This window comes from Penicillium canescens, assembly GCF_028828765.1.
Source record: "Penicillium canescens strain IBT 15451 chromosome Unknown utg000010l_segment0_segment0, whole genome shotgun sequence".
NCBI classification, from domain to species: Eukaryota; Fungi; Ascomycota; class Eurotiomycetes; order Eurotiales; family Aspergillaceae; genus Penicillium; species Penicillium canescens.
The window spans coordinates 4,755,639-4,827,360 of record NW_026703972.1 but is presented as its reverse complement, the minus strand read 5'-3'; the positions used below and the strand labels follow the sequence as shown (position 1 = coordinate 4,827,360).

General features: G+C 47.9%; 7 protein-coding genes across 7 annotated transcripts; 4 read left to right on the top strand and 3 right to left on the bottom strand.

The window, feature by feature from the left end:
* Positions 1–13,757: 13,757 nt before the first annotated feature.
* Positions 13,758–15,191, bottom strand: N7446_012711 (uncharacterized protein; the record flags this gene model as incomplete). The annotated part of the gene is made up of 3 exons (XM_058521453.1): positions 13,758–14,196; positions 14,253–15,097; positions 15,150–15,191. 3 exons carry the CDS (start codon positions 15,189–15,191, stop codon positions 13,758–13,760), a joined length of 1,326 nt encoding a protein of 441 aa, XP_058366819.1.
* A 3,470-nt stretch (positions 15,192–18,661) lies between these two features.
* On the top strand, positions 18,662–20,005 carry N7446_012710 (Endochitinase B1; the record flags this gene model as incomplete). The annotated part of the gene is made up of 5 exons (XM_058521452.1): positions 18,662–18,691; positions 18,767–18,867; positions 18,925–19,074; positions 19,133–19,478; positions 19,562–20,005. 5 exons carry the CDS (start codon positions 18,662–18,664, stop codon positions 20,003–20,005), a joined length of 1,071 nt encoding a protein of 356 aa, XP_058366818.1.
* A 6,466-nt stretch (positions 20,006–26,471) lies between these two features.
* N7446_012709 (uncharacterized protein) lies at positions 26,472–27,710 on the bottom strand (the record flags this gene model as incomplete). The annotated part of the gene is made up of 1 exon (XM_058521451.1): positions 26,472–27,710. One exon carries the CDS (start codon positions 27,708–27,710, stop codon positions 26,472–26,474), a length of 1,239 nt encoding a protein of 412 aa, XP_058366817.1.
* A 5,964-nt stretch (positions 27,711–33,674) lies between these two features.
* On the top strand, positions 33,675–34,130 carry N7446_012708 (uncharacterized protein; the record flags this gene model as incomplete). Its single annotated transcript, XM_058521450.1, has 3 exons — positions 33,675–33,839; positions 33,894–33,920; positions 33,981–34,130. The coding sequence occupies 3 exons, from the start codon at positions 33,675–33,677 to the stop codon at positions 34,128–34,130; spliced, it is 342 nt and encodes a 113-aa protein (XP_058366816.1).
* A 12,205-nt stretch (positions 34,131–46,335) lies between these two features.
* Positions 46,336–47,946, top strand: N7446_012707 (transposase; the record flags this gene model as incomplete). Its single annotated transcript, XM_058521449.1, has 1 exon — positions 46,336–47,946. The coding sequence occupies one exon, from the start codon at positions 46,336–46,338 to the stop codon at positions 47,944–47,946; it is 1,611 nt and encodes a 536-aa protein (XP_058366815.1).
* Positions 47,947–55,447: 7,501 nt separating this feature from the next.
* N7446_012706 (putative transcriptional regulatory protein) lies at positions 55,448–57,087 on the top strand (the record flags this gene model as incomplete). The annotated part of the gene is made up of 5 exons (XM_058521448.1): positions 55,448–55,492; positions 55,552–56,047; positions 56,108–56,424; positions 56,472–56,897; positions 56,950–57,087. The coding sequence occupies 5 exons, from the start codon at positions 55,448–55,450 to the stop codon at positions 57,085–57,087; spliced, it is 1,422 nt and encodes a 473-aa protein (XP_058366814.1).
* Positions 57,088–58,120: 1,033 nt separating this feature from the next.
* Positions 58,121–62,291, bottom strand: N7446_012705 (uncharacterized protein; the record flags this gene model as incomplete). Its single annotated transcript, XM_058521447.1, has 3 exons — positions 58,121–58,377; positions 58,479–60,988; positions 61,249–62,291. 3 exons carry the CDS (start codon positions 62,289–62,291, stop codon positions 58,121–58,123), a joined length of 3,810 nt encoding a protein of 1,269 aa, XP_058366813.1.
* Positions 62,292–71,722: the final 9,431 nt, after the last annotated feature.

Sequence of the window (71,722 nt, the reverse complement as noted above, 5' to 3'; positions counted from 1 at the left end):
TAGCACATTCAAAATGGGTTGAAAGGGGCTCGGTCGCCAAGCTATGTCTTGTTTCTGCTTCCTCTTGCGAGGGGAGAGAGCTGCGACAGTCAGCAAGAGCATTGAGCTGAGCCGCTTTACTTACCAGTGGAGGGACATGATCAGAAGCCTCCTGCGAATTCTCTTTTTCAGAAACGATTGGCAATGCAGTGGGCTGTTGTTCTCCTTTTTTCCTGGTCTGGCGTACTGTTGAGGCATCCATCTTGATCGCAGGGAAAGTCGAGTATCTGGGCAATAGTATGTCCACTAATTCTTGGAGCTTTTATAGACTAGAAGACATCGGTGGCTAGGTACTCAGTCTCATTTCACCATGGAAGTTAATCAGCGTAGTCAGCTTTTCAATCGCTTTCAATCTCAACACTCTGTTAACAGTCCGTTCAATGATGGTGCTGGTGATCAGTCTCGTGATGTTGATGGTTGGTGAATGTGCCTCATATTAGTGGCTTCCGGTGATGAACGGTCCAAAAGATATATATTCAATCACAACGCATTTTCCACATTCGTTTGAGAGCTCAGAAATTCCAAAAGTAAATGGTAAAACTTAGAGGATTGAAAAGAAAATCGAAAAAACAAGGTATCCATCTCAACCATGATCACAAGTTCAAGTTGACTCTCGTCAACAAGGACGGCGTAGCTTCAACGGGTTGACGGGTCCGAGTACGTACCCGCGCCCGCGCACGACAATGGTCTGACGCTTTCCGCAGCCTAGACGAACAGAACCACACACAGCTCAGACAACAACACTCGAGCGAGGCCAGAAAATTTCCGTCTTCCTTAGATGAAAATGTGAGCGCTCTGGTAAAATCAAAGAGATGCACAGCTTCCGTTGCCTCAATATTAAGACCGTAGATTCAACGGTGACCCAACGTTTCTTAACCGACTCACTTTGACTCATTTTCAACATGACTTTAGCATGTTTTCTCGATGAGCATCTAGATTGCACCACGAATTTCGCTGCTAATAGTTGCGGTAGAATGAAGGCATGGGTTGCAACAGGCCTCACTTAGAATGAACATCGTGTTCAACGTTTGCTCTCTAGTAGAGCCCGCGTGCTACAGGAGCCGAGAACCTATAAATACATTCCTCTGCCCCCAACAATTTGTTCTCCATTACCATCACTTGGCTATGCAGGTCGAGCAGGTCTTCGATTCCTGATAAGTTCTTCCCTTTGACCTACTGGAATTTGCTGTATTGACATCTATAGTTACATCGTGGACCGACAAGCTCGAAAGTGCTTGTGAGACGCGACGACCGCCAGGTCCACTTATGTCCTCATGCCAGCCGATCAAGAAGCAGATTTGGGTTAGCTAGTCAAAAGTATCTATGCAACATCTGTCCACCATGGCAGCCGACCACTGTCCGCTCCTGAATATATCGATGCAAAAGAGCGGTCGAGGTAAGTCTGCTCTCAGCGCGACCCTATCCGAGACTAGACTGACTTCAAAGACGATGCGAAACAAAGATCCATGCATTCCATCAATATACACCAGCCACGATTTTCCGTGTCGTCTTCAGAATATGTGAGTCATGCATTGCCTTGCCGATCGACAAGCTAACGATGGACAGGAAACCGTTGACAGCGCACCAGACCGAGTCCGAACCAGCTCTCCGTCAGTGCTCCCGCGCAGGGTCATGGCTTACACGCCATTTCTGGCCGTATCACTTCAAACCATGCAACATGTCCTATGTGAAATACTGCAAACTAAGGCCGCGGACAAACAGCAGGATGCATAAGCCCCAGACGTTCGTTGTGCACGACGAGGTGAGTGCAATATCACGCCTCTGCCGCCGGGTCCGATGATTTGGTAGCAACTCTGTGCCGGAAACACAAACACCACAGACATCTCTATGCCATTGCAGGAGCAGCCAGCCCATCGCCAACCGCGACAATTCTTGTGGCGAGTAACCTATTCCCGCCGAGTCAGATAAGACCCAGGGCCCGACGCGCGCCATCGCGTCTTCCCCCTTCTCACCGCCTTCACACCATGAACAGCGGAGTGCCTCAACCTCTCGCTGTTTGCACGAAGCTGTCTCCTAATACAACTGTACAATTTTTTTGTCACACGTGAGTTCGTCATGCGCCTTTGCCGTGTTGTGAACTTGTCGGTTCATCCAGCGCGGCTTCTCGAAGCGACAGCCGGAGAGTGTGACGAACCTGGATACAACATGGCATATTGGTGACTGCATCGCAGAACTGATTTGGCAGTGATCTAGTTGGTAAGCAGGTATGATCACGAATATTGTTGATTATCTGTCTCAAGCATACACTCGGATTCTTCACGAACGGCGTAAAGTACAACACCTTGTCCAACTGAATCAGCACTTGCTGACTCGGGTCTCACCACAGGAAGACGCCGTCGGGTCCCATCACCCGAATGCAAAGCGAGCAAATCTCTTATCTGCTCGACCTCTCCCTACATCAATACCATCTATGCTTTGTTTCTTCCACATGACTACTGGTGGCATCGACGAGTCGCTACCTCGACCTTCTCCCAGTCGATTTGGTTCATCGAATCATGCGTTGGTATGCCTACCTGATGCAGACCCAATGGAGCGCATAGCAGTGTCTGTCTCCCGGCATTTGAACCCTCTCGTAGAATGGCCTACTTGCGGCTTGGATCCCTGGCGTCCAGTGGGTGACCATCGTTGTCCTCAGATGGCATCCTAGCGTCTTTCGAGCCTGAAACCTAAGAAACCGGGAGACGCCAATGCTTTGTCTAGCTAGAGCCATATTTTCGTACTGGCGAGGTTGTTAGTCGGGACTGCTTGCATGGAGAAGGTGAGGCAAAAGTCCCGTCATTTCTACCCGAATCAACTAACAATAGCCAGTCAGCTTCAAATCGATGGACAAGACCGAGGATGGCAAACGATTGAGAGGACCCATGACCCAAGAACCACGCCTGATAGAGTCCCCCTGATTTCCTCTTCCTCTCCTCGTTGCTCAGCTTATCGACATATTCGAGCGAGCGGGAACCACTCGGACATACGGAGCTGCATGCTATCAGAGTTGTTTGTCTCGTCCCTGTTAGACAGGAGCTTGGCGATTTCATTCCTAAGCCTGTGTTTTTCTATCCAAGCCCGAGCACTACGTGCAAAACCCATACACCTTGAATGTCAGAGCAGCTGGAGGTCAGTCAAGTTATCCAGTATCCTTCGTCCATTGAGACCGTCGTCTAACATATCGCAATTGGAGGCGCAAGCAAAGTCTTGCCAGCAAATCACCGATTCCTCTACGTCTCTGAGCTCACTGTTCTTTGACCATCTATGATGTATTCCTCCGCGCCCAAGACGATATCTGGCATATCACTGTTCGAGCAATTCACCGTGAAGGTGGGTTTGATGTCTGTAACAGAATCACAAGAGCCCTCGGGTTCTAGGACCTCTGAATATCCTGTACAGCCTATACTGAATTGTCTAGCCCAATAAGCGCTCATGTTATATTTGCTTGAGGAGCAGTTGGAGCGGATGCCTGCTAGGGTCACACGTGGGTTAGAACACCCCTGTACAGATATCACCAGGTCCTGAGCGGTGATCGTGGAGAGTGTCTTTACCGGTTCTGATTCCAGATGGCTCGTTGGACTTTGATCGGAATTTAATCATGCTATATCAGCAGCGGCGCGTGATTTATCGCATGTAGTGGGGAATAAGCCTCACAGAAGGTAACGACCGTTCTTCATCGCTGTAGTGGACTTCTACGAAAGACTGGTTCAATTTACTGGCGGGATATTATTCACAGAGTTGCGACGGCTCCTACATGTAGAAGAGACGGATCAGATATTCCCGAGCCAAAGCTACCAATGACATGTTGACCTCGAGAGAGCAAACTCACTCTCGTGGTCGCTCTATGATGTAGGCATTCTAGTGTAGAATAGGTTCGAGTGACTAGCAATAGTCATTCAAGCAATTTTTTCCGCGACGCAAAAACCGAGCCTATCGCATAATCATCTTGGATTGAATCCGTGATTCGGATTTACGAAATACATCACATGGCTCTACACTTCCTAGTTCTGATCTTGAGTGTACAGTATGTTGCGTGATCGAGAGTTGCACAATTCTTGAATTAGATCATCTCCAATTGAGTTGGAGGCCGTAGTCAAGGAGTGTCCAACAGGGATCAAAATTGCTTTGCAGGATCAAAAAAAGAGCAATAAAAGTTTCTATGATGTGGGGGACATGGCAAGAGACCGCGTTGCCTCTGTGAGACGGTGACCAGTACTCCCTTCACCGCCCGAACATTCACCACATCAACATCAAACATCAACATCAAACATCAACATCAAACATCAACATCAAACATCAACATCAAACATCAACATCAACATCAACACATCAACACATCAACGCATCAACACAACAACGCATCAACATATCAGCACATCAACACATCAATACATCAACACATCAACGCGCATCTACATCAAAACACAACACATCAACACTCTCACCAATTCTCACCAGCATGTTTGCTCTACGCCTGAATGAAGGGTGTCAATTTCACTACGCAGAAAGCATTATCGGACCACAAACTATCAGCGCAGAACATTTGGGAACCTCCCCTTTGATAAAAATGACAGTTTCGTTGTTATCGTATAATTTTGGCCATTGAATTTACAGGACGTCTATCTAGGGCTCATTCTATCTATCCAATGATGATCCTTCGGGAAAAGAAACAGACTATGAGGAGGTTGGGCAGGTCTTTGCTTCTTCGAATACTGTTGAATATCGAATACTGGTCTCTAACACCACGAAGAGGTGCCTGCACATTGCTAGAGGGCTTGTTAACGCAGCAATCCCCTGCAAAGCACGTTTGTTGACGCAGAGCTCGTCCTGCGAAGCACATTTTTACACTCGCGGGGCTCAGGGCAGCGAGGGCACATTTTTACACTCGCGGGGCTCAGGGCAGCGAGGGAGCACATTTACACTCGCAGGGGCTCAGGGCAGCGGGGAGCACATTTTTACACTCGCGGGGCTCAGGGCAGCGAGGAGCACATTTTTACACTCGCGGGGGCTCAGGGCAACGAGGAGCATTTTTACATACACAGGGCTCATTGGCTGTGAGGGAGCACATTTTTTACAGTCACAGGGCTCATTGGCTGTGAGGGAGCACATTTTTACAGTCACAGGGCTCATTGGCTGTGAGGGAGCACATTTTTTACAGTCTGGGCTCATTGGCTGTGAGGGGGCACATTTTTACATACACAGGGCTCATTGGCTGTGAGGGAGCACATTTTTACATACACAGGGCTCATTGGCTGTGAGGGAGCGCAAATCTTACATCGCTGGGCTCGTGGCAGCGACAGCTAGTCTGGCGGATGGTCTGGAGTACTTGGTTTCGCAGAGCCCATCCTGCGAGGCACACTTGTTGACGCAGAGCCCATCCTGCGAGGCACACTTGATCACGCAGAGCCCATCCCTGCGAAGCACAGCAATCACGCAGAGCCCATCCTGCGAGGCACACTTGTTGACGCAGAGCCCATCCTGCGAGGCACACTTGATCACGCAGAGCCCATCCTGCAAGCACACTTGTTGACACTGAGCCCATCCTGCAGGCACACTTGATCACACCAGAGCCCATCCTGCAACACCTTGATCACGCAGAGCCCATCCTGCGAGGCACACTTGATCACGCAGAGCCCATCCTGCAAGGCACACTTGATCACGCAGAGCCCATCCTGCAGGCACACTTGATCACGCAGAGCCCATCCTGCGAGGCACACTTGATCACACCCAGAGCCCATCCTACGAGCACACTTGTTGACGCAGAGCCCATCCTGCGAGGCACGCGGTCACGCAGAGCCCATCCTGCCCGAAGCACACTTGTTGACGCAGAGCCCATCCTGCGAAGGCGCTTTGTTGACGCAGGACCTAGGCTGCGGAGAACTTGGTAATGCAGCGGTCTCCTGCAGAGAACTTGGTAATGCAGCGGTCTCCTGCAGATAACTTGTTAACGCAGCGGTCGCCTGCGGGTCTCACTTGTCATCACAGCGCCCCCTGCGAGGTAGTCTTGTTTCCGCAGCACCCCCTGCGAGGATTGTTGTTGACGCAGACCTATCCTGCGAAGCACCTTTTTACGCTCGCGGGGCTCATGGCAGCGAGGGAGCACAGTCTTACATCGCTGGGCTCGTGGCAGCGACAGCCGTGGTCACGAAACTCTCGAGCCCGCAGGCAAAGAGAGGGACACTACGATGCATCAAAGTGTGAGGATCAAAGTGTGAGGACCGAAGTCCTGAGTTTTTTGGGCTGGGGAATCCGGCCCCTTTTATAACTTTTCGGTCAAGTCTCTACCATGGAACCATTGCGCCGAGGGTAGAGATCACTGTCCTTTGGTTGGCGTTGAAGCAAGTCGAACGACGTTAGAGCGGTGTCTGGACACCTTGTGGCCCGCAGATTCATGTTTCGACCTAGGATCATTTTTCTCAATCTTGCGTTGAGTATGGTGAACCGCTTTCATCCACTGTTGAAAGAAAGCAACGCCGCAAAAAAATATGATCCCTACATATTGTTAGGTTTGCAATTAAATCGCTCAAGCGGTGGCACCCTACATCTGCAGACAGCACGGTCACCGTCTCTCTTTCATGAGGGTTGAAGTGCTTCAACTGATGCCAAAATAATAGGTTGGAACTTTTCTGGCTGACAGAAACGCTGGACTGTACCTGCGGTTGGCTGGAGGATCCTTTGGCCTCGCTCGAATCAATCCTTTTCATCCTTGGCCCCGCGCCGCTGAATGTTGTTTGTTTCCTGACTACTCGCAGCCAGCTAATGTTGCTTTTACAGAATCTCTACTCCCTTACCGCACAGATAATGACATACTCTCAAGCTCAGGATGAAAGTTGTCCTTCTTTGGGAGGGCATAAACAAAGTCCAGAGCTTATTGGAAAGTTTCAATAGGAAACCGAGCCTAGAGCAACCATGTGAAGAGTAATACGCAGCCAGGCCCACGAGCTAGGTTCGCGTGATCGCCACCCCCTCGCAAGATTGCAACGCTACTATCACATTGATAAGACTCTGGATACAAACCCGCGCCCGGCAGATGAATCAAACACAATGCGCGAATTTAGACAGACGCAGGTACGGTACTGCGATGCAGATCCCAGCGACGACCCACGGGACACTAGTTCAAGGAGGTTCTATTTATGGCCCGAAGAAGAAGTGAAGGATTTGCAAGGTCCAGACCAGTCCACAAGCCCAAACTTGACGGCCGTCAGTGTCTGATGGAAAAGGACTTTGTTGCGTAGAGGGTACGGCCGAGGTACGGTCCAGGCAGGTGAGGTATTTACGGAATATCGGCGGAATTTTGTAACAGAATGGTAGCCTAAATCCCGATCCGTGGTTATGTTTTCCTGGTTCCTGTCACAGGAGAATAATTCTCCTGTCAAGTGGCAAGTTGCTCCTTGTCTATCAGGTCTGTCGAATGTTCTAGAAGCTCTGACTTCTGTCCTGCATAAAGCTTTCCACGTAGAGATTGTACTCTCTGAATCCGACACAACCCCCTCAATCGTCAGAGTCCCATATCCCTAGCGGATAGCGTGTGGAAACTTATCCGATCATGGACAGATCTCATGACTTATGTAAAAATATCTCCGGTTTTTGCACTAAAACCGAGGAACCGATTGGCTGCCGGAAATGGGTTGAGGTTGTGGGCCGGCGGCTAAACTTTATCTCAATTACCCTCCACATCTTGATTACGACTGTAGCGAGAGAGAATCTTTCTAGTACACTGCTGGTCTGTTCCAATACCCCATACATGAACAGGTCGAAACTCTCGTGATTCTGCCCCAATTCTCTGGGCTTCTCTTTTGGGCTGTAGGGCTTAATCACGAGCAACCTAGAAAACAAGTGAGGCAGTAGCCGGGGCCTGAATCCTTCATGACCACCGCATTCTCTCACCGAGCAGGCGATTCCATGGGTCTTCAGATCAAGTGGTGGAAATGATTTGCGGTTCCGCTGATGATCGTCAGCTGCGCTCGTGATTCCACGGTCTCTGTCTAACTAATTTCCTCCTGACTTGGGTGTAGTTTAAAACAAATCGTACGCTTCACCCCAAAGATTACCCTGCTTTCGACCATCGACCCTATCAAATCCAAGCAGTCGTATTACCTTAAGCCAACAAGAATGCCGTATTTCCATTTTCTAGAGCCCCCTTGCTACCATGTCCTGTCTCCCTACGGGAACACTCATGTATCGTAAATCCTTATATGCTGTCCGCAGTATTTACCGGGCCACATAACACTCCGATGAAATCCTCCTGGTTTTGCATGACAAGGATGAAAATGTGTAGGCGGGCCTGTTCCAGGGGCACCACCATCGTGCTCGAGTCCTTTGACTTTGGGACATCCTCTATATTATTGTCATTCCAACGAAGGGCGATTGCTACTACCTCTACGGAATACATGGAACGATATACAACTACGCTTATATTCCTCATGCTGAGGCTTCGTTGCTGATCACCGCCTTTATTATAGTAACATTTACTTGGACTCGTGTATCGTGGTAGTTGGCCACTGTTCCTTGGACATCGATATGTAGCGATCCAGCCGATGAATGCTGCTAAAGTGCACGCTCTGTTCGCCGGTATCTCAGCTTCCTAACAGCACAGACACGATGCACGGTCCCACCTCCGGGATGACGAACGTGTTCTTTTAGGCCGGCACGGAAGCGGTGCTGGCGTCAAGCGGTCTGTGACAAAGGGTCAGTGTGTAATATGAGACGATTAAGTGTTTCGTACCTGAAATTGGGATCGTTTGAGTTGGCGTTTTGCTGTCATCGGGCTGGTTAGGGTCGGCCGCTAGAATTGTTTGGAACCATTTGTCAATGTTCCTTTGCGTAGGTGTCTTGGCCGAAAGACTCGACCGTGAAGCGCTACCGACCACGGAGCGCCGTACGGCGCCTGCTTGCTTTGTTTGCTTGGATTTGGGGGAGATTTGGCACCAGTGCGACTCTGCTTCCGCAGGATGTGGTACTTTTCCCTCGTAAAGACTCAACGCTTCGATGCACCTGGTATTCTTCATAATATGCGTCGGAGAAGGCTTTCCACGACAGCTCCGGATGAGCATCCAACCATGGAAGAAGGTTTTTCTCCTCCCATTCTGGCCAGCCGCAAGCGTTACGTGGGGACATGGTTATGCTTGGGTAGTTGGCGAAGTGGTCAGAACAGGTGAAGAAAACTGCAGAAAGTAAACTTGAAGATGTAGGGTTGTTGAGTTTAAAGATTGAAGTGTGGCAGATAAAATCGACTTCTGTGTGTCTATGAGATTTGACCCAAACAAGCCCTCATTTTTTGATGCAACGCACATCGTTGAGAATCAACAACGTTGAACGCGGCCACAAGAGTCCATTCTTGTTGACAATTTCCCGTTGTTTCACCCATTTTTGAATTCTATTGTCTGATCCGCCTCTTAGTGAGTCATTGTTAAAAATGCGCAGATTCAGAAATAGATATCTACGGGCAGAATGTAGGAATGAAAAATGCGTGCACTTGCGAACCCCTCCTCAATTGCGAGCAAGCAGTCAATCCTGATCCTGCGATACAACATGCTATAAAACCCGAGCGCCTCCTCCTATCACAGAAAACCAGAACTAGGACCACTCCTCACCCCAGCGTAACTCAGACCCAAGTATGGGCGGAATTCGGAAAGTCTCGCACACTCCTCGACGACACAACTTTCGAAGCCGATTGCAACGTGCATTGTCCTTGTCGTCTTCTGAGTCTGAGGATACTGGTAGTCCATCCGCTACAGGCGATACCACAGAGGACGATTCATCCTTTCAGGAGGAACACGACTCTGTCGACCAGGACAATAGCACCTCGGCCGATGAGAGTGAGCAAGAAGCTGTACGACAGCGGAAGACTGTGTTTGGACACCAAAGGGACTTGGAACCACGCGGGCAGACTCAGCTTTCCGGAGATGGCAGTTCGGTTGCTCTGGAATGCCTGACGGATTAAGTACAATCCTATCAAGCACATAATCAAGACTGGCCTGCTAACAACATCTAGACTAGATAATCGGATGCGGTCAGTAGTGGTCCATCTTGAGTGACAATGTAAAGCGCTAACTGTCTTCGCAGGTCTATTGAGCGCTCATCGCAGGACTAAGCCACCTGGAATGAAACGATACGCAATGACCTGGCCGACATTTTTGGTCGATTGGCAATCGTCGAAAGTGAGATCCAAAAGGGGACACGGCAGGGTTCAAATAAAGCTACAGAGGGCCAGAAGATCGGCCGATCCCTGCGCCGGCAGCAGTGATGCGACTGGAGCTTTACTTGGATGCCGAACCATGTATATCAGACCAAGATCAGTCTGTATTGGTCTTGAGGTATGACCACCAGTTCAACCAACAGAATATGAACACGCTCATCATTGACGCTGGATTGGACGGTCACTGGACAAAACTCGATTGACTCAATGCCAAACTGACGCCATGGCGAGCGATGGACCGTTTGTCGTTGCATGGGGTGTTTGTATTTTACCAGTGATCTTCTAAGCTCTGCAGACAGAAAAGTTTGACTGGTATATGGACTGTACCGAGATGGCTTTTTTGAACCCTCGTGCTATTGTCGCGAGCCACCACATTTTACCGAGTAGATTAAAGATTTGATTATTTCCATCATTGCAGCTGATTTGTATTGACTGGCTCACTATGCTTGTACTTGGTCTGTATAAGTGACGAAATTCCCAAGAAGGCTAATCCTACAGTAGTGCTCTAGAATCATACGCCATATAGCAAGGTGCGATCCTTAGCAGTTGATACTCGCACAGTAGTGCCACATCTATCGACTTGCGATATCCCACTCAACGAGCAATTGCTATTTGTGATTGGGCTGGACCAGGATACTACGGCAGCTTTGGCTGAACGCCGAGAAGAACTAATGGCTATAATGCGCAAGAGAAGCGCGGATTTCTCCATGAAACCCATAGCACAGATATAAGTAATATTCGGATAGGACCGTTGGAAATGCGTTTACTTTACGGCAAGGGGATCCCAGTGTGTAACAAATCCACAGGCCCGCGTGGCAGGGCCTTTTCTCTCATCCAGAGCGTACCCGGGCGTCTCGGCCTGGAGCGGTGTGATGTCGAATACTCTACGGCTGTCTCGCCATAAGTAAGAGTCCAATCTACGCTTATATTTATTTATGGCATAATAAATCGGCCGTGGAGGTTGTAGCGGACTCTGCCGCTAATCTGCACCGAATACTGCCTCGAGCCGCCCGTGCTCGGATCTATTAGACAAAAGCACATAGCCGTCCCCTTCAGGGCAATTAACAGAATTGACAATACACACAATTTCGCACGGTACATGTATAATAAGAATGTGGCGAATGCTTCTTCATGAACTATCTGCGCGTCGGCTATATTAAAAAGCCAGTCGTCTGCAGGAAAGACATGACTCGTAAGAGTTTCGGTCCTTTCCATACATAGAAGCTAGCTCACTCCATCAGTAGGACCTTGCCCAATCAACACACCCCAATTGTGCTCATCTCAGTTGGTGGTAGCTAGTTCATGTTGAGTACCAAGCGGGACATTGTCATTGTTCGATTGGGAGATGCTGGGGAGCATATCGTGGCCAAGCGTACCCGCGCCGCCCTGATCAGGCCATTCCGCCTGGATCATTCCGGAGCCTGGCAAATAGGATGCCAATCGTCTGTTCTGAAAGGCGTCGATCGTGCTCCAGAATCGAGTGGTCGTGGAAACCAGCTCTGCGTGTGCCTGATCCAACACCAGCTATATATCATTCCACGGGACCTGATCTTGCAAAGCGGTGTTCGTGGATTCCACCTGCTGCTGCAATTGGCAAATCTCACGCTGGAGCTTCTGCTGCTCGGCTAATGCGGTATCCCTCGCCGTAACTGCGATTTGCAATTCCGAACTCTTTTGCGCTTTCTCAGCCTTGAGCTGGTCCAGCAACTGAGAAAGATCGTGGTTCTCTCCATCTCTCTCCTCAAGCACCTCTTGAAATTCCTCCTCAATATTGCTCATCACCCGGAGACACTTTCTATGCGTCGCTTTGTCGGTTTCCCTTTTGGGCTTCTTCGTAATTGAGGATGTCTAGCATGGTCAGTAAAGAGTACATTGAAATAAAAGGGATGCCGCCGGGGCTGTTCTGGCCATAGCGTAGTACGATCCAAACAGGTGAGCATTGGCGTACCGAATCTCTGTGTGATTTCGTCTCTGGTTTGCGTGACTTTCGTCTATCCTTGGTCTCAGGACCAGTAGAACGAAGGGAATAAGACGGTGCAGCACGCCGCCGTACGCCGTCAGACCTGAGGTCTGCGTTATTCTGAGGATGCTTGGGATTCTTTGCCATGTTCGAACTTTTGTTTTTCTCAATCAACAGTGAATCAACCAGGCACAGAAGGGATGAGAACAGTATCAGCAGTGACCTGCCGAGAATCGAGCATTATATAGGAATAGGGAGAGGCCTAAGCATAAGATCGGAAAGAGAGCAGTGCTCCTGCCAAGCAAGTGCGTCGGGACGAAAATCACGAACTCAAAAGATTGAGGACTACTTTATATGCCGGACTCCGTGGAGCGTTAGCGCGAATGCACTAAACATCTGCCCTTCGATTTTACTATCGGGGATGCGAGCAATTAGCCCGCACAAAGATGCATGGGGATGCACAGTATCTTTTCACAGCATGAACAGGCCAGCCTCATATTATTACAAGTAATATCACGCATGAGTTACGTTGTACTTTAGTAAAAGTTCAAGCGACAGGCTCAATAAGAACCAAGAGTACATGGAACCTCGACAATGAATAAGCAATGTGTCGTCCAAATTGTGTGATCACCAGACCAGTTTATATGGTTTAATGAGGGTTCGGAAGATAGGCTGCGAAGTCGATTTTTTACGCCTGGAGTAATTACTACGACTGATACATTCCAGTGAGTTTTTGGAATAAGACTTATATTCAGGACGAAATAGAAGTTTTTCAACCGGTATAGGAAGATTGATAAATATGTGTATTTTGAAATGCTGTTATAACCATAATTCCTAATTCCAACCGAAAACTATTTCTGGCATACAATGATCCAAATTACATGTGTAGCCAGGAGACATGATTCCAAGGCAACAGGAACTCAGTCGTGACAGGTAAAATACATACCGATAAGCTACTAGAGCTAATATCTAGGATCTAGTTTCTTTCTGTATCGGTGTTTGAGTCGTTTTCAGAAAGGGAATTACATGCGTAACGATTACCAAACCTTCCCAAAGATAGAGCGTTGTTGCATCCGAGCTTGCGAGATTGCCAAGCATTTTGTAGGCAACGCGCAAGTTTCTACTATTCCAATGACAGACTGCACCCTTTTCTAGTAAAGTGAAATGTGAACGTTCATTATTTTCGTTGGTATCACCAGCTAGGTACCGTGTACACAGTTAAGTGAACAGTGTTCATGCCCCTAAAGCGAAAGTTGATTGATTCATGTAGATAGATGTGTATTCCAGGTCGTGGTCCAATGCCCCTGAATCCATACGGCGGGAGCCGCAGCTTAGCAAGATTACGTACAACATGTCTTTGCTTATTCTGGCTGAAGGATATGTCCCGACACGGACAAAGGAAGTCACTGTCATAGTGTGTTTGCAATTTAAAATTCCACTTTTACATACGTAGAGAAGTCCAGGGCACAACTTGCGCGAAAGAAGGCTAGCTGGAAAAAGGTATGGTTTCCTAAGTAGCGTCGCACCAGTGAGGCATCGTCTCTGGTGAATCATCAGCGATCAACTCCGTGATATTTTTTCGCCCATCTCCGATGGAGGGTCTGTTACGTTTAAGTGAAACAGGTGCAGGCGTGTTTCATGAGCCTGACAGGATGCAGAGTTGAAGCACTTTAGCTGTGCGTTATCCGGAGTGTTATCTCCGTCATAGCTGACCGGCGCGAGTAAGGTGCAACCGAGGGGTTGACCAAGAGCGATAGCATCTATATCATGCCGTGATGCTAGTTCTGCAACATCGATGTACGAGCGCAGTCGGTTCACCACTCTAGACGGGCGTTCGGAAAGTTCCTTGTACGTCCAGCCATACGCTAAGAAACCCTGAAGAATCAATGCTGTTGCCACCTTGTCCAGTGAGCAGCCTTTCTCCAGGATTTCAGGCCGCTGCAACCTGAGATATTCCAATAGAAGAGAGACATCTCCCTTACTTAGTTTTCTTTCCCACCTGTTTCAATCTAGTCAGTTTCTTGCAAATGTCTGGAAGGCGTACAACACACTTACACTGTGTTTATCTGGCTACCAAGCATGAGCAATAGCCCCGGGCCGGCATCCATCAGAATTTGCATGTACCTTTGGCCAGCCTTACGATCGGCTTTTACAGCGCCTATGGAGGCTGATATGCTTGCTGCCTGCAAAGACAAAGCGGCAGACTTTCTGCCACGGCCACGGGATAAGCGGAGGAGGTCAGAGGTCGCCAACTGTTCAAGATCATGATCCAAGAATATGTGAAAGAGGCGACTTGCACAATCATAATCATCGCGGCCACGCTTCACCCGAAGAAAACCATGAAACAGTCTCTGAAAGCGAGCGACTGGACTTGTACCAACGCCGGAGAAAATCCTTTCCCGAGTGGACCAAAGATTCGCGTATGTTGCTCCATCGAGTTCCATGGCATTGATTAAACCCTGGAGCGCCCGGGCTAGATAGGTTGCCCTTGAGTTTCGAGATCCCAATCTGGCCCTGAAGAAAGCCGCCGCATTCGTATGGTTCTCCAGAGGAGCATAGGCCGCATCGGTAGAGCCGGTCTCAACCACCCCGTCTGGCTGGGAGGAAACGGATGGAGACAGTTCAGAAGCAACCAGCGAGAAGTTGGGTGTCTCCGATTCCTCTGGAGTGGAAGGGAAACAAGTCCTCTGTTCCAGACCAATCACAACAGGGCTTGATGCAGCTTCAGCTATGAAGGGGGTGATATCAAGCGAAAAAACTTGTTGACAAGATTCCATAGACCTTTCTACTTCCAAGGCCATGGTAGCTGCCCCTTCCTGATATGATGGCGAGTCGAAGAGGATCCGTCGTTCGGTTTCTGTGCATTGGAACACAAAGCCGCGAAAGCACCCAAGTAGACCCTTATAACGACACTCAGATATAGGAAATAACACAACAGGGTGCCATACTGACCGGTGAGTTGACAATAAGAGACGGAGGAATTGTCCGGAGCATCCAGGCTATAAGTTGTTCGTTGGTTTCGTAATCCATCAGAATTGGGGACCTGCTAAGCCGTACAAATCAAACTCAGGGGCGAAAAATTCCGGGAGAGATAGCCAGAGTCACAATGTCGGCATTATATTGTTCTTGGATTGAATTATTGGCACAACTTTCAGAGACAACGACACCAAGTGAGAGAGGGACAATTCCTGGCCGATTTAACGAAGAACAAAGGGGTACTTATTCCCCCACCGCATCCCTTTATTCCATATCAATGTGAAACTTATATAAATGCACATGTGGAGTTGCAGCTTTGGCTGGAGCTCACAGGTTGCGTTGTTTAGATTAAAATCCTGGTATTCAAACATTCCCGCTACATTCGGTGGGATCAAGCCAAGTGGAGTTCTTGCATAGAGTTTCCAGTACTTCGCCCGGCTGACTGCAGAAAACGCAGAATTTATGAGTCAAAAGACCTGAATATTGTCCATAGTTGTCAAAGAATGACTAAAGTGGGACGAAATACTTAAAGACAACAGCAGAAATGCTTCGAGGGTAGCGAGCGACGTGTGGGAAGAAAAGGGGCAAAAAGACAGGAACGAAAAATGGGGCTGAGAAACTCCATTTATCTCTGAAGGAGTAGCGGCCAATGGCACGGAGGGCAGTGTGGGTAGACTTGGGCGGCAGACAGAGTTGAGAGTGCTGAGAGTCTACAGTGTAGGAAGGACTCGAGAGGCCAGGGATCGCCGGTCACTCGGCCCGCAGCACTGCCGTTCACCAAAAGCTTAATTTTCCAAATGAGCTTTTTCTCTTTTTCTTCCGTGTACGTGATTCCCCAGTGGCGCTGTTAGACTTTACATGCCCAAGACCGCCGCACGACAGGGAATACCATATGGTATTCGATAGAATCATTACCATTGTAGCTGTATTTATTTGTAATTCTATTAACGTTGAGCTGAAACTCTAAGTTAACTATTCTCATTGATGACTTGGGGAATAACTCGGGCCTGTTTTGAAGCCAAGATTCATAGAAATTGTACTGTTCCTCGGTATGACGCCACGAATTCCGGACCGCAGTTTCTAGATGCCAATCCAGTGCTAGATGATGCTAATGGTCTGGGCCAGTAGTCGATTACCCTCCTCTAGTCTCTGCCTGATGAGGTCGAACGTTTTCGGATCTGCTCGATAATTGTCATACTGAGTTCTTCCTCGACGTGATCAGCATAATTTCAACAAGTCTTCTTTGCACACTTCCCACTATTACTATCGCTAGCGCAGCATGCGAGGCATTGAGTAGAGATATTTACTGCACCAAAGCTCTTAGTTAATTTTCGCCCATAGTTCCGTTGATGGGTGTCGTGTGTCAAGTGCGGCTGCTGACCTTGTATTTTATCGCGGAGGCGTTGAAATGGCATGTTAAACTCTAACTCTAACGCCAAAAGTTTGGGTTGAGGGCGAATACACGTAAAAATAACGAAAGTGAAAATTTCCATCGTTGAGCTAGTTACTATTGAGCCTATGTAGACATATATGGCAAGGAGGTGCGAGGTTAATAGAGACGGGGATTGCTTTCCTTAGCTTAGAGCACAATCGGTATAGCCGAGCCTGTAAGCCAGGTATTCAGTTGATTGTTTCCTACCTCCCGTTGTCTGAGACAAATGCCTCAAGGTAAGACTAAAACGGATAAAGAAAGATATCCTAGTTTCCTCTTCCGCCAATTAGGACAGTTATGCCGCCTTGATATTACTTTACGGAAGGCCTTTTGGCAACACAGGATACCACCTTTCTGTTGCAGTTAACCCTTTGTGGAGACGGTCCTTTTAGGTATGTAGAAGTTGAACTCCAGTTATCTATGAAACCGCCTCTTAAACTTAATATGTACTGGCCCCAATATTGTCAGGGGTTTGGCGCCCCCTGGCGCGAGTACTTGTTGCTAGGGAAGTAACGGAGGTCAAATACTTCTGTTACACCACTGTACAATCAAAAATTCTTGATGGGAGATCATCCGAGCCGAGGTTTAACTTTAATCTCACTTCTATCCAGGTATGATGTTGTGCCCCTCCTTATCGTCGGTGATTTGCAGGAATCCCATAGGCTACTTCAATTGTGGTTACTACCCCAGGAACGACACAATAATTGCGCCGCGGCTTGCTCCACAATACCCGCTTACAAGATGCATACGGCAAGTAGAACTCACGAATACGGGGCATAGTTAACGATTTGGAAACCAACCGATGGATCTTCCAATGCGGCAGCATTTCGGGTGTCGGGATTGGATATCTCCACATTACCAAAACTCATGCGATGATGTAGAGTAACAGTTTAATTCTCAGTCACGGTCTCTTTTGATAGTTCGTCAATCATGCCAGTTGGTTCCCTCAGTGCTAGGCTGTAATCTGCGATGGGAATGGGGCAACTACCTTTCGACTTGTAAAGTTAGTTCGAGTCGCTACAGAACGGTTACATAACTTACCCGAATATGACAGACGCAGAGAATCTCGGAAGGTTCACGGTGGGCGGGGTTGAGACAAAATGGGCTGGGTCACTGTACCTTAGTAATGTGTTTAATATAATGCCGCCTCACTCCTAGCGCGCCTCCCGAATCCATTCGCTTCCACTTACAGATGCTGCTCCACAACTGTGGGCGCGTGCTTACTAGGCATCATTCCGACTCGAATCAAAGGCCCGTAGCCGGCCAATAGAATGGCGAGTATTTTGAATAAGGTGTGTAGGACCTGTTGGCTTCTTGGCAATTTTGCTTACGGTTACGGAGTACGTACGCGGTGGTGACCAGTAAGGCACACAAAAGGGTCTCTCCGTACCGAAAAGTAAGAGAGATGCCTTATCTGCGTTTCCTCAATTTTCATCGCGCCACCCATTGGTCTTGGTCGCAAGATCTGCGGATCCGTTACCTAAAACTGAATATATATCCACCCGAAATTCCTCTAGAACTCAATGTTATGCCGATGGAGAAATTTCGGCCGGATAAATAATCTGCTCTAATTAGCTCCGCACTTTCATGAAGCTCCAGTGGTGCGTCAACCGGGCTTACCTTTGCTCCTGAACTTTATTTAAGATGAATCGAGCCTTTCGGGGCGTCCGAAGGCTGCTAACTGTGTCCCTTTTGCCGGACCCAACAGGGGAATTGCATACAAGGTTGACTGTAATCTTAAGAAACCCCATATTCACTAAATTATGAAAGGGTCGCATTTGCACCAGTTTCGAGGACAGTATCGCCCGGTTACTTTTGTTGAACCGTCCACTCATTCCTTGTTCCTGTATACTTACCTTAGTCATTCCCTGAACTGATCATTTCAAAACGGAGGCCTCGCCTAGAACACCACTGTCGCAAATTGCGTCTCAGCTCCCTTTCCACTTTTCTCGTCGTTGTTGTCAGTGCCTTGGGCCAGCATGAGAAGCCTAGACATTATCATAGATATGGCAAGTTTGAAATCTCTTGCGGGCACCGCGGTGGAATCCACGGTGGGATGAAAGCCGTTGCCTACTTCGGCAACTGGGTACGAGCGAACTCACGCTGAACTTTCATTCCCCGACGAATTTTTAGTTTAATAGTACTTTCGCGATACATACAGGATATCTACGGAGCCAACTACTTCATCACCGATGTTCCAGCAGAGAACTTGACCCATCTTGTCTATGTTTTCGCCAACGTCAACACTACTACTGGCAGCGTGTATGAACACATCAACGTCTTTGGAGAGTAGGCCTAGCTAAAAGACATTATACATAGGATATTGAGTGACACTTGGGCCGATCTCCAGTATGCGTACCCTGGAGATAATACCACTGCGCCGGGAGAAAATGTATGTGGGAATATCAAGCAGATGTTCCTGTTGAAGAAGAAGCACCGCCATCTCAAAACTATGCTTTCCATCGGTGGGTGGAGCTACCGCGAGAATCCTCCCCCCCCCCCCACCTTTCTTTATGCTTGTATCTAGCACCAAGCGGCGGAATTTTGTTGATACGGCCGTCCAATTGGTCGCAGATCTCGGCTTCGATGGAATTGATATCGATTATGAGTACGTCGCAGACCACAGTCAAGCGGCGCAGATGGTCGATTTGCTTAAGCGTCTGCGCCAGAGTCTGGACCAACTGGCAGAGAAGACAGACGCTACATCCCCATTCCAGATCAGCTATGCCTCTCCAGCGGACAAGGACAAGGCTGTCATGTTACACCTCACTAGCATGACCCCGTATCTCGATTTCTACACTGTTATGGCTTTGGACTACATGGGACCCGGATTCAGCAATTACTCTGGCTACTTGTCAAACTTGTTCCCGGATGTCCGCAATCCACGTGCAACTATTATGATACAAACTCGAGCCTTGATTTTTACATGTTTAACGGTCGGGTTCCACCCAACAAGATCGTTCTGGAGAACCCGCTGTACGGTCGTGTCTTCAATGGCACTAATGGCGTGGGCGATAAGTTCTCCAATGGCGGCACGCAGGGCAGTCTTGGTACCGCTGGGCTTTGGAATTACAACGCGCTTCCCCTACCAAAATTCGACGTAAAGGTTGTTAACGTTCCCCGTGTCGGCGGAAGCTACAGCTACGACGCCAAGCAGAAATACCTGATTAGCTATGATACTCCTGAGATAGCTGCCCTGAAGGCTGAGTATGTTCAGTGTTTGGGTCTTGCTGGCACCGCCTGGTGGGAAGTTAGCATGGACCGAAACGATACTCTGAGTCTCATCGGCACCACTGTCTCTCTGTTTGGAGGCGCTGGCGCTTTGGATCAGTCTCTTCACAACTTGAACTATCCCACCAGCACATATGTTAATCTGAAGGATGGCTTCTCTGGCAATTAAATCAGCCACCATGTTGAGGAATTTCAAAATGGGTTTGGTTGACTAACTGCAAGGTTTTCTAATACCAGGCATGACCAGCCACCCTACTGATCTTGTGTGTTCTCCGCCTTGTTCGACCTGGATTCTATGACGTCTAGTCGCTTTCCAGCCTTTCATTAATCATTGCAGTGAGGATTTTTCTCATTTATCATTTTCTGCTTTCCTCTTTTGTACGTGTGCCTGAAGGTAATCACAGTCACAACCAGTTTCGGGCCTTTTACAAGCCCTTCTGGCCCTATCAGATCTTTCCCTCCTTCAATCCCCATGGCCGCCATTGTCTCTTCTTACTAATAGACTGCTCAATCAACTTTGTTAGTTCGGCTTTTCTATTTTCTCTTCATAATCCTTGCTGTTTCCCATGTGTTATTTGTCGCCTCTCCCTCGTCCGCTCGGGGGGCACAATTAGTGTTGTTTTTAGCACATGCAATTAGTGGATTCTAACGGGTTGAAGGATTCTCGTGCATGCTAGTACTGAAGGAGCCAATTAATCGATTTTATTGAAGAATTAATTACCAGGTCGCTGTTGAAGGCGTCTCATAGCCTTCGGGGCTATTCGGGCGTGTTACGATGCCGATATCCCAAACTGGCCCTTTTTACCATACAAAACCATATGGAAAAGCAGGTACAGAGTACCCGGGTGGCCTTGGCGAGCCGTGTCAACGTCTAAGCGAAACAAATTTTGAAAAAGGAACATATCAAGCAGAATTAGCGATCTATTCATCCTGAATTCCTAATTATGCCAAGGAAGCCAATAAGTGGCAAGCCCAAAATCCTGTTGGCGGGCGACCAGGGTGCTGTCCAAGCCGGGCCGGGCTGCCTGTGGACGAGCCAAGGGCCACGGCGAGGCTTAGGCGTTATCCATGAATCCAATCGCGCATCCCCACTGCAGCCATACGCGCAAGTGTCTGAGTTATTCGGATCTTGACAGATCCAATTGCATGCAGTGCAGTGCTAAATGTAACGGCCAGCAAAGGATGAAATACAAAACATTCAGCTACAGGAAGGTTAATAACATACGGGTCCAGCATAATCACAATAAAGACACTGGCGTTTATCTAGAAACGCAGAGACGATAGTGGGAGAGGATTGGACTAGGGCAACAAGTACGGCGAAGACAGTTGCACAGGAAATCTTGATTGAGACCATTTTGATGTGGTGTTGTCGAAGAAAAAGGAGTTCACCAGAAGAAAACTGAAAAGACGTTCACAACTAGTGTCTGATTCGCAGAATTGTATACTAAAAGTGTATCATATCAGACAGCGCTTCTTCATGGGCCCTATCTTTGGTTCGGCTGTCCTCGGTCTTGTCCACTTGATTTGAAGCTGAGATGGTTATTGTTATTTTATTCGGCTAGAAATGACTGGACTTTCGCCTCACCTTCTCCTTGCACGCACACTTAAACTAACAACCTGGCCGTCTACGAAAGTACGGCTCAAGCAAGGCGAAACATCGGCTCCTCGGGCTCGAGAGACGCAGACGCCATCTGAGGACAGCGATGGTCACCCACTGGACGCCGGGGATCCGAGCCGCAAGCAAGCTATCCTATGAGGTTGTTCGAATGCCGAGAGGCAGACACTGCTATACGCTCCATTGGGTCTTCCATCAGGTAGGCATACCAGCGCATGATCTGATGAACAAAATCCACTGCGAGAAGGTCGAGCTCGCGATCATCGATACCATCGGTATTCATGTGGAAGAAACAGAGCATGCGATGGTGTTGATGCAGGGGAGGTTGAGCAGCCCAGACATTAGCTCGCTTCGCATACGAGTGTGAGAATCTGAGAGTGTCTTCCTGTGGTGAGATCCGAGTCAGCAAGTGTTGATCCAGTTTGACGAGGTGTTGTACTTTACGTTGTTGATGAAGAATCCCCCGAGCATACGCTTGAGACAGTTGGTCAATTAAGATCGTCATCCTACCAGCTTACCAACTAGATCACTTCCAATTGTCTTCTGCAATGCAGTCACCAATATGCCATGTTGTGTCCAGTTCGTCGCACTCTCCGGCTGTCGCTTCGAGAAGCCGCACTGGATGCACCGGGCAAGTTCATAAGATGGCACTAGCGCGCGACGAACCCACCTGTGACAAAAAATTGTACAGTCGTATTGGGAGACTGCTTCGTGTAGAGGCACTCCGTTGTCGACGGTGTGAGGCAGTGAGGAGGGCGTAAGACGCAATGGCGCGTCTGCCCTTTGGTCGTATCTGATTCGGCGCGAATAGTTTATTCGCCATAAGATTTTCGCGGTTGGCGATGGGCTGCTCCTACAACGGTATGGAAGTGTCAGTGGGGTTCGTGTCTGTGGCACAGACTTAGCAGAAAATCAAAACCGGCACAGCAGGAGGGGCGATATTCCACCCACCTCATCGCAGAGAACGAACGTTAGAGCTTATGTGTCCTGTTGTTGGTCCGCGACCTTGCTTTGCAGTCTTCACAGAGGACATGTTGCATGGTTTGAAATGATAGGGTAAGAAATGGCCTGTAAGCCGTGACTTTGCGCGGAGCACTGACAGTGCTGGGTCCAGCTCACTTTGGTGCGCTGTCAACGGTTTCCTGCCCATCATTAGCTTGTCGATCGGCGAGACAATGAGTGACTTACATGTTTTAAGAAAGACACAGGAAAGGGCTCCCTGGCTGGGGTATATTGGACGGAACGCATGGATCTTTCTTTCGCATCGTCTTTGAAGTCAGTCCAGTTTCGAAAATGGCCGCGCCGAAATCTACATACCTGTATGGAGATCACTTTCTTACGTCGATATTCAGGGCCGTGACGGGGGTCGGCTGCTATGGTGGACAGATGTTCGCATAGATACATCGACCATCTAACATGAATCTGCTTCTTTGACCGGCTGGCTTGGATGACATAATGGACCTGGTGGGGATCACTTCACAAGCACTTTCTAGCTTGTAGGCCCACGATGTATCCATAGATGTCAGTACAGTGGAAATTCCGGTAGGGATTAATGGAAGAACTTATCAGGCACCTCAAACGCAAGGCCTGCTCGACTTTGCGTAGCCAAGTGATAGAATTGTAGAACAAATTGCTGGAGGGGGAAGACGTATTTATAGATTTCTTGGCTCCTGTCGCGTACGTGCTCTGCTAAGTAGCAAACGTTGAAGGGCACGATGCCTATGCTAAGTGAGGTGTGTTGCAACCCATGCCTTCGTTCTACGGCAACTTTTTGCAGCAAAATCCTTGATTCCTTTTAAATGCCCACCGAGAGACGTGCTGGATTTGTGTTGAAAATGAGTGAAGTTGAGTCGGTTAAGAAACGTTGGCTCACTGTCAATTCTACGGTCTTCTATACTGAGGCACTGGGAGCTATTCAATATTTGATTCATGTTTTGATTATCTCATGCGTACTATTTTATAAATTTAGTTTACACCTCTTTGCAAAGATACAAAGCGGAATAAGTTGCTGTTCTGTTCACTGGTGTCGCTAATGCTGACAAGGTTGCTGTGCACCGAATATATATTTACTAGTAAGCAACCTCAGTGAATGAGCAACATCCTCAGAGAGATTGTGTCTTCACATTAAGCCGTGAGCCTGCATCGCTTCGCACTTGCAATGCTACGTCAGGTATCATGTCGTGCTGTTCTTGAGCCTGACCATCCTCTCGTATATCTGCTTGAATTTTCGCTGGCTATTTACGACACGGAGTTGAGAAGCTCTAGCACCGCTTCTGTCCGTGCCAATGGTAGTGGTGTCAGGCCGTACTCATCCTTCAAGTCCGCCCTAACATCATTTCGCTCAACCAGTAGCTTCACCACTTCTTCATGTCCACACTTAGCTGCCAGTGACAGCGGCGTCAGACCATAACTATCTTTCGTGTCCGCCTCCACATAATCCCGCCACAGTAGCAGCTTCACCACTTCTCTATATCCACCCTCAGCAGCATGCGACTGTGGGGTTCGACCATCGTTATCCCCCGAGTCCGCCTTAACATCATCTCGCTCAACCAGTAGCTTCACCACTTCTTCATATCCGCACCCAGCTGCGTACGATAGTGGTGTTCGACCATTCTTGTTCTTTGGGTCCACTTGAGTACTATTCTTCGCTAGTAGCAGCTCTTTCAGTCTGCCCTCAGCTTCTTCTGCGAGAAGGTGTAAGACTGTGTTCCCTTTTTCATCCTGAATAGAAGTGTGGCGGAATGTCAGGACTCGTACGAGGTCAGGAATGGCGTGTAAGAGTGATAATTGGTCACGAGGGTTGAGATTCTCCGCCGTGAGGAGAATGATCTCTCGCGGGACATAAGCGCGGCCTCGTGGCTTTCTCATCTTTCAGCGCACGACAGATACGGAAAGATAATAAAAAGCCCACAGTAGTCTGGCCTTGTAATCTTGCAGAGCCTTCTCTTCGCAACTCTTGGAGATGTCGTCAGCCTTGAGAGCTGTTGGAGGAACAAAGTGGTTGTCAGCAGAGGTTCTGGGCATTCGATTTTTTCATATGGTTGTATCCCTGCTCACCCTAGATACATCCTCCATTCCAGTTGCTCTAGATCACAGATACGGAGAAACTTGGGGCTGGTGATACGTACTTAGGGGCGGGCTCTGCTTGAGCTTGTCGACCTTGGCAGAGTCCTGTACTTCGTTGTCAACGTAACTCGCCTACAGTTTCCGCAAAGAGCATAAGACTCCGAGATGCTCAAGCTGATTAGAGATAGTATTTAGTGGTGCGCAAGCGGAGCGTGTAAACCCTCTCGCTCACCCAAATCAGGCTTGTCAAAATGGAAAATGTTGTCATGCAACTCAAGTGGAATAAAATGATCAGTCCAGTTGGCTATCATACAGTGGTTAATGTCAATGTCTTGATAGGGCTTATCGTGTTGAACTAATGAAGAGCAGCGAGTATCTTAAGCTTTCCTATGTAGAAGCTCAGATTTCATGACGCAGAGTGAATTCATCTGGAGAAACTAGAAACGTAAGAGCTACAATACCGGCTCTCGATGCAGAACGAAATAGCAAAAGACCACCAGGAATAAACAAAGATTTCAATCCTGACCAGACCTTGATTCACGCCAGGGGAAAGCAATATTTATTGGCTTGGAAAGTGAAGCAGAGCGAGCCAAAGAAGGCAGGTCTACAGGCCCCTTCTAATGACTATTGCTTCTGTGGCACCGAATCGTCGCGGGAGCACTGCTTGTGCGCCAAACCACCAGCAGTCTTATTTTAACCATGCATGCAATCATTGCTTAGTTCACGGCTAATGAATTTCCCGCCGCTGCTCTCTCACTCGTATTAAAAGCAGCCACCATCCAGTCTTTCTTTTCCCCATCAACTTCCGCCATGCCTACACCTCACCATCCTTACTAAACAAGTCCAATCCAGAACCTCGCTGGTCTTGAACCGATAGAGGAGGTTCCACAGCGTCGGGGTTGCGACGACACCCGTATAAACATACAGATTAAGCTTTGTTGCGTGAACTGTTTTGGCCTGGGGGTCTTTTATTCTTATATAGTGGATAGCCGTGCATTTCTAGGGGAGCTGCTCATTCATGAGCTTTGGGCCTCTACCCTCTTTGTGTTGTTTTCGTTGATTCGAATCTCAGAGTGGTAAGTGGGAAATGCTTTAGGATAACCATGTACTCTGCCACGTGTGGTCACATTCGATACTTGGACTGTTGAACGGCAGATCGTAATGTTCGTTGTACTATATGGCGGCATAATCGGATGAGAAACACTGCAACTCTCACTTTGATGCGGCTTGCTCAATAATTCCTCCCCACTAAAGCCTTGGCGGTGGTACCGGAAAAAAGTAGCTTTAGGGACGGAACATGGAGTGAAAGTTGAAAACTGGTTGAATCCAAAATAGCTGAGGGACTACGTTGGTCTTATCATGTTCATTTACATCGGAGTGAGCAAAGTCATAGTATAAAGGGACACTGGCTCCACGACTGTGGAACCACTATCAGCCATGGATAATCCTAGCAAAGCGCCAGAAACGACGGATACACAAGGAGAAGTACCGCTATACACACAGCCAACGTCAACTGGGGAGCCCCCGCTTCTCGGTATTGCAACCCCGCTGCTGGTAAGAATAAGATATGAACAGACAGGACCACGCTGGCCAGACAGACCCAAACCCGCGACATAGAGAAGCAGACCTTGGCTGTAGAGCCCTTCCGACCCATGCTCGAGGCCTTGAAGCCAATTGAAGAAGATAACGAGCTTGTTCATGACATCATCAGCTGTTTTGACTGTTCTGTGGATGCTCTTGCTCTCAAACGATTTGAGCGGGTGAATTTTGGAGTGTGGATTCATCGAGAGGTGCGCTGGCGCGGTCGCGTCACGACTATTTCGCCACTGTGCCGACTGATCTGCAGCGGTCCTTCTAGTACTAGTAGAGTCCGTTGCTGGATAAGTGGGTCCCTTGTAATGTTGGCTAGGGCATATTCCAGTTCTACTGCGGCTTGCGCTAATGTCGGAACTTGCTACAGACGATGGCCATTGCCGGTTTCTGACTGCTCAATGCGACCGCCCGAGAAAGATCGACTGAGATCATGATCAGTGCAATCTCCACATATATGACATGCTTTCCCAGATTTATTTCGGTGCATGCCTGTGGTCTTGTGGTTTAGCTCGTGGTCATGATAGGTCGAATGAAATCTGGATGATTGCAAAGCTACTGTTGTTGCAGATAGGGGGCCGTAGTGATTGCGGTGGATGGCTAGCGGACCGGGATCTTCGCCGGGCTCGAGGGGGAGAGGCTTGTTCTTGATGTCGTTAAACGATAGCTTGGGGAAAATTGAAGTGCGTCGAGATGGCGAAATTGAGCACGATGGATAGGTAGAGCCTGACGCGTTGCCTTTGCTAGATGCCGATTCAGTCGGTACTGGCGGGACGAACGTCGGAGCTCGCAAAGAACACGCCGAAACAGCATAGTCAAAGACACCAGCCGCAACGGGTGAGAGAATGGAGCATCGATGAGGTTCTTTTGTGACTGGCCTGAAGCATTCTGTCTCAACACTCGCGATAGAAGTCCGGCTACTATAGAAAGACGAGGCGCAGTCAAATAAATCCCCGGAGCCCGACAGCGAAGATGCTGTCTTTTGCTTCAGAGCTTCATTCACGTCTGTGGCTAGTATATCAACAGCATTAGCCGAAGTCTTGTAGAGGGTTTGAACCCGCTCGCGGAGTTCTGTCTCAAAATTCGACGAGAACCCGATTAGCCCGGCGCTTTGCTGATGGGCACCAGCACTAGCTCCTATCGAAGACACAGATACGAAGTCGGTAAAGGACAGTTCGGGAAAGAAACGGCGTAGGGCTGCGCTAAAGCGTGGTACAGTAGATGGCTGGTTGTCAGGTAAAGGCCAAACGTCCGACTCTTCGCCATCAGAAGAGACGGCTGTGTCGACGGCAATGATTGTCCGTCGTGATTCCCGAGGAAAAACAGTCCAAGTTTGTGTGGATGGCTCGGGTGATGTTTGCTTAGGTATGGAGATGGAGGATACCGTTCCTTGATGGCGGTTTGTTGGAGACATTCTGGCGCTCTCCACTGGTCCTGCAGATGGTGGATATTGGATGGACTTTTCTTTGGCTCCGCTAGTTAAGTGTAGTCCTAGGGAATCTTCCATCTTGATCAACATCTCCTGCGGTCTGATGCCCTTGTTCTCTTTGTCCTTCACATTCTCTGATGATTCCGAGATATTGCTTCCGCGGGTCAAGTTCATCAGGCCGATATCTTTTTGAACATGATTGTGGAAGAGAGTACACCCGAGTTCGGGTGGCCGAGGTAGGCTACACCTTTTGTTGCTCTTCTGTTTTGTGGAGTTTCTCCACGGTCGAACGAATGGAAAGATTCGAGGAGACTCCATTATAGACGTGTTCAGATTGCCTAGCCCACCGAAGGTTTAGTGCCCCGGCGTTATTGAAAGTTGTCGATTTGACTGTGGTCTACATTTAGTCATGGGCCCTTATGGATGTTTTCTCCCACGGGAATAGTGTCCTAGAAAAAGTATGAACGGAGGACGTACCGGAGGACTGCTGTCTTGTGGTCGTGAGTTGTGTTGATAACACTGTCTTTTTTCTGGGCTCTATAGAATAGGTCGTCATATGCATGGTCCTAATCTTGCATGGCCTCCCGCTGAGGCCCCTTTCCTAGAATAGCAAGCCCCGATAAAAACCGTCCGCGGGGGAAATCCTCGTGTATGTAGAAGGCCGTGAATTAGTCTTCACTGGCTACCTTCTCTGGAGGGACACACAGCTTGCGCACAGAAAGGGCCGTTAATAACATATTCTCGAACGCTTTCTGAGAATTCCCTACCTTGGCAGAACCTGCGAAGGCAGGTATGCTTCTAAAAGCTGGTCCTGACGCCTAGCGCAAAATCAAAGTCAAAATTGGAATAAGAAAATGGACTAGAGATCCGACGTATACATAAAATAGTCAGGCCAGGCAGTGCTGGTGTTACTCTGAGAATCAAATAGAGCGAATTGTTTCCCCTCCTTGGCTGGCGAGATTTATAGCGAATTATCACCCACTGATAAATTTCTTGTAACAGTAGGCACGTGCGTGGCGAGTGGATCAAAAAGACGAAGAGTTTAGCTCAAGTTAGCATGCCGTTCAGCAATGGTGGGATTATTACCGAGTCTTTGGCGCCCACTTAATTAAACAATTATAAAACGTGGCAAGACCCTACTTGTTCTAGGCGCAACTACCGGTGCGGCGCTGCTTATTACACTTTAAGTTAAGAAACCAATTAAAAGGTTCGGAAAACAATCGTATTCGTCCCGAATAAATAGTGTACATAGAAATCATCCTGATCGTCTTTGTGTTCTTTGTCTTAGATTGAGGAATCTTCCTTAAAGCATTAGATTAAATAGGAAATGTTGCATAGTGTAATATGCATACCTAACATACGTGCCCGCTCTGTTCGATGAATTATACATTAAGTTAAGTGAAGGAAAGTAACAACGTAGTCGATGGCCAACCCGATCTCACGGTCAACCCGATTGCACCAAAACGCATGGTAAATGCGATAAATTTCACTTCATATCCCAACAACCGACCATTTTCACTTGAATGCTAGGGTAGGCTTTCTTAGCATAAGAAATAACGTATCCTAGTTCTAAGTAATTTCGACGTTTCCCTTGCAACATTACTATATAATCCACCGTAATTTAGACGTGATAAACGGAAGTATATTATCTCCATCTTCCCAAACTTCTCTTTTTATCAAAATCACTTTGGTGGACTATTTTGCTATCTATGCCATCGTATCCTGAAATAATAGTCTAACGACATGGTTATTGACATATGAAGTGGTGATATATAATTATTTCCTCGCTTGCGTCTACCCCGGCGCCACACGCGGGATACCGGGCACGTTAGACCCGTTACTACGGATTGTCTGTAGGCGCTTCCGAATCAGGTTATTCCGATATAGGGTTCGGAAATCGAAGGATTAAATCCTGCCTTGCAAGTTAAAGAAGAAAGTATCCGTTCTCCCCGTGGAAAGGGGGTTACGATTGCTGGAGAACATGGTTTCCCTTCAATGCATGGAAAGCCGAGCCCGAGGTTCCGAGCACACGCCTTACAACCGTTGCTGGAGAGTTAGATCTGGGGGAAAGACACCAAATGGAAAGAAGCAGGTGGACAGTTGAGTGCGATGTATTTAATGACCCAAGGACAAAAAGCGGCGAGTTGCACAACACCTAGCCTGCGGCATGTGCCGACTACCGTAAACCTTTTTTATAAATATAAGAGAACCTATATGGCTCTGGAGGTTGACGGAACTGCTAGACGGTACAGGAAAGAAAGGGTCAACTATCGCTGTTACCGCCTCACCCTGATAACGATCGAGCTGCCTAATTGTATACTGTGATAATTCGACCTAGTGAGCTAGGATTTCATTCAAACGGGAATAGTATTAGAAATGAGACGGTCGAGTACGATGAGATTTGAAAGATGGATAGTGAGATTGTAAAGTTCAATCTCAAGACTGGTAATGGGAGCCAACATAACCGGATTAGGATATTGGGTATATCAACGGCTTCCCCCACCAGATAGAGCTCACTTTCTTGGACAGTATTGAAACAGTAGCAACAGTCATTATCTCGAGCAGATCCTTCTACGCTAGTGAGGCGCAGCTGACTCTGTAATTCTGGAAAAGGTGTCTCCTATTGGGCGCATTTTCAGCGATAATATTCTTCGCGATGCGGACTCGGTACTAGAATATACAACTAATCATCTTGGATCAAGAGAGGGTTTAATCCTAGTATCTCTCACGGTTAACATAGCCTAAGTGAAACTACAATATAGCAAAATAAATAATGGTTTTTTCTCTTATTTTTACCCCTTATATTTTCGTGGACTTAAGTGATACAATAGTCGAAGTCCATAGAGGCATGTTCTCTTTGTTGGGCACGTTTGGCTTTACTGGCTGCATTTGCATCCCCCTTGCACGCATGCACGTGGCATTTTACCCTGCTTGTTCTGTTGGAAACAAGAGAGTAAACCCTTACAGAAATTGTTGAATAATGTATGTCATCGCCCCAGGATCCGCACGGACGGGTTTCCCCTCGGCTAAATTGGCCTGCGGGGGCTTTAGCAGCTCGATCAGACAATATGCAAGCGGAACGTGGGGCTGTATTGCGAAGCTTCTGGATAGTTTCGGACGCGAAAAACCCCAATGCCCTCAGGTTTCCTGCCGTGAAGATATCGTGGTGATCGCGACAGTGACTGTTTTCAGAAAGAAGCATGGTAGCCGAAATGAAGGGGTCTAGGTCTCGCTGCCAGATTTCCGCGTTCGCTTTCTGCCAGAGATAGTAGACTTGATGTCTAGTCACTGGTTTTCCTTCCGGAATCTGTCGAATCTCGCGGTATATTTCGGATGGAGTTTTGGTCGATACAAGTGAATTGATAAGGTCTTGCACAACTGGTGAAAGTTCGATGTCCTCATAAGGTGCATGCCAATGGTGATGGATTGAAAGGGATCATCGCATTAAGAGACCAAAGCCTGATGTCTCACAATGGTACTGTAAGTTACGGATACTATTTTGGAAAGCGGTCTAAAAAGCCTATGTCGACATGATATCCAATCAGGACTCGTAAGTGTCGGAATTAGTTTCCGGCAATCAAGTCGTAAGAGTGTGGAGGTATAACTGATTTCGAAAACTACTGTAACGTTCCCCAAAATATCATATATAGTGAAACGATTCACGCCTTGCTCGCCGTTGAGAATCTTGAAGGCTATGTCGGTTGCTGACGTGACAACGATTTTAATCACCATTGAACCGATTTGCGAGGTTGAGGTTCCAGATCCTGGAATTATCACTGGATGTGTGGCACGAGATTCAAGAATATGTGTATTTGCATCTAAGTTCCTAATAAGAGTCAGGTCATATTTTCTCAAAATATTAGGATGTCTTTCATACTCCGGAAGATGGTGGACCATAGTGGTTGATCCCGGTACATCTCCCTTAGGAGTGAGGGAGTTTGGAGAGACAGGGGCCACATCAGCAGTCCTAGAATGGGGATCAGAGACTGGCCTGCACCATCCTGGGAGAGCCAGTATGCCAAGAGGAACAAAGTAAATAGGTCTCATTTCTGTGGTTGAAAGATCACTGAAATGAATTAAAAGTAAATCAATGTAGTACAGGTCACAGAGGAAGACAGCCGCTTCGAAAGACCTGGCGAGCGTTATATAATGCTTTTTGGACTATTACTTAAGCAGTTTTTGGGGCTGACCTCGTTGAGTATCGTGGCGTCAACTGTATGAGATACTTGTTCTGAAATGGAGCCAGGCAGCAAGGAAGTGGGGTTACTCGAATTTTCGGGGCATTAAACTTTTCCTCGCGCATGAGTGTAACAAGTTCTCTCTCTGCAAGTGCTACAATACCGTGGAGTCTAAAGCATGATTCAAAAGCTGATTTTCTGATGCCGTAGGTTATATTACAGTTCCTATTAATACGTAGTTATCAAGCCATCAGAGCTTCTTTAATCGTCTCTCAGCTACCTATCTCGCAGAAAATTACCCTTTAATCAAAAACAGTCGAGACATTGGAATAAGGGAACTTTAAATTAAAAGAATACGACTATTTCGGTTCCGAAATATGTCAAGAAGTGAAGTCGTTTTTGAGTTAGCTAAATCCGGTGTAGTAGTTTAGGGGGCAGAATGCGCCTTCAAATCAGTGCAGCAGGAGTAAGCCAATACCCACTACTGCACACACGTATTGACTGCCATCTGGTAACTATATCCCTACCGTGCCTATCCTTTCCTTATTACTCCAGCCTGGTGTCAAGTGTATAACTTTCTTAACTTGTTTTAGTAGGTTCAAACCGGATACCGAATGGGGCTTCGAAACGTCTACCTCGGTTACGATGGGTAAAATTCATTGCAAACTTTGAGCCCTTGCACAGCTTGGTCTGGCCTGGGCTATCTGTGATTACTCAGCCTTTAGAGTGGCGAGAAAGCCTCCACTTGACGGAGCGAGACTCAACTTAACAGCCGCATGGATTCAGGTACTCGCAGACCAAACAGGCTTCACGAGGAATTCTCAACGCAGGAGGGGTGGCGGGCTTATGGGCGATTATACTGTGCTTCTGGGACACCTTGCTAACCACTAGGCTGGGAAGCAGTACCACACTCCATGCAAATCATATCGGCTAATTTCGCATGGAAAATGCAAACGGATGATAGAGACAGGGAACAACAAACATATAGCGTCGAAGTACCGCACAAGCAACAGATTAAAGCCAATGTTGCAGGCATGGCTAGTGTTGGTTTACAACAAGAATGTTCGTTATCTTGCCCAGGGGATTGTTCGTAGATTTGCTTTAAAAATGTACGAGGTACTTTCATCGACAGGTTGTTTTAGGCTGCTTCTGTGGATTTCTCTGTCTGCCCTGCTCTGAGATCGGGGGCTGCCATACCTTATTTCGGATTATTGCAGTGAAGGTTAAGGTACTCCATACTTTAAGCAGAAATTAAGATTGGCGGGTGTTACTTGCGGTAAAATAAGAGTTTAGCGCATTTAGCCTACAACCATAGCGTGCTTTTTATTCTTACCGGTTTTACTCTAATCCTCAAGATGGCGACTTCGATCAGCCAGGGAATAGTTAGTATTTGTGCTGCATACCATACTACACTGGTTAGTATCAGTATAGTATACCCTTCGCTGGCACTTGCTTGTCAGTTGCGTGTCCTTTCTCTGCCCCAAACAGCACAATCGCCTCCTCCCCCCGCATAACAAAAGGGACACATGAAAATAGATTATCCAGGTCTGCACAAAATAATGCTAGAATTGATAAGGCCCAACCGGATTGATATTTTCCGTGCGTTTTTAGGCCTAGATATAATCTTTCTTTTACATTCTGAACAATCCAGTAAGTTAGTGGTGGGTCTTCCCACATCCACAGTTTAGGAACCTTGAGCAAATAATTTAGATTACCGGCGCCAACTAGACTAGAAAACATGTGCTTACGGTAAATATACAACTCACACTAAGTAAATATAGCCTACTAGCACCTTTGGAACTGTTTATACTCCTCAGAAAGCTAGCCAGCAAAATTATAAAAGGGGACAGGTTCCCAAACCTACTGTTGGTTACTACTTTCTGGTTATCCTTTACTACTCAGAACCCTTTACTACTTCAAACTACAACATAAGCCCTGCAAAAGCATTTCAAGTTTCACAATGCAGATCATCGCCACTCTTGCTACTCTTTCTTTACTTCCCTTCCTGGGCGTACTTGCTGATGAGCACCAGCAGTGTTGGTGTGCTTACAAGGTTGGAAATACCTGGCAAGCGGATAAGGACCTTACTTTTAATGCTTGCCGCAGGAATGTTCCCAATACAGAGGTACAGTGTTTTCACCCATTGCCCGTAAGGTTTGCACAGCTAATAGTATTTTAGGGTCAGTATGATTTTGGCGTTCAGAAAGTAAGTATAATACGCTTCTGATAACTGCAGTCTGAAAATTATCTAATAAGTTATAACTAGTGTGTCGCCATTCAGCATAAGCGTCTTGATGGAGACAGGTGGAACGGCGATTGTGTACAACAAGGAAAGGATGGCTGGTATCCAATCAACGACGGTGCTATCGACTACACTCAGGCTCCTAAGTATGGGACTACCAAGGGCTTCTGCTAGGTGCACATACTGACCCTGACTGGCTCATACTGCCAAGCCCCACTAAGCGACATGTCTACAGGAGGTTGGAACTTATCAGGAATATGGGGATCAGTATTTTATTGACTTAAACGGTGCCTCTGGGGTTACTGAGGATTTAGCGTCATGCAATACTTTCCCTCTTTGAGTTACCCTTCCTTTTGCCACCTTTTGCCACATCGGGTTTGTAACCTCCGAGTCAGGGCTATGCTCCAGGATATTTCAACCCCCTCGACCTCAGTATATACTTTACCAGAATCAACACTCTTTTCATCTCATGATAAGCATTCTATTGGAAATCAGGCAGCGAAAGAAAAAGTTCTCGGACGAGTGGCGCCCCTTTCTACATGGAAATCAATCAGCCTACGGCGCGGTCAATAGTCCGAATTCGGATGATAACAGTGCTCAGTCTGACAGCGAGTCCGATTCAGATAAGAAAAAGAATAAAAGTGCTGCTCGGATCAAAAGTTTTCGTAGAGAACGACTCCATTCTCTCGGTAATAGTGGAATTACTCGAAGGGCTTTAGCATTTTTCATATACTTGATCCCTAGGAACAATCGTAAAGAACGCTCTATATTGCCACTAGCGTTGTCTGTATCGCGTGTCAACGAGTTCTGAACATTCTGATCCACTAGCGGTTAGCCGACTTTGCCGATAGTATTTTCCTAACGAAACGCTATACGCCTCATTGGGAAAGTGTGCTTTGTTGCAGCTTGTTGGTGGCGGAGCTGGATTAGGGCTGATGGAAGCACCCGTGACAATCTCGATCAGATGGTTTTCCTACCGGTAAATCACATACGGCTTTCTGTCATCATGAATCTACCGATGAATTTCTACATCGAGAATGACTTAGCAGAGCTTGTAAAGTCGATCGATTAGGGCGGAGCGTTGAACAATATTCTAAAAATGGCTATTCTCAATATCGCCCCGGTAGTGGCCAAGTTGTTTATTGGATGTTTTGTTTTCTATCATAAATTCAACATCTACGCTTCTCTCTTGGTGGTGATTGCCTCTGTCACCTATGTTTCGGCAGAAGTTTTTACTTCCAATTGGAACCTAGAGCATCAACGCGAGGTGAAGCAAACCCAGCGAAATGAAACCCGCATCATGGAACAAGCCATGCAAGGCTGGCTGGCGCACTATCACATACTTCAACCAGTTCTCTTACGAGAGACCGGATTCCTGGGATTAGCGAGTCTTCTTCCGTGATCGACAGTTCGGTTTCTGAAATATACGACAGAACTCATTATCTCAGCCCATAAGAAAGCAGGAAGCTTCGAATCAGCTAAAAGGGCTCTGCCACAATACACACGAGGCCGTTCCATTTTGCCATTCTGCTCGTGGGCGTATGGCGAACCGCAATGGCTATACGCCGCTCCATCTCCCGATTCGAAACAAGCGCCTGGAAATGGTCAATTTGCTCCTAAGTCACCCCCGTGCCAACGTGAACTGCAAAGACAAACACGCCACTTTGGCTGTCTACTTACTCGTCATACGACGAGATAACCGAAAGGCTGTTGGCCGAGAAAGACATCAACGTCAATTTTGTTGGAGGCCGCGGGAGATTCGAGACGCTGTCTACATCTCTCCACCACGCCGCGGCCAGGTTGGATACCGTGCTCCTACGACGGCTGCTTGCGGTGCCAGGGATCAGTCTGAATATCTGTGTTGGAGGCCACTCTCCAATCTCCGTGGCTGCATATCACGGTCGCGTGAACACGGTTGCTTGAGTATGGAGGGTGTGGAGATCAATGGAAGGGATGTAATAGATCCGCCTATTTTTCGAGCGGTTGCACATGGCCATCTCGATGTGGTAAGACTCTTAGTGCAGCAAGGCGCACGTCTGAACATCAATGAAAGTACGATCGCAACTCACGACACTGCTCTCTGCATTGCCGCCAGTGGTGGTGACTTGGAGATGGTCCAAGCACTACTAAGCCATGATCGAATTGATGTAAGCGTCAGAAATCGATACTGAGGATCCATTGACGTTGGCAGTCAAGGGTGGACATTTCCCGATTATTGATGCACTTGTGGTCAATCCCGGACTGAATTACTTCAGTTTGGCAAAATCCCTGGATCTAACAAGGAACGATAGCATCCAGAGGGCCATTCGAAGCAGAATGGAAGACGCCGACACTACACAAAGATTGTTGAAGCGGTCTCCGGGGAGAAGGTTTGGTGGTCTGTACGAGCTGGCGACATCCACTTCGGGTAACTGTCGTGATGCAATGCGGGACGGCCGAGTTAATTGACACTTTCTCCGCTAGCTACACTGCCCACATTGTCGCTGGATCCGTGGTTTGTTTGTTTATAATATATTGGGTTAATAAAAGCGTCACTAGGACATGCGGCATTATTCGCAGACACATTCCACAAAGTTACAATATGAATTCTTGAAAAGATATAAGGTGCTTTCCATGCGGTAATTCTCTTCATTACAACATAGTTGGATGCATCGTTGGGTACTTTCCTCACTGTAAAAGAAATAGAATAATTAAGAATATACAATCCTTCAACCTTCTCTTGCGTTGTCCAAGAACCCTGGTAGATTGAGTCTGGAAGGGTGATGCCAGGCATCGAGTACGCGAGTCAGTCGAACCCGAGATGATTCCAGTGCCTGCTCGAAAAAGCGCAGCCGAGACAGCTGCTTGTCGTGGCGAAGCTGAAGTCCGTCCCTCTCTTTAGTCAGGTGTCTGCTAGCCTCCTCCAAGATACGATTGCTCTGGTCTAGCTTCTGGCCATCGATGTGTTTGGACACACACGAATCCTATAGGCGTCGATAGAGCCCGACAAGTCGAGCTGCGGGAAAGGCGAATTTGGGATCGTCGCGCTCGAGGTCTTCTAGCACTTTTAAAATAGGTTGAAAGGGCTCGGTCGCCAAGATATGTCTTGTTTCTGCTTCCTGTTGCGAGGGAGAGAGCTGCTGCAGTCAGCAAGAGCATTGGAAGCTGAGCCGCTTTACTTAGCAGTGGAGGGACATGATCAGAAGTTTCCTGCGAATTGTCTTTTTCACAAACGATGGGCAATGCACTAGGCTGTTAATCTCCTTCTACTTCCTGGTTTGACGTGCTGTTAGGGGCATCCATCTTGATCGTAGGGAAGAGTCGAGTGTCAGGGCAATAGCATGTCCATCAATTCTTAGAGGATTCTATAGACTAGCAGACGTAGGTGGTTACTCATTCTCACTTTCACCATGAAAGTCAATCAGCGTAGCACCTTTTTGTTGAGATATTGGCTCACCAAGCCTGAGGCCTCAACGTCTCTGAATTCATGCGCAATGGCCATGTAGGGCTCATTGGGTGCTCTATACCATGGAACTCTTGCAGTTACATCGCACTCTCGCTTATTGTATTTTACTACTAGAAATAGCTGTAAAAGTACCTCTTCAGAGAGTGAGAATTAAAACACCTCACGTTCATTGACATACCCTTCTTGCCAAGAGGACCTTCATAGTCAGACATTTCAAAATTGTTGAGGATATGTATTTCAACCAGACACTACTTTCCTTTTCGTTGAACGCCTTAGATATCCGACAAATGGAATATTGTAGAACTTATAGTCATCAAAAAAAGAAGTTGAAAAAGATAACAAAAATAAAAATAAATAAAAATAAAAAATAGGCGTGTCTTCACGGTCGCAAGTTCGGAAATTGAGTGTTGACAACGCGTGGCCAAGCTTCAACGGGTTGACGGGTCGAACGACCTCGCGTTCTGCAGTCTAGACGGACAGACTCATTGCTCTACACAACCAACACCACACTAAAGCGAGGGTAAGAAAAAGAAATACATACTTATCGGGACGAAATTGTAGGCGCTTTTCGGTGATTCAACGTTGAGTCATCACAGGTGAGGTATCAGAACAAGAAATATGAGCCTGCCATTGCGGATTGAATAGTACTCAGTGCCTGAATTTTAGAGAGCCGTGAAAGATTCAACAGTCAGCCAACGTTTCTTGACCAACTCAGCATCCTTTTTCTCAACACCACTTTTACTCTCTCTCTCGCTGAGCATCTCAAGGCATCAAAGATGTCGCTGCAAATATTGCGGCAAAAAGAAAACATGAGTTTCAATGGACCTCAATTAGGATAGGTACCAAGCTTGTAAGTCACAGAAGCCGATAAGCCTATAAATACGTCCTCTACCCCGGCAATTTGCTCTACAATTTATTCTCCTGACTCTCCAAATTCGAGAGGGCTTGTGTCTGAGCCACTTGAGAAGTACTTCCCCATTGATCCCATACTGAAATTGCCACTGTACTGACATTCATTGAATACATCGTGGATTAGCAAGCCAGACAGTGCTTGTGAGAGATACAGGTATTCCTAAGAGAGCGCGAATACCCGCGTCGCAGTTATGTGAATCTTAGCCTGACTTGTCTGGATTCTACTGATCCTGAAGTCGATGCGATTTAAATATAACCGAGGAAATTCGACAACAAGGCAGGAGCGCAAGGGCCACAGCTTTTTGCCGTCTCTTCGTCCCTAGTTTTGACCATCAGAACATGTGAGTCATGCACTATCTCGCCGATCTGAAAGCTAATGAATGACAGTGAACCAAGGCATCGCATTAGAGTGCCCCCGAGGCTACCGCACTCCTGTTAGTGCTCTGCACAAGCCATGGCCTACACATCTTTCCTGGTCCCGTCGCTTAAGACTAGCCAGCATACCTTAGGTGGAGTAATACCAATAACAGGTATGGACATTCGATTGCGAGCTTGACGGCAAGGAAGTCCATTCATCCTGGTAGTGTGAGTGATTTGTCGCGCCCTCTGCTGTGCTATATCAGTTGTTCGCGCAAATTTTTGTGCTCCAAAACACGGATACCGACGATTTTCATGCTATTGGAATTAGGAGCAGCCCATCCCCAATGTGAAACATCGCTGTTGGGAGTTCTATCGCCGCATCGGAGATAAGACCAAGGCGTCACTACGACGCGTGATCCATCGCGTCTTCCGTGACAACGCCCGTAGCCTCACGTGATATTTACTCCGACATTACGCCTCTTCCTCCTACAACTGCCTCACGGGAGTCAGTTGCTTGCCTCTGCGGGTAGCTCGTCATCTCTCACGCAGTCAAGTCTTGATTTTGTGTATCACATCCTTTCTCTACGGCTATAGCACCGATAAGCCTTGACTATATTGCTCTCCACTATGACGTTCGGCCAATCTAGCAGTGTCACGCCCGCCACACTCGACTCCGCTTGGCCTCCGGCCCACATTTGGGAAACCATGGGCGCGGCAGACCGTGCCAGTTGGCTAGGACAGATACAGAGAGACAGGGCCAGGCGCCTTGAAATGGATGTAGCGGAGACCGACCTCCGCCGCAAGGCCTCGTGTGGACATACAAAATGACGATAATCTCGAAGAAAACCGTCAGCCACTTGCCGAAGTCAAACCACCCATCGACATATTTCCGGGTGTCTCCGCCGCCCTCCTTACTCGCGTCTTTGAGAGGAAGTTGAAGGCGACTGAACTCATACGCTTCAAAGAGAAGTCAGTCACCGAGCTAGACCAGGAGGACAGAGTCTTCACGATGACCGAGTTGGGAGGCACAGTAGGCTTCAAGAAGGCAGCAGCGTCGCTTAAGGACTGGGGCCCCAACCCTCAAATATCGAAGACCTGCTTTCTTGCCTATCTGGCCGTTGTATGATATCTCTTCGGCGAAAAACATCCTAAAGCAGTTCCCAATCTACTCATGTTTATGAGGCAGATCCTGGACTTCACTCAGACTTATCAGTGGTCGGAAGCGGTCCGCTCACTTGCCCTTGATTTCCACCAATACGTAATGGATGAAGGAGAGTTATCGACGGACAACTACCTGATCACAGGCCCATTTCGCGAGAAATACCTCCGCCACAATCTCACCCTGTCTGCAAAGACACCAACAAACCCTCCAACCCGGCCTCGTCAAGCTAGGGATACCAGATCTTCGAATAATGAGACAGAAGTTTGCGATAAGTTCAATACGACAGGGTGCTCCTGGGAAGGCTGTAAGAGACGTCATGAGTGCACGGCATGTGGGCTAAGGGAGCATGGCGTCTCCTCCTGCCGCAAGAAGAAATAGCAAGTGACAGCCCTTGAGAACTGCACTAGTGACACCGACAACGTTGTTCTCAATCCCATATTTCTAAATCTCGTACCACAGGGGCAACCACCGAGACCAAACACTGCTGTTCAATACCCCGTTTTCAACCCAGAGCTCCCAAGGCTACAGTTCTCTCCGTCGCCACTGCATGCGCAAGGCTGGAGCAATCTTCTACGCTACTATCCGGGCGATCTCGGGTCCACTATCGCTGGCATTCTGACCTACGGTGTTCAGGTCGGCTATAGGGGCAAGAAGCAGTTTCGCTATTCCTCCAACCATCACATACATGAACCTGGCATGATCACGCCCAAACTAGCAGAGGATCTCAGCCTCGGTCGTGTTAGACTAGTCTCTCGGCTCTCCTTCATTCACCGGTTGGGTTAATCCCTTAGCACGAAGGGGGATGGCGCCGCATCCATGATCTATCCTGGCCCCCTGGACAGGGCTTAACCAGGGCATGCCGGACTCTGGTCAGCTATCGAATACATGACAATCGATGACATATACGAGCAGGTCATACAAGCTGGCCCAGGTTGCACAATAATCAAGAGGGACATGAAGGACGCCTTCCGAATCGTCCCCGTTGCCGAGGATAACCAGCACCTCCTTGCCTTCCAGTGGACCGATTCCACTTATGTCGAATGCTTCCTCCCCTTTGGCCTCGCAACGGCCCCGTTTCTCTTCAACCTCTTCGCCGAGGCGCTCCATTGGATACTCCGATGTCTCCTCCCTGCATTCCATATCAATCATTGCCTAGACGGTTAGTTACTCAGTCTCCCTCAGTGTCCGACCCCGCGGGTCTTTTTGATGAGGTTTACAACAGAGTTACCGACTATCTACGTATTCCTTGCAATACAAAAAGGACCAGCCAGGAACCTGTGTTAAAATTCTAGGTATCCAGATCGACTCCATTGCAATGGAAGCTCGTCTGCCGCCAGATAAGTTTTGCCGCGCCACATTGGACGCCGCAGCTGCCCTGAACGCAGCGAGTCTCTCCCTCAAGCAAGCAGAGCGCCTCACAGGCTTATTAGCCTTTTGTCCAAGAGTTGTACGACTTGGAAGAACAAGAATACAGTTTCTATACACCTTCCAGGCCGCTTTCCCGCATGGGAGTAGTGCGCGCCGCCGTATCCCTTACGAGGTACGTGACGATTTGGAATGGTGGAGGGACTGCTTGTCTCTCCGCCGCCACATCACGCATCTCTACACAGATGCCTCCAGTACAGGCCAGGCGCTCTTCTTCTTCTCATCCTAGTCTACATTATACTGCTGGCTGGCCCATTGTCACCAGCTTCATCCAAGCAATGCTGCCACATTGGCCATTGCTCAAGACGCACATGCGCAAATCAATATGAACGAAGTAGACGCTATTTTACAAGGCTTCCTACTTTTCAACCACCATTGGCTCCATCGTACTCTCGTTATCTACACGGATAGCTCCACAGCGCACACGGGACTCAAGAAAGGCTTTCTTCATGGTCCGCCTAACGCACGTCTGAAGAGCCTGCTTATCCTAGCGGCGGCGAGAGACATCCACATCGTGCCACACTGGCTTCCCTCCGGGGAAAATACATTAGCAGACGCGCTCCCACGTAACAATCTTGAAGACACTTGCTAACCTTTGTCCCCATTGGCAGGACCTCTCGGTATTGAACCGCCCGCGTGGTTCTTTCACGAGGTCCTAAGCACAATGCCGGCCACCTAAAACTGCTCTGGAACGGACTCTGCGCCAACACACGTTCCGTTTACCTCTCCGTTCAGCGCAGCTACGAAAAGCACTGCGCGCTACAAAATTGCTCCGCATGTCCAGTGTCAAGACATTCATTAACCTCATGGTTAGCTCACGACTCCTTGGTAACGCCAGCCAAAAGGCCGTCAAGCCTGACACCGCACTCGCCGACCTAACGGCTCTCCGAGCCTACCATATCGATAATTTCCTTGACGATAAACTCTTCGATAACAAGCATTTTCGACATCTCATAGACGGTGCGAGGAGACTCAATTCCATCACAAAAGTACGAGTCAGAAAACCTATTTCGCGTGACACTATTACGAACCTATCCGCGGGCCTCGCCGCACTCCCGCCACGGCTCTTGGAGATGTCTGCGAACCTTCTAGACGACTTGAAGTTCGCAACCGCGTGCCGGGTAGCATTTTCTGGATTCCTCCGCCTCGGAAAATTCACCTACAAGACTGAAGACCTTAGCACACATTCTATCTTCTCAGCCACAAAGTTAACTCGCTCCGACGTCGGATTCTCTTCCTCGTTAGACCACGCACAACTCACACTCAAGCGCAGTGAGACGGACCGCCGCCACGAAGGGGTGTAAATTATTCTTGCAAAGACGGGAGACGGCGCTTGCCCAGTTGATGCCCTTCAGAAGCTGCTACTTCTCGATCCTAGAGGGCCCGACGCCCCATTGTTCTCCTTCCACAGAAGACCATTCAGTCGCAACAACTTCCTCTCGACCTTATCTACTAAGCTAAGAGCGCTTGGACTACGGACAGAGGGCTACTCGGGTCACAGTTTTCGGAAGGGCGCAGCTCAGCATGCGCACGATAGTGGGATACTCGACGACCAGATTCAGATGCTAGGGAGATGGGCCTCAGAGTCTTTCAGGGTGTATTTTACGGCGAACGCGTCAGTTTTGTACAAGCTCAATCACCAGTTCCAGACAGGCTCGCCGGCCCCGCTGTCTCTGCTGCTTCCACCACCGTCCCCTCCACCATCCTAGTTTGGCCGGGTCATTTGGGCCCTATCTGACGCTACGGTCTACGACCGCAGCGACAGGTGACCCGGTATGGCCATAGTACACTCTTCTTGCTCCTCTTGACTGCGTGAGGTCACCAATAAAGTGCTATTATTAACTTAGTCTAAAAAATAACTAATAAAGACACGTGACAAATAACAGAGTCACATAATATTTCCCTGACACGGCCCGTGTTTTGTCATTTTCAGAATAACTATCATTTACGCACTCCTAGGTTACTCTCGTCCAGTAAGAATCACTAGGCCGGTTAGTATGCGAATTATAGGGTCACTTAAAAAAACTTACACAGCAAAACTAACCGCAGAAAGAGTAAGCCAAGAGCATCCAAGTACACGAAATAATATTGAAATAAGGGGAGAAACGTACCATCCCCTGAGAGCAATCACGGGAATAATCAGCGCAGCAGCATTCACCAGACGCGCATGCATCATCAGATGAGCAAGATTCCTAGATCACCGATACCCAGACTACGTCAGCTAACTCCTCGAAGAAGATAACACTACTTCGTGAAGTACACCGAACGACCACTCACACCGATAGATTTAGTACCAGGACCAGGAGTGGCAGATTGGGCTGCAAAGGCACTGTGAAACAATCACTAGATCAGCATAACATCGCATACGTACTTAGAGACATCAGATGACTTACAACAGAAGCAGACCGAAAACCGCAGTAACGAGCTTCATATTGAACGATGCGATTAGGGAAGATTATTTTGATTGCTGAGTTCAGTACGCAGATCGGATTACTTATAAATGTTAGTGTGGTACTTATATCTCTTGAAAGCGGTGAGAACTACCATAAAGCTTAACCTAATATAGTATAACTTGATACACTAATAATTAACGATATCCCAGCTGTGGGCAATATAATACGAATAATACGTAATTTGGATATTATGTCGATTCCAAGAGATACGGTACGCGCTAGTTCTACAATAGACCATTGGTCGGCCTGAGATCATAGAAATGAGTGTAATTCTTAGTATTGCATGCTGCAGCGACTAACGTGATAACGTATTGCCCGAGCGACCGAATTGACCGAGCGACCCCACCAAAAATCAAAAAACCTTCAATTTTTCACCACGACTAATACCACAAACATAACTCACATTTTGCTATTTAATACGTGTAGGGCATTTAACATAGGTATGACCTTTAATCCCACATCCAGAGCAGGTGACCTGCCGCCTAACCATAGGCATAGAGGGTAAAGCAGGTTCTGCAGGTGGTTCTTCAGGCACCTCTGGCAAAGATATATCTTCACTATCACTATCATCCTCAACAACCACATCATCCTGACCATCCTCCCGACTCCCGAAAATGCCCCTCTGGCTAGTAAACTTATGCTTGACTGCTCGTTTTTTGATCTGTTTCTTATTAGAAGCCTCCAATTGGTCGCAGCGATTCTGAAGAAAAATATGATGATGGACCACTTTTATGGTCATTTCATAGGTCCTCTCAATCTCCCGTTTGGTTGGTGAAGAAAGGATTGAAGAAGAAGATTCTAGACCTTTTTTGATCCGAGATTGCGATTTTGAGAATTTTGAGAGAGTCCAGAGAGTATTTGGATCACTATCACTGCCAGAAGAGAGTGGTCGCTTAGGAAGGATCTCAAGAGGAGGGAGTTCATCCAGGCATACATTAAGCTTTTCCAAGACTCTATTAGCATCAAATGGTGCTAATCCAGTAGCTGAAAAGCTATTCTGGATAGTAGAGGTCTTAAAAGCTCCCTTTCTTGCATCTGCAATTAATTCAAGGAAATCTTCCTTATCAATAGAATTGACTCCATTCCGCATCATGGTTGAAACCGCTCCTCCATAAAGCCTCTTTAAAACCGAAAAACAACCCACATCTAAAGGTTGTAAAAGATGAGAGGCATGAGAAGGCATACAGATCGCAATAATATCATTTTCTTCACAAATTCGATCGAATTCAGGGGTTAAATGACTCCCATGGCCATCAAGGACTAAGAGGCAGTATTTTCCTACTCTTTTCCCAATATTTGGGATAAAATGAGATTTCAACCACCATAATCCAATTTCATTGGTAGTCCAGCCATTTTTGCTCACAGTCAGACGAGAGCCAGGTTGATTTGAACCAAGAGGGATGCGTAGATGTTCAGGAAAGAATTTCCCCTTAAAAACGAAGAGTGGAGGGTGGACACTTCCATCAGCTCTAATACACTCAATTGAAGTCACCCACTCGCGATTTCCAGCTTGTAAGAGAGCTCTTTTTCCGTGGTATTCAGCTGAGGTAATAATCCTTTGTGTGGTACCAACTCCCATAGCAAAACCAGACTCATCAAAGTTGAAAATATCATCATCAGTGATACCCCACTTTTCAACGGTATTTTGGACCAAATCAAACCATGGTTTGATAATTCGAGGGTCCTCTGAAAGAGCCCTCTGATAGTCGTATTTTTGAGATAATCGTGTGGACAAATTTGGATGTCGTTTGACAAAGTGAGAGGCCCAATCTCTACCAACAGTAGAGCGGGTTGTTTTTTGGGCATGAAGGAGTAAATTGGCCATATCTCTCAACATAGGCAGTGTTAGAGCAGCACCTCTAGTATCCATACCCAATAGCCATTTTTCAATCGATTGCTCTTCAATTTCAGAGAAAATAAAGCGATTGTGTCGTTTTTCAGAAGCAGCTTCACGCCCATTAAGGCGGGCCTTCAAAGTTGAGACTGGTAAATCAAAAGACCGCGCAGCAGCTGCAGCAGAGGAATATTTACCATCTTTTATAGCTTCTATAGCTAATAAAAGACGGTCCTCCTGCTCTATTATTTTTTTTTCGATCAGACCGTTGGGGGGCATGATTATTGTGGTAAACAAGATATGTTATTTTTTGAGATGGGTTTTTTGTGGGGCTGCTCGGTCAATTCGGTCGCTCGGGCAATACGTTATCACGTTAGCCATCTATACTGTAGCAAATGAGTAAGCAAAATGGGTGCTGCTAAAACTCGAGTAAGCTAGTACTGCAAGGACCACTTTTCTTGACATATTATGTCGGAACGTGGTCGTTACAGTACGGACTAGTACGGGCATAGCCAATTGAGTACTTGAGAGTGTGTTTTTATATACTATAGAAAGTGCAGAATAAATAGGGGATGAGCTTAGTAAGGTCGTTGAGAGCCTTAACGATCATCAGGCAGAGGGGGTGCTGAATGTTCCTCGGGCGCACTAACCGGCCCTTACATTTTTTTACAAAAATTACAGACCCTCCTAGCGGAGGGTCCGCCACCCATATGAAAGGGATCACCCAAATGACAGATTTTTTTTTAGATTTACCATTTTCACATTGATCCTCCACCACGCAGCCCACCATGCCTAAAACCAATAAAGAAATAGAGATCCAGATTGAGAAAGCAATGGACTCTCTCTCTGAGCAATCTAAACCCAATATTGCAAAAACTGCGCGAGAATTCGCGGTCCCCGAAGGTCGACTCCGACGGCGATGGAAAGGTGGAAAATCGCCTTTTCAAAGACAACCCAATGGCCGGAGGCTTAATTCCATACTAGAGCAGGCTTTATGTGAATATATCAATTACTTTGATACGGTCGGAGCCTCGATAAATCGCCGTCAAATTGCTATTGCAGCCAATTCAATCCTCGAAGAAGACCACCATGACGAGAGCGAACCGCGCCCTCAAATCGGCGACCACTGGCTAAAACGTTTTCTCAAACGTAATCCTGAGTACTATGTACGACGGAGGAAGGCTCTTGATGTTGAAAGAAGTGCTGCACTTGATAAATCTGTTGTTGAGAGGTGGTTTCAAGACTACAAACAAGTGGTGACTGAGCACGGTATATGCCAGCAAGACATCTACAATTTTGATGAAACTGGCTTTCAAATTGGTGTCGGACGTGATCAATTTATCATTACTAGGCATCCAAAAAAGAAGCTATTCAATGGATCTATCACAAATCGAGAATCTGTGACTGTTTTGGAGGCTGTCTCTGCTGATGGTTTTGCCTGCCCGCCGCTTATTATTCTAAGTGCAAAGCAAGCCTTAGCACGCTGGTTTGATGCTATTAAGGAAGATGAGCATCTAGCTGTCACTGACACCGGCTATATCAATGATACCTTAGCATTCCAGTGGATTCAGCTATTCCATAAGTGGACTATTGGCCGTACACTAGGTGCAAAAAGGCTTGTGTTATGCGACCGTTTTGGAGCCCATATGACGCGTCAATTCGTCCAATTTTGTGAGAAGAATAATATCATTTTATTCTTTTTACTCTCGCATACTAGTCATATATTACAGCCTCTCGATGTCGGAGTGTTTAGTGTTTATAAACACTGGCATAGTGAGGCTGTCGAGGCCGCAACAATGACTGGATGCCGCAAGTTCTCAAAGGATGAATTCCTACATTCCATAGGGGAAATTCGTCGAAAAACCTTCAAACCGCATACAATTAAGCTTGGATTTAAATTGACAGGCCTTTGGCCTATTAATTCTAAGCTTATTACCGACGAATTAGAGTCATACGATCCATACTATGACAATCTATACCAGTCGAATACACCATCAATAAACTCACAAAACACTGAGTTTAGCACCCCAAAAACCGCTGAAAAAGTGAGAAGAATAAGCCTACGGCTTAATCAATATGATCCTACAACTCAGCATTTCAAAGAGGGGTTGGCAAAGCTTGCAAAAGGTGCTGAGGCGCAGGCTACTTTAGCTCTCCAGCTACAGCGGGAATTCGATCGAACACAAGCTATCATGGGAGCTCGCCACGCCCGGTATGATGCATCTCGCCGTCATGTACGGATTACCGGCATCATGAATTCAAACCAGCTCAAAGAAATAAAGCGAAAAGAATATAAACTGAGCGAAAAAGCCGATCAAGAGAAAACGAGGCGGAAGTGGAAGAAGGTATTGGTCGAAATCAGGAAGCATGGAAGGGCCAAAAAACGCAGTGGAAATTAAATTGCTTTTGTATTCTAGTAGTAAGTTGACTAATTCATCTATATCTCTTATTAAATTAATTAATTTACTATGTGGTGGTGTAGTAAATTGAGGTTAAAGTAAAATGTAGGAAAAATCTGTCATTTGCGTGATCCCTTTCATATGGGTGGCGGACCCTCCGCTAGGAGGGTCTGTAATTTTTGTAAAAAATGTAAGGGCCGGTTAGTAACATTTCGACCCTCTTTTGTTGACAGGTTTAAACCGGCAGAATATTACTAATAATGGGTGGGTCTATTTGGGGTGTTAAAACTTTTGCTGCGTCACTGTATTAGTAGCTAATACTCCATAATCCCTATAGAGCTTCGTTATAACGAAGTTTTACTGTATATACTCGTTGAGGCGTACCAGTGTCTGTTAAAACAAACATCCGCATATAGCGTGCGGTTTTGAGGTACATCTGTCCCCTAAAATCATGGGTAGTGCTATTTACACACCGCGGATTCCTATTTACACACTTCTCCTACCATATTCGGCCAAGCGTCGTGCTTGACAACTGCAACCAGAATTTCCACCCGCAATTAATTTTTGTACTTCTCCTCTCGTTACAGCAAGAGTTAAACGCCACTTGGCTATAATGGTGAACCATACCAGTCATCCAGAAATTTGATATACAGATACTAGTCATATGTGACAGGATGAGGAATTAATGTACTGGCTAGTACTGCACATGTCCAATAGAATCTGATGATTGATTGAAGATGTGTAGATCGGTTGAGCGATCTCTGGAGCCTACTGTCCGTGCTCTGGCGTGTTATGACACCGTATCCGAATTTAGTCCGAATACCATACGAATACTAGGGGAAATTGGGTGAACGATGAACAAGCCTATCCCAAAAAGGCCATAGCGGTATTTGACCGCTCCTTTAGTTTGTCAATATGTTCTTACCCACTGCCCCACTGCAATTTGACCCGGCAACCAACTCACCTTTTTATTTTTCTTCCTACACCTCCCCTATTGCTCCGATTGTATGATGATGATGATGATGATGTAATTGTGACTAAGCACTCACCGACAGTCGGTCCCCTCCTGTCAGTGAGCCAATGCCTAAACACAAACCAATGCCTAAACACAAAAAATTCAACTATTCAATTTCAAACCCAATTCTCTCCACCAAAACAATGCCGTTTTCTACCGAAAAAGAAGAGATCTTGCTCTCAAATGCCCTTGAAGCCTATAATTCTGGTCAATTTAAGAGTATCAAGTCTGCAGCCTCCCATTTTAACGTGTCAAAGTGGAAGCTGCGAAACCGAAATGAGGGCCGACCGAGTAAAAAAGGGCGTGCAGCTACCAATAAAGCATTAAATGAGTCGCAAGAGAAGTCTTTGATTCATTGGATCGAGCTCCTTAATTCGGTCTATACACCACCTAATGCTTTTGATATTGAGGATGCTGCAAATCGCATTTTACAATACTGCGGTTCCGACCGACGGGTTAGTAAAATGTACGGATATCAATTTATCCAACGTTTACCACCCCATATTACCCTCCGAACCCAAAAACCTATAGAAAAAGCGAGAATCGAGGCTGAATCTCACGGTGAATTAATTCATTGGTATGAGGTTTTTGGTGATTTTCTCAAAAAGAATAAGATCCAAGCCAATGAATTATATAATTGGGATGAAACTGGCTTTCAACTAGGCATTGGAACAAAGGAAAATGTCGTGTCTACCCGCCAAAATGAGACTATTGGAACCGGTGGAATTGGTCAGAATATTACTGGCATTGAATGTATTTCAGCTGATGGCTGGGTTATGCATCCTTGGTTCTTGATTCGCGGTTCTGAGCATATGGAAGACTGGTTCGAAGACGACGATAATATAGCCAATTACCGGGTTATTAAACCAACTTCTAAAGGCTGGACAGACGATACAACTGCAATTCAATGGCTATTGGACTTCCATTTCGTCACGAAAAAGCGAGTTACCAAAGGTAGACCTAGAGTTCTACTTATGGACAATCATGGTTCTCATGGAACCCCGGAATTCGAGCATATCTGTCAAAGTTTTAACATCATTCCTTATTGGTTTATTCCAAAAATGACACATCGATGTCAACCTCTTGACGGTAAACCATTCTCAGTTCTTAAACAGCGTTTTCGGCGGAAGAACAATGAGATTGAACGCTGGGGTGGCGATGTCAATGATAAACGGCATTTTTTTCGAATGATCAAAACAGTCCGCAAAGACACATTCAAATCGCAAACTATCAAATCAGCATTTGCGGATACTGGCATTTGGCCTTGGGATCCAAAACTTGTTCCTGATCAAATTGATCCTGGGTGGGAAGATGAACCAGTGATTGAAATTTATGGTCATACGCCCTCCCCCGAAGCCGAAATCCCAAGTTCACAGACGAATTCACCACCAAATACACCTCACAGATGGTCAAAAATTGAGGATAAACTCGAAACAATCCTCGAAAATGATGAACCAGACGTTTCAAAACTCCAAAAGCATGTAAAACGTGCTATTCGTGGAGGTAAACAGGCGCTTCAAGATCTGAACCTTGCAAAACAAACGATCAAAAGGATGCAAAAACACAGAATTCCGATTAAAAAATCACGACGTATTATAAAAGGAGCTTCAAAATCCCCATTATCATCAATTGCGGGCAATATCAGAGTTCATCGACGTGCTGCGAACGAAAACAGAGTTGAGATCTGTCGTGAGATCGGAAATGCAAGAATTCGAGACTATTGGTATCGCGCCCAACAAGCTCTCAAAGAAAAAGAAGAGGCATCAGGAGAGAGAGATTATATTGATGAAAATAGTGAGCTATTTAAATGGGTAGATCCAGATGATATGTTGGGAGGAAATTAGGTTTGAAATTGAATAGTTGAATTTTTTGTGTTTAGGCATTGGTTTGTGTTTAGGCATTGGCTCACTGACAGGAGGGGACCGACTGTCGGTGAGTGCTTAGTCACAATTATTCATTTGCCCGATGTAGCTCGCTCTATATATATGCTGCTATGCGGGAGTGCTGTCAGGCCTGCCGACAGCTGGAAGGTGGTCGCCAGCCCACTGGGCGACCGTCAGGGAACTCGCCTTGCGAATTTCTGATCAATCGCCCTCGAATCGAAAGACGTAAACTAAACAAAAGAAATGCACGGATGCAAACATGATAAACACAAAGCCAAAATGAACGTCATTTACCCCTGGTCGCGGGTAGGACCAGGGCCCCGCTTCAACACACCATTCCCACGCCCTCTTCTCTCCAACTGTCCAGTCTTGTCGGCTGCCGCTTGCGCGCTCGCTTGGATCAAGGGAGTACAGTGGACCTGGCACTGCATTCCTCACGGGCGCCATCCTTCTTCTTCCGTCACACTGTCTAAGGGGTCATTATCTCCGCTCCTTTGTCATCCCCCTGCTCCTCGCCTAGAGCCGTGGGATCGACTGTCTGAAATTGGCCTAGAAGGCCGGTCTTGACCATGAATTCGGCCACAACTGTGCGGGCCTCCGGTCGTGTGAGGAGTTCGTCCCGGTGGAGAGCGACTCCCTGGTATGAGAGAGCGCTTCTCATCCAGTCTCGCTCGTCCTGGTGCAAGGGGCATTCCAGCAGGACGTGTGTCACTGTTTGGCTACCAAGATCGCAATCACACCGCGCTGTTTCGCGTCGGTTGATACGATTCAGGTAAGCCCCTAGGCCTATTCGCCCAGTTCTAAGCTGCATCAGAATCGATGTCGTCGCTTTGCGCAAGCCCGTCCAGTATTCTAGCGTCTTCTTTGTTGGTGCTTCAATCAAGCGTTTCGTCGGACGACTGGTCGTTTCCTTGGCCCACGTTCTGTCCCACTCCAGCTTCGCTTCTCTGCGAATTCGTCGTCTCGCTGCGGCTGCGAGACGTATGTCTCGGTTGAGAGGGTTATGCAGCCCGTCCGGTTCCTGCGCCGCTTCTTTTGCGTGTTGGTCCACGATCTCGTTGCCAATGACTCCTTGGTGCGCAGGAATCCATCTGAGTTCTGTCCGAATACTTCTGCCGGCAAGTTGTAGGATCAGGTTGAGGCATCCTGCTAGATAGACCTGTCCTGACGGCATCCGCGGTCGCCTCAGCGCCTTCCGCGCTGCTTGGCTATCTACAAAGATGACTACCCCGTTCTTCGCCTGCTTAGCCCATGGCTCTGTGCTTTCCAGAACCATTTCAAGTGCCATCTCAATGGCTCGAAGCTCTGCCGCATATACGGTGGACGTATCATCATCTCCCATCTGGCTATGAGCATGTTGATCCTCAAGGTCCACGACCGCTGCCGCTCCGATCCTTCCATCAATTCCGCTCCCGTCGGTGTACAGAATCAAGGGTCTTTCTTCTGGGTCTTTCATCAGGATCTAGTTGTGATTGTTGACCGCAGCTTCTCTGTCCTCGATGATTACCTCTGGTGGCGCTTGCCATGGTGCCAGGACGAATGCCTTTCGACTCTCCCATTTTCTCGTCAAAGTATCCGGGGGAGCCATAAGACATCCGCCCGCCTTCCAAGCTTGCGCCTCCATCGGTGACCATCCAGCCCAGTCTCTCTCATCTGCCGGTCGTCGACGTAACATCGTTGGCGGGACAGCGAACTTTGGTCCTGTCCGTAGTCGAAGGGCCGTTTCTTTCACCAGTCGATCCATGTGAACAGAAATAGGCGGTAGGTGAAGCTCTGCATTCAGTGCCTCTGCTGCCGTAGTTCTGAAAGCTCCACTGATGAGACATGCTGCCTGCTTCTGGATTGCCACGAAAGGCCGACTGTTTATGCGTGCCTTGGAATGACTGATGAGCATAGGTTGATACCACGCGGAGACCCCAAAGAGCATCTGCGGGATGATCACCGCTTGGTAGATCTTTCGCATTGCATAGAGTGAGGCTCCCCACGTTGACCCTGCCAGGCTTCGTAGTGCGTGGAGAGAGACACCGGCCTTGGCCACCGCTTTCTCGCGGTGATGGTGGAATTCCAGACCCGGATCCAGCCAATAGCCTAGGTACCGCTCAGCCGTCCTCGTCGCTGTCACCGTGTGTCCTCGTAGAGACAGCGATGTGTATTGTAGGTCGACTTCCCTGGTGTTTACAAAATGCACGAGTGCATACTTCTTCGGGTCAAAAATTGATGCATGTTTCTCGGCCCATTGGTCGGCTTTGCGGCATGCCGTTCTGAGTTTCTTGATGGTTTCGCGTTCACTGTCTCCCTTTGTCATGAAGCAAACATCGTCGACCCACCCGTTGCTAGTCACACCGTTGCTGCAGTTCTCAACGAGGTCTGCGTTGTAGATGAGATATAGAATGGGTGAGATCGGTGATCCCTGAGGGATGCCTGTAGGTGTCAGGATTCGATCGGATGTGCCCTCGGGCATGCGGATCCTTGTGCTTCGATTGGTCAAGAAGGCCCTCACCCAGGGAACGAAGTGTCCCAGACGTCGTTTCTTGGCGTTGTGTAGTAGACGTTCATGGGAGACATTGTCGTACGCTCCGGACACGTCCAGCATTAGCAGAGATACCACTGGCTTGCCCTTTCCCCATGCAGTTTTGATTCGGTCGATGATAATGTGGATAGCATGATCGGTGGATATGCCCTTTCGTCCGCCTAGATGGCTACGTGGGAGCAAACCGTTGGTTTCTGCTGCGTAGCTGATCCGTCGCGCGACAACTGCCTCCAGAAACTTTCCGAGCGTGTTCAGCAACGCCACGGGTCTGTAGGATTTTGCGAGCTGGTAGTCACTTTTGCCTTGCTTCCGGAGCACCACCGTGATTGAGCGCTGGAAATGTGACGGGTTGTACCCCGTGTTTATGCATGCGTTGAATAACTGGACCACTGTTTCTAGGATCACCAGTATCTCGATAAGCTTGTGCCAGAGAGAGTTTGGTATACCGTCTTCTCCGGGTGCTTTCCCTGCTTTCGCTCCTCGCACCGCCTCCTGTATCTCTTGAGCGGTGACTGCTGGAAACTCAATTTGCTGTGGGTACAGGAATGAATCTGTGTCGGATAGATCGGCTGGTGGTGGTTTTGGGAAGAAGGCAGTGCGGAATGCCTCTGCCTTTTGCTCAACTGTTTCCGCGAGAGTCCCAGGTATTTGGGGATCTTGTATTTTCAGCGAAGGGGTGATACCCTTCTCATATGCTCCGTCTCGGTTTCTTGCCCATTTAGCCAATCGCCACATACCCTGTGGGCCATCTTCAATGACCTGCTGGACTCGGCGCCGGTGCGCCCTTGACAAGGTTCTCTTGACGAGTCGTGTTTTTCTGTTGCGTGCTTCAGAGTAGCACATCCAGTCGTAGGGGTCTTGAGTTCTCGTATGTTTGCGACGGAGGCGACGAACCTCTTTGACCGCAACTTTACACTCGTCGTCAAAGTCGGGGTTCGACCACGCGGATGGTTTTGCCCATGGGGTTGATTCCTCGATTGCTGTTTGGATCGCTCCCATCAGCTCCTGGCATTTGGCTTCTATCCTTTGCGGATTTGCCCGGTATAGGCCCCCTGCCTGTAGACCTCCTTCGATCTTCTGGATGAGTTTCTGATCATCAGTTGCGTTCCAGTTTCTTCTCTTCTGTTGTATAGCAATGGGTGTAATAATATCAAGCACAGTCCTGATCGGAATTTCAACACTATATGTTAATTTTGACGAAATCTGAAACCTACATGTTACGGTATCGAGAATTACGTTGCTAGGAGCTAGAAATATAAATATCTGATTATATCTCAATTACTAAATTGTCGAAATTCTTTAAACTCCCGTTGTAGACTAAATACCACCTAAAAAGCATTAGCTTTTAAGGAAAAGTCCCTATAACCTGCCGTTGTTGTGATACTATGTTGTAATTTATCGCATTTACTATGGTGTTTTGGGGTGGCCAGCTCGCTAGGGAAATACGTTAACCGGGATTAGGTTCACTGGTTCTTACCAGGACACCCGGCAGCTCATGAAAATAAATAGAATTGACTTTTCATCAAATGAATCCAAAGCTTAAAATAATGGAAGAATTCTCCGCTCCGCTTAACGTCTAATTTCGGCACAGCAAGCCATTGGCGTTGTTCTGGACTTTCCTCTGACAATCTAACACACTTTTCGAGAAACCACTACGGAGCACATGATTAGCCAACGCAGAATGCAATTTTAATTAGCTGTTACATGACGCCATTTTCCGGGTCATTTTCAGAGAGTGCGCCTTTCTGAAGCGTAATCTGGAATACCTAGGAAGCCAATAATGTTTAGATTCCATGCAACAACGTAATTTTATATTTTTTACAGTTATTTATACGCAGGCCTCTTCCCGAGAAAAGTTCAGCAGTATAGCGATACCTAGAGGTTGGTGCATCCATATATATAGTGATTTCCTCAATTTGAAAATACAGAATGGAAAATACATTTTTCTTTATTTTCCTTTGCGCCTATCTCTCTCGTTAGCTACCACTATGTCATCAGAACAATTACTAAAGAATCATTCTACACCTTTTCCAGTGGTACTTGTCTCCCATTATTGCCACGCGAACAATACTAATGGCTACAAACAAACCCCAGTGCGACTCGTGCTTCACTCGAAAGGTATGGATTGAATTATTTTACAATAAGTTCGTATGGAAACTCTCACTGACTAAACATAGGTCCGTTGTGACAGAGGTAACCCATGTGGTAACTGCCAGGACAGGAATGCCATATGTTCACGTCAGCGAGTCATAAAAAGAATCAAAAGAACCACTCGGCTTGCGGTGATAGAAAGCAACGGTGAATCACGTCCGAAGTCATCTCGACCGACCTCAAGATCCCAAGACGCGCAGAATCTATCATTAGGACCACACGATAATTCTGTAGCCACATCCAACAGATATCCCAGGCCGGACTATCAACAGTATCGTGGGCCATCTCCCGGCTCTGATGAGTCTCTCTCCCATCATGATTCTCATGTCACCATTCGATATCACCGAGACAAACTGGAATGGCTCCCCGTCAATAGCCGCCAGAAATTGGAATCGGGGTTGAGGCGGGCTTTTCAACTCTCAGAAAGCTTTGAGGGCTCCGCGCACGTTGCCAGTGAAGTCGCTGTCAATGAGAAGCAAACAGAAACCCCTTCTATTGAATTATTAGCATGGATGATAAAGGGTACGTCTTTATACTTGGTAGAGCTCGACTAATGTGACAGGCTGATTTTGGTATTAATAGATATCAAGGAGGATAGCTTTGGCTCATTTGTTGGGGATTACTTCAGGCATATCTGTGGTGCAACACTCGAGCAAATGGCACTTACCCTCCTTCATAGGTCTAGGTCCCCTCACGACTTGCTCATTAGCACTGTTTGTGTCAATGCCATGGCCTCTAAATTTCTGACCACCATCATCCACGCTGGAATTGACAGTGAACTGATCCACGAACTGGCAAATAGCCTGGTTCAATTCCAGACGGCAGCCAAAGCAGCTCTTCAGAACACAGCTCTCTTGATGATACCTTCGCTCGGACTCTTGCAGGCACTCCTCTCCGGTGTGAGTATTCAAATAGTCAGAAGAAATTATTGCATCTAATGAAATAGATTTTTCTCCATCAAGAATCTGGAGACCTCGCTATATGCTGGGAGCTTACCAAAGCTGCCTGCAGGGTGTGTGAATGCCTGGGCCTTGACACTGTCATGAAGACAGGAGGCTCTCTGAGCGAAGAGCAGTATTACTGTGTCGCCTGGTGCTATATGCTAGATACAAACTTTGCTTTCAAGATGGGGAGATTCAAAACTTTACTTGACATTCATATTGGTCACTTCACGTTAGGCCTATTCAGCTATCGGCGTCCCATAGCGGACCTCTTCCAGATTCACATGGCACTTGCTGGGGTCCAGGCTGCTGTCGTGCCGTATCTTAAGGGGCGGTCACCAATGTTGATGGGAGGTGATTTAGCAACTTGGCATGGAATCCGGGAACATTGGTTGGCGGATATGCAACTGATTCAAGAGAGAATCGAGCACGTGAGGAAAATACTGCGTCTTAATTGACTTGCTCCAGTAACTGATTGTATAGGTCTCCCGTCTGCATCCGGCATGGAAAGGGCTAGATGCTCAATCTGAATTATCGGCTGTTCGATTCGCCTACTACTCGGTTATGGCCGCCATCTTCCATATCACGGAGAATGCAGACAACCAATCTGGCATACCCTAGAGCAGTTTTTGGGAGCAGTCTACCAAAGTATGGCTTCACTAGTTTCGATCTATATATCCGCCGAAAAGCAATCCATGGTGGCTTTATCCATTGGTAAGCCGTGTTTCCAATAAGCGCATGCACCCACAGTTTTATAAGCAATCGGATTTTCTTTCTACTGCCACAGATATAGTACTTCTGGTAGCTGGCGGCTAGCTGTACGACAGCTTACAAAATTTTCGGAACCTGACGCAGAGAAGCGGTTCTCTTTCTCCACATTTTGACGAATATCTTTGCTAGCCTCTGTGCCAGACAATGGTGGAGATCTCAAGTAGAAAGATCCAATAAGGACGGGAAAGACAAAGTATTCCCAGGAGCATCGAGCATATAACTATAACGCTAAATGGATGGCCAAATAGCAAGCTCCACTATGGCGCAATTAATTGCAGACAATTTACCAGGATTCAGTACAGTATCCCATTGAAATTACAGCGTTTTATTGATGGGAAGATGGGTCCCATCTAGAAGTGGAGGGACACACGTGACGAAGCTAGCGTGTTGCATTTTATTGACGTACGAGTCGCGTTGGCAGCGGCCTTCGGCCGCTGCTACGGGGCGCGGCGAGTAGGATGGTAGGGAGTTTCATTCTTGAAATATCGATGTTATGGGACTAAATAAAAGCTCTCAACGTAGGTTCTATATATGTGAATCTCGAACGTCGCCATGGTGGCTGCAGTCACAGAGGCAGTAGCAATTCGTGATAAACGACATTAATGGTGTCTTGCTCTATGTCATTTGGGTCTCGGAGAATACGGATGTCTACGGCAGAGCGGACGCGGGATAAGCTAGTGTAAAGTTGGCCATGGGCGAAGACGGGCAGGGTGAGATCTAGCACAACCCGGTCCAGGGTGAGTCCCTGGCAGCTGTTGAAGGTGGTGGCATAAGCTAGACGCAGCGGAAATTGCCGCCGTTGCACTGTCCAATTCGCGCGGTGAGGCCGAAACTCGAATGTGATCCGTGGCAGGTAGAACGTCGGCGACTCAGTGCCAGGCGTTCATGCTCGTTGCAGCAACCGTACCTGCACGACATTTGGTAGCAGATTAACCACCTGGACCCTCACGTTTTTGACCAAGTTTTTCTCGATGGAGAGATTCCGCATCACGCTAGCAACGGCGCCAATTTTGAGTGAGAGCTCATGCGGGGGGATTCCGGGCTCGTTCAATACCGAGAGAAGATCCGCCTCTGCACCCGTGGGGAGATTGAAGGTGGAATCGTCTAGTTCTTTAATCGTATCATGACTGTAATAGGTTTCTGGCGCAGTGCAAGGTTAGCCAGAGGAGCGTGAAGGGTGAGTTGCGTCAAGCGATTAGAATCATGTTACAGGGAATAGTCATTAGCAAAAATCGGAATACCTGCACGCCCCGGTAACCATTCTAAGATGAGCTTATTAAACAGATCAACGCGCACGTTAAACGGGCTAAGGAATGCGTGCTGGACGGCAGCGGCGGAGGTAGAGACGGAATCTTGTGGGAAGAGGAAGTCTGCCGCAGCGTCAAGGTCGTCAAGATGCTGCAAGTGATGCAGTGGCACACTTGTCTCATAGGGGTGTACACCATCTCCTACCTGGTCCACCCATCTTGCGTATACCGGATCCCCGGCCTGTCGGACCGGGGTAGTCAGCCGCAGGACCTTAAAGTGGGTCCAGAGCGTGGAGGTGCGGATAGAGCTGTTGAGAGTTGCTGTAGGCCCAGAACTTCCGCGGACGACTGGTGCCACCTGACGAAAGTCCCCTAGTCCAATGAAGAGTTTTCCTCCAAATGGCAGGTCATTCCTCATGATATCTTGAAGGAGCTGGTCTGCACACTCCACGACCGCCTTCTTCGCCATCGGCAGCTCCTCCCAGATCAGGAGCGAGGCCTGGCGTAGGAGCTCTGCACGACCTGACTGGGGGCTGACCTTAGACACCAAGCCCATGTCAGACTCCTGAACAGGAATGCCAAAGGCCGAGTGGGCCGTCCGACCCCGCTCGTAATGGATCACACTGAGGGCGGTGGTTCCAGTCACGCATACGATGCGCTCGTCTGCCCTAATGCGATCACACATGGCGCTCATCAAAAATGTCTTCCCGCGACCCGCACGGCCGTCGATGAAGTAGCAGCCGCCAATGTCCGATTGGTCTAGGAGATGATCGAAGATGCCTTTCTGATCCGAGTTCATCCTACCGTAGGCCTCCTTATGTCTCCCGCGGATAGATAACAGTTGGGTCTGGAAGAAGGCAAGTTCCATATCCACCTCCGCACAACGTTGAACGGGCTCCGGTAGGCCACACTGTGCCAAGGACGATCCCTGTGCTGAGAGATAGCGTGCCAGGTCCTGCAAGGCAAGGTCTGTGGCGTGGGCTGTAGGGTGACGTAGTCTATAGTCAGCATTGAGATCGCCGTGGAAGCGGGACCATAGTTCCACAGCTGGAAATGGAAGGTTAGACAGAAGCTGGGCAAAGAGAAAGCGGAGCTGGGACGGGCGGCTGTAGGCTGTGATCGCTTCATTCATCGCGTACACGGCCTCGTGGTTATCCTGGAAGAGTCCTAACTCAGTGGCAGCCTCCTGGTATGTGGGATAGCAGTGACCCCGGATAGTGCGGACATCTTCAAAGCTGTTCGCAGGCCGCACCTGGAGCAGTGCGCGTAGGTAAAACGTTTCCTTCAGACGAAGTGGGAGGGTCTGAAGTCGGGTGATAATAGGCTGGCGGACTCGACGGCGCAACACCTTTTGGCATGGTCCCTTTTCGGTGGTGACAGTAGCAATGAGGGTCTGACCTCTGTGTAGTGGAACATCCAGGGGCACCGTCTCTAGGTAGTAAAGGCTGAAGAACTCGGTATACTTCAAGCCTGAGAAGGTTTCTGTGGATGGGCGTTTGAAGTACCACAACAGGTCGCTCATCTCGGAGTAACCCGGTTGGTTTCGATCGTGCATCCTCCCTAAGTTCTTGCCTTCCAGATGGACAGAGAGGCAGCGGACGCCAGGACGTTTGGAGACAGTATGGAAGTTGAGGATGCGGTAGACAGCCTCGGACGAAGAGAGGTAACGGGCGTTCATATAGTCTCTGAACTCATCTATCTGGTCGTCCTCACCGTCTGCCCGGGCATCGTGGAGGGCCCGAATACCAAAGCGCGCCCGATCGGGTCCTTTGAAGAGGTACTTAAACAGGTAAAGGAAGATCGTCGCTGTAGAGCACACGTCCGCATAGATATGGCAGTCGAGCAGGTGCACTAGGGCGGGTACATGAGGAGTCACCCATCGATCTTCCTGCTTGCGTCGGCGGTAATGGACACGACCAAGATCATCCATGTAAGTCTGGTTGTTGATAGGTTGAGGGTACTCGTAAATGCAGCGGCCGTCTCGGTTGCAGCGTGACGTGGACCGGTCCAAGTGGTTCTGCGAGTGCATGTGGAATCTGCCGATCGCTGCATGTAGGGCAGGGTCCTCGTCCGGATCTGGTAACTCGGCGCAGATGAAGCCATCTAGTTGGCTCAAAGGTAATTCATGTTGGAGCTTAACGACCAGATGCGCGTGTGGTAGACCCCGTTTCTGGAACTCTGTAACGCATATCTCGTACAGGAGGCCTCCAAATTTCTCCCTCATAAAGGCCTTCAGCCCACAGAGTCGTCCGTGGAATGCACGGCACACCACCGCAGGGATGTCTGTGAAATGTTGGCCCGGGAGCAACTGGGACTGAATCTCGGGCCAGTTAGGGTTGGTCGTCATGGTGAGGAACAGTGACGGCTTGGCCAGCTGTCGCGCGATCGCGAGGGAGTCAGCCACCTGGTCCGAAGCCCAGGCCCGGGACCCCATGAAACCGGCAGGGATTTTGTTCTCGAAGAGATCGGGGATGTCAGGATTTGGAGCCTCATCCATGGCAGAGCTTGCATGCGTCGGCCCCGTTTGAGATAGTGCAGGCGCTCCTCCTCCGTCCGCGAGAACATGTCCACAGCATATTCACACGCCAAACGGCCATAGATCCGCATGCGTGGCTCGCCCAGGAACAGGTGGCGGTACCATTGGATCTGCGTGCAAGGTATGTTTTTCCGGGACTCGTGGAGAAAGCCCCAACCTCGCGTGCCATGTGGAAAGAGAAGTGGATATTGCAGCGGCTCGTACTGGCAAGACAGGGTCGGAACGAACCGTGGCTGCTGGCCACCTTTTCTGTAAAAGACGACCTGTCGCGGGGCCACGCGGCGGAGATTTTCTGTAGTGATAACTGCAGCGAGCTCACCACCCGCAGGCGGGATAGAGAGCTCAACAGCGAGGGCGACTGTTTGGTCTGGGACCTGACTGACGGCGTGCCGCAAGGTCCGCACATAGGGATTAACCAGACTGAGAAAATCGCGTATCCCATGTAGAATGTCATTAGGGATGTCATGATCCCTTGCCCGTAGACCTCGTTCGGACTCGTCATAAAGAAACCAGTGCATGCTGTGACCCGTATCCGCGACATCCAGCAAACGGTGGTAGAGCCGGCCTTCTAGGACCGCGTTCGCCTGACGTTGGAATCGAACAAATTGGCCAGTGGTGCCGATGGCGGAAAAGGCAAACAGGATATTGAGCCGACGGCTCATGGCAGATACACGGCCTTGATACCGGCGCAGGAGAGACTGCACAGCTGGCGTGAATGGTGGTAGGTGAGGTAAGCGTCTGCGGCCTCGCCGACAGCACCAGCCATCAGCCTCAGTAGAAAGAAGGGGAATACCGCAGAAGGAGCAGTCCTTTGACCAGTCCTGAGAGAAGGGCCGGACTGCGGCCTGGGTAAGGCGTGTCCACCATAGAGGTTGCACTGTAATAATAGACGGTCCACGGATGTAAGGAAGAACGGGCAGCACTTGCGCGCCCGGGTCCACAGAAGCAGCTACAGGTACCGGACGCCGTCGCCGCCGCATCATGCGAGCCTTATGGCGGCAGTCATCACAGACCCTGTACCGAGGCGACTGCCAAGGTCGTGCACAGCGTGAACAGAGCACACGCTGTCCAGACAGGCCCGCGAACGGCAGAGATGAAGAACGGGCGGGGGCAGCAGGCAGGGACGGCGGCACCGTGGTAGGAAGCAATCTGGATCTGGCAAGGCGGTTACGTGCCAGGACCCGGCAGCGAGAGCAGGTTCTATATCGACTGGATTGCCAAGGACGGGCGCATTGAGAGCACAACACGCGATCCTCCGACACGGACGCCATCGAAGGCCAGAGTGATGGTAGAAGGGAGGCATGGTGGACATCTCCCACACCACAGCGAGGGGGACGCGGCGGCACGTCGGTGCACAGACTCTGGAGAAAGAGGAGGGAAGGCGACGGGCCAGACGCGCAAACACACGCATGAGATGTTGGGCAGCATAGTTACATGGGTTAACCCTACAGGCGGCGAGCAGGCGGAGAAACACCAGAGCAGGGAACCGTATGTACCGCAGGGCACCGGTGCAAGGCACGACGGAGCACGTGAGAGCACGGAAAACCGGTATCACGTGGTGCGAAACAATCTATAGATGTGTCTTATCGTTGTATGACCACGAGGAACCACGAGGATGGACTTCGTAGAATTGAGACGACTGTTTCAGCGATATAAGACATTCCTCATTTTTTGATTTGCATCAGGTTGTTGCGGATTATTCCATTATAGGTTGAAATTTCACAGCCGTCGCTCTTTCATACCGTAAACACCATTTTGCTTGTTTCCTTAGATTAGCCTATCGCACCGCTTATATAGCAGTAGGCTTTCCCACATTTTCTGCTATACGACAGTTCAACCTTGGTAATAAAATAATATGATTGCGCTGGTGGTATTTATTCTGAGCGTCGTGCTGGTCGCGATTCCAGTGGTATGACCCTTCCTTTGCAGTGCCAGCTCGCGAAATGCTAAGTCTTGACCAGGCTTCTAGGCCTCTAAGGGAGCTCATGTTCACTACAGAACCAATGGTAAGTAATGCTGTTCTTGTAGTATTGTATCGCAAGGATTTACCCTGATAATTCTTTCCGACGCAGACGCCTGTCCGTCTACCAGCTCACAACGTGAAACGCAACCACCACGTGTCTAATGGACCTGTCGGTAAGTATTGCAACCCGTTCTCCAAAAGTTTGGCTCACTTATGACGTTTCCAGTTTCTCTTGATCCAAGCGCAAAACACGGTCGACTCCACGGACATCGCCGAAGGCACGTGACGCGTAGGTAGTGGGGGCGCATACGGGAAAATGACTTTTCCGGGGCTGCGATCGTCATTTTCCCCTGAGGGTTGCAACACTACTCGTGCATCCCCATATGATTGCCAGGCTCTCGACGACTTTACAAAGCTCCAACCCCCTTTTTTATTCTGCAGCTGTAGTATCTAGACTAGACTCTCAAGTACTCGACTAGTTATGCCCGTGCTAGTGTACAGTAACGATCGCGTTTCGACATAGCTACCTGGTAGAAGGATACCTGTTTAATTGAGGCGACGCATTGTGAAGTCGATATTAATTGGTGGATGTAAGTACAGACTACGCACCGTCAATAGCTTTGGTCTTTATGTGTCACATGTCACGCAAAGGCGTTTTGAGAGTCCCTCGGTTTACTAGAGTGACGAAGGGTTCCCAATCTGTCCCTGTCCTTTAATACTACACCCACAAAATATATGTACCGTATGATAGCAGAAGCCATAAAAGTTCTGCGAAAATGGCTGAAGATAGTGAAATGTCATTATATTGAACCGAGTTCCTTGGTTCTGGCGACTACGTCTGTTCTGCTAATGCTCAGAATGGGCCAGGAACCCCCTGTGCCCCAACGTGTACCAATCAGCAATGAAAAGGGTGCGTACTACTACGAGACCATGCGACGATAATTCTTCAAGTGCTGCGCCAGAGCGTCCCATTTTTTGTTTTCACGTATTGGAGCGTAGGGGACAGGGAGGTCTCTTCCGACTGACTGAGCAATGGCCGTGGAATTATAATCGCGAGGTGTTCGAACGACAGTGGGCTTGGAGCGCGAGTTCTTTCGCTAATTAGCGGTCAATCATTGAACCTCATGTGAATATAGTCTTACCATATCTTCCTTGGACGGCGGAAGGACATCGGGATGAGAGTGATACGTGAAGATTTGACCATCAGGCAGTTCCATAATAAGCCAGCTTTTCATCCCATACAGAAGCCAAAATTCGTTATGGCGGCGTAACAGATTATTGCGGCGCTTGCGGAGTTGCTCTCGCTTGACACGGCTTAGGGCGGGCACCATTTTTAGACTAATTTGCTGCGATCAAAGTAGTGGCCCGCCATGGCCGGTTAAAGCATTTATTTATGTTGGAGATCTGCTATGGGCAAATCGTCGAACCTAGCGTCTTCAACGACGAACACCACATCCCCAGGGATTTCCAACGATCCTCACCTGTTACAACTGAAAGTGCGGGCAAGGGGTCAAAATATGCGGCTCGAAATTGACGTGCCATTGTTGGCATTTTCTATCGCCAGATGAGACACAACAATATTAGTATTCCATGTGTCCTTTTCCTACCATAACCCTTGATGTTAATTGTATCAGAAGTTCACCCCAGACCTAATATCAGTTCAATTTATGTCAGGCGGAGAGATACTATACCCTCTGGACTTCCCATCCTTGATGCACAGTCAGGCTGTGAAGCTACTTGCAATGGAAAGAGAATACTGTCCCTCAGCAACCGTAAGTATGAAACATGTCTCTATACCCGTCGTTATTATGTTTTCCATGCCTCCCCAGGTTAGACTTTGCTTCTCTGGACACCATCGCTGATTGTTAAGGATTCGCGGCTGACTCTGGCTTCATGGATGCCTCCATTGACTCAAGCCACTGGTCCTTGGACAAGCCAGGTCATACCTGAGAAGAACGCACGACTTTACGTAACATCTGTCTCGCAATTCTCCCCACTGATATTGCACCGACCATTATGTTCTGGTGATTCGCTATCATACTCCAGCTCTCCACTCAGCATATCTGCTGTTGACTCTGCGATGGAACTCGAGCACACTGAAGGAGCTACTGCGGCAGGTCTATCAAATATCGTCGCAAACGAACAGTACATCGACACTGGATTTAGTAGCGAAAGCCTCTCGACGAAAGGAGATTTAAAGAGCGACGCTACACCCCTGCTTCAGGATGTCATTAGCAAAATCACCCTTTCGCCGCTTTCGTTCGATCGTACCCATCAGCAAATCTTGGAGAGTTCGGATGCATTGCACGCTGACTATTCATCGGAATCTTACTCAGCGCCTACAGATCATTCGACGAGCCTGGAGTATGCCGAAAATGGTACGAGCGGGGAAACTGGGAAGAGGAAGGTTTCACAAAAGGAGACCACAAGCGATAGACTTTCTGGTACCGAGCAGTCTGATACTGCCGGTTGTACTAGTGGGACGAAGGGTCATTCTATATATGAGGTACCTACTCATAAAAGCCAAACTATGCCAAGGACGTTGGCAGTAACGGCCACCCCTCAAAATAGTCCGCCGATGACACGACCAACATCAGCCACAAAACCCTCAAACCATGAATGGCAAGACACGGCAATCTATGGCAGTAACATATCAGCATGGCTTTCAAAACAGGGAATGGTATTGATACTCAGCAGTGCCCTTGGGGGCAGTATTGCTCTTATCGGGATTTTTGTTCTACATTATTTAATCATTCGCCACTTGTGTAAGCGCGCTTGGCGATCTACCTCTGTCTTCCAACCGGAAGCCGAAGATTCCCATCTGAAAAGTGACAAGGGATTAGCTCAGAGAGCGGAAATTTCCCACTTTTCTGTGGATACTTGAAAGGCATCTTTTTTGGCATTGGGTGACTCCGTATTCTCAGCAACGATTTGCAATAACTCTCCAGATATTGATATTGATAATCCTAGCCAATGGTTCTTTCTGAAAATTCGATTTCCCTAATCGCGCACATGTACTGTAGTGGTAGAATTTTAGCTAGCTTGCGATAATGATGACCCGAAGCGCGGAGAGGTCTTTCAGTTCGGCTTTGAGTAAGAATGATCATTGAACTGTGACGTGCACACCACCTGACCTGACTCAATGGGACTCGGCGGATGGCGATGAAGACGGTGATGATGGTGAAGATAGCGAAGATGGAAAATTTGGTGAACGCGACGTAGTTCGGTTCGGTCAGGCATACAGAATGTGAGTTCGCACTTTCCTAATACTGAGTCCGGAATGGAGAGAGCCGTGCTATCCCGTAGGCGAGCTATCTAGCATGCAAATCCCCTGGTTGGCATCATGATACTGATTGATAGGGCTCCGAAAGGAATATGATCATTCATGAATATTCATGAATATTTGCGAATATGAATAATATGAATTGCATAATATGAATATGAATAAGAGACTTATTCATATTGCATTATTCATGAATATTCATGAATGATCATATTTATTCATATACTGAGAGAGCATACATTACCGTTCATGTTGTTACGTCTCAATACAGGAACCCATTTTCATGTGCCCAAGACTCTATAACAAATGCGTTCACCATCTCTAAGATATTACATTCCCATAAATCTTAATATTATCACAATCACTTTTTTGGAACGCTATTTTTGATACTGTCCCTTCAGTAGCATAAGCCACCGCATAGTCTCCGCATTTAGACAGTGTCTCCTGAGCCCCAATACATCCCTGGCATTGCTGAACTCGCGTTCAATCCCTACCTCCGCTGATGGAATTGGCAGGTAATCTCGGGCTGCCTTTGCCATGAGTGGAAAGCTAAATACATTTGCCTTCCACCATTTGAGAACCCATTCCTCGTCTGCATCGTCAATCATATGGTGGGACCAACTCACCGGTGGCGCGTCTAGATATCTATCAATGTCTGAAAGAAGCGTCCGCTGTGATGGCTGTACTTTTCGCAGCGTCCTCCACATAGTCTCGGACATTCCCGGCGGGCGATCCACTACACACGACATGGACAACTCCTGCGGATACTCCCTCTTTAGGAACTCCCGCACTTGAGAGATGATCAGTCCCGCATCTTGCTCGCTCATCTGCGATCCAATCAAAGACGATTTAATACGCGGGTCTAGGACGGAAGCCACGTAGTAAAGAAGATTGGTGTCCATCTTCCTCGCAAACTTGTTCATCTTTTGGATTCCTCTTTCCACCGCATCCCGGATCTCAGTATCCACACCTTCAAAATCACCTTCGGCTTTTTGAACCTCGTCAAGGAGGTCGTCTAGACTCCAATAGATAGGCAAGCTCTCAACAATCGTGGGACAAGATTTTGATACGGAGTTGGTGTGATCCCAGAATGGCTTAAGAACCTTCGCTACTTGTTGAAGAATCGACCATTCGTTCTCGTTTAGTTGAAGGGCGTGAACTTCTGGATGCATCCGAACAAATTGTCCAAGTTCCTTCTGTAGCCGAAGGGCGTCCGCTATCATGATATAGGTTGAGTTCCATCGAGTGTCAACATCGTAGCCCACTTGCTTGGCTGGTGACACATCTTTCCAATTTTGGCGGCGCTGTGGACTGCGGGCAACCCATAGGGTCAGCAGCCGGATCTTCATGATTGCTCCCTTCGTGCTGTGGGCAGAGGTGAATGTTGGGCTACTTTGTGTGGCCATGTCGTCCAGTATAACCTTCGCCTCTCGAGCTGAGCCGGCCATGAGGGAAGCGAGTACGTCCCTGCAAATGAGATTTATGACGTGGGCAAGGCAAGGAATGAAGCTCTGCCGTCCACGAAACCGCATAAGAGGTCTGATGCGAAATTGGTCGTCTTTATCGTCATAGTTCTTGAGAAGCTCGGCGTGAAGACTGTCGCAGAGAGTTCCATTGTTGGCAGCATTATCCCCCGTAATTGTGAGGAGCTTTGGCGCGACGTCTAGTTCCTCAAGCATTCTAATCACAATTTCCACAAGGTTCTCCCCAGAGTGCGGTCCACATATGTCAGTAAACTCCAGAAGCTCTTCCCGCTTCTCAAACTCGGGTGAGATCCAATGGCCAATGATGCCCATGATCGCTATCTGATTCTCCGATGTCCAAACATCAAGAGACAGCGCAAGCGTGCGACTACTACTGGCTAATTCTTCTTTCACGCAAGTCCGGTTTTTGCGAAATTCCTCCTTGATCCTGTTGAAGAGAGTGTCGGCCGTCTTGATGGGTAATATAGCCCCTGTCGCTTCAAAAAGTGCCCTAAATGCCGGATGCTCCACTACCGTAAACGGCTGTCTCGTTTGGACAACCCATTGTATCAGCATTTGTTCAAGGCCCGCCCTTTCTTTTGCAGGTGTCAAAAAACTGTCCAGGGTCGTTCCGATAGTTGACGATGACGTGATGTCTGATCCGGAACTGATGCGGTGCTTAGCCTGGAGATGGGCCAACAAATTCGAAGTGGAGCCATAGCGTGCCGAATCCCTGGATGACCAACTGCACTGCCTACAGACTAAGAGCCGATCCTTCTTTGGTGGCCCACCCTTTCGACGCCAGGTGTTGTCTAGCTCTGTGATCCAGAAATGCTCGAGGGTCCAGCTAGAATATGACTTGGCTTTTCGTCTCTTGTAAGGCGGTGGGCTACTCTGACTGCTAGTCAACCCTGATAGCGTGGGATCTAGCGGTGCGGGCGAAGACCTGGGAATGGGTAAGGACAGCACGGATGGGGACGTCTCTTCGCCTTCTGTAAACTCGGATGGTGCTGGTGAGCAGGGGCTCTCTATTTCACGAATATTTCCTTCCCATGGCTCAGGGAGTAGGGAGGGTGTGCCATTGTTCAGAGCATTGTAGTCGCGACGCGGAAGACCACGCGTCTTTCGCACAAATGGGTTAGGTGAGGATGCCATTCTGTATTTGCTCAGTGTTAGTAGTCCAAGTGGTACCTGGGAGCGAGGCGGGGCACACCTTTAGTATCACTCGACAATACTTGATAGCATGGCGGGTCGGAAATGAACGGTGAGAATGAAACAATGATGGGGAAACACTAGCTATGCTTTCGCCTGATGCGAATCCCAGTAAAGTGGAAAGTTGATAGGTCTTTTCTTTACACGCGGCGGTTTCTCACTCGCGACTCTCATGGTAAACAATCTGTAACCTGCATGAGAAGTGAGTTAAGGTGGCATGATAAACGCGTTTTTACGTGCCAATAGTCATGGTTATAATAAATCTAAACTTTGGAGTAGATCGAGTGGGAACAAGAGAAGTTATGGTAGTCGATTTAACTAGAGCAGCAAATATGTGGAAAGACGACTTGTAGATATATATAATTTCGCTCGACTTTCTGTAGCAACCGTTGATCACCAAAACTAGACATTTACCTATAAAAAATCACGAAAAATAATGACGCAGAATATATAGAGCTTACCGAGCCCTACAATATAGGGTATATACTTCAGAACATGGATTGCATGGGAAATATTTTCTACTATGCTTGACCGAGGCCGTGATCGCACTTGAAATACAAGTTGGCTAGTGGAAACGTGTTTTTCTGTAATACAAAAACCGGGGAAACGGAAGATCCATTAATGCGCGCAAAATGCATGATATGAATAATATGAATGCGAATATGAATAATGCGCTTATTCGCGCGAATACGATATTCATTTATTCATATTCGCGGGGTGCGAATATGAATATGCCCTATATTCGCATTCATTTATTCCTTTCGGAGCCCTACTGATTGAACCGAAGCCCGCAACTTTGTCAGTCACCTCAAAAAATTGGCAATTCTCACCGACATCATATTGTAATGTAACAGAAATCAGTGACCAACATTGTATGGGTTTCCTAACGGTAATATTAAACTCTCTCTCTAACTAAAAACTATGAACTTGACAATTTTGTAGGATATGCTGACAAAGAGTAATATGCACTTTTATGTGATGTGTCTGATCTGATGTCGTAAGATATTCTGGGTAAATACCCAGAAATCCACACGCAGATCCACCATATTTCTGACATAATGTGCTGCCCCCCACGTCGTTGTGTTATCTTGGCATAGCCAATGACTACTTAAGATTGCTACTCCGCTACGTCAATGGTGGTACATCCAATAAGTCACGATTGAGCTCAATTCCAACAATCTACGGCGCGTGTGGAAGATCCGATATCTGTGCCGCCCAGATCATGGCTTCCGGAAATGAATTGATCAGCCAAAGCCACGGCAACGTTTTACAAACAACAAAGCCGTCAGATAGGCGGAACCAAATCTCCGATGAACATTACATAAGATGTATGATCGTGTTGGTTTTACTTCTTTTACACAACACCCGAGAAGACAGTATCACGACCGTCAAGGATGGAGCAGAGCATTCGGTAAATACAGTGACGGCCACACTGCCCAAAACTCGACATTTACCCATGGGTCATAGAGTGCCTAAGATGACCCTGGTACCTGGTCTCATGGCTCCAACACGGCTTGCACAAGCTTCGCAGCGGAAGTCGGCAAATGGAAAAGCAACAACTCCATTCAAACAAGATCGGCTACCATTAGTAAAGACGGTGGATACGAATCAAGTTCTGACGAAACTACAAGGCTTCAAGAGACGAGACTGGCCCAAGTTGAAGCGACTGAGTCGAGTTATTCATCGCACTTCAAGGCGAGTTTTGCTCTTTCGTGCACAGCTGTCGGTATTACAATCCGAGCTCGAAGATCGGACATCATCTGGAAACAGTTCAATCACGACAATTATGTGCAAGCAAAAGCCCACAGAGCTGGATTTTATCCCAGACCGCTTATACCAAGTTGGATTGTTTTTTATCCAGCACTATCTCCAAAAGTGGAATGCAAGGTCGGTTGATGGAAACCTGGTAGACATTCCGGAGCTGGCTGCATTGTTAATCGACTGATTGCCTTGCCTACCCACATGATATTGTTTATTCTGCGCCTGTCGTTGTTTTAGGCGAACTTACTCTTCAGGTATAGTTTCCTGGGCTGTGTGAAAATCATATGTCGCCTTTTCTATAGTGATAGATTGCACTATGTTTGAATTATGACGGGTACAATTTATCAGCAATTGTAGATGGTGTCTTGGCGTATACTAATATTCTATTACGTTCCTATTCTTGGCTGGCGACAACACTTTGGATTAAACCGTACGGGTATTGCTAACATCCAAAATGCATCCCCTTTTACGCTTTCTGTGCGCTTATCGTATTGCATGGCCCACCAATATATCAATTCAGCAATGCGTAAATCCTTTTCTCCGTAGTTGATCTGGGTGAGACTACAACGGGGGATTTCATCTCGAGTCCAAGTATCGGACTCGGCGGCCAAGACGAGGGCCTCTTCGCTATGCAGTTGAAATTTCCTTCCGGATATAAACAATGTAAGACGTACTAATTTGCAGGTACTTCATTCATGTAGTCAACAACTCTAGCTCCCTCTTTCCGTGTTATGTCCTTTCCCATACTCTTCGGGGGCTTTTGCGGTACCAGCCCGGATATATTCAAAGCTCGCCCTCGTCACTGTTATGCAGATCAGACAGCTTGACAATTTGCTCCTGCACCCATTGGTCTGCACTAGCTGCTCTAGCTGTCTCAACCCTCCTTCTCTTGCTCCCAGCGCCCATTTGCGAGGGTGTACTATCGTAGCTAGTTTGCGCATCATCCCTAAATTCGGCACGAAGAACCGATAAGGCATTGTTCAGGTAGTGCGAGTAGCAGTTCTCCGGGCGAATGGATCG